This window comes from Urocitellus parryii, chromosome 3 (genome assembly GCF_045843805.1).
Source record: "Urocitellus parryii isolate mUroPar1 chromosome 3, mUroPar1.hap1, whole genome shotgun sequence".
In the NCBI taxonomy this organism is placed as follows: Eukaryota; Metazoa; Chordata; class Mammalia; order Rodentia; family Sciuridae; genus Urocitellus; species Urocitellus parryii.
Window position 1 is genome coordinate 208,288,191 of NC_135533.1, and position 67,942 is coordinate 208,356,132.

Sequence of the window (67,942 nt, forward strand, 5' to 3'; positions counted from 1 at the left end):
TTTCCTTAATAACAAGTATGAAATTTTTGTATTTGTAATAAGTACTGGTATTGAACCACCCCAAAAATATATTTTTATTGGCATTTAATCAGAAAGCTTGATAAAGTTTGCTGTGGGCAACCTTACAAAGGCAGCCGACCTCAGTGCCTGACTGTAAAGACATATGTGAGTTGGGAAATATCTACAGGAACAACTTACACAGTTCCTACTCTCTAGTACATATCTTTAACATAAGTGATCTTGAAGAATAATCTTCTGTGGCAGAGACTGGCTCCATTCTTTCTTGGCAAATTATTAGCTCCCAGATGCCCTGAAGCTCAGTGGTATCATGTCACTGGTTCTCACCAATGTAATATAGAGGAGGGGAGATGTACGTCACCTCCAGTGAGGTGGTTAAGAGAATGCATAACTTCATGCTCTCTCTTCACTTTGTCCAAAGGCTGGATTCAAGCTAAATGTTAAGGCTGTAGAGAAGAGCAGAATGATTTATTATAAAAGGTCTGGGTCCATGCCTAGAGTAAAGTTCCAAACTTCTCCCAATAACCTGTATTGGCTGTAACATAAGTGAGAAACCATCTTTTATTGGGTTTAGCCACATTTAAAGTTTCTCATTTCAACACTGAACTTAACTACAAGATTTTTTTATTTATGCAGAAGGCAGATACCACAATTGCAATTATACACAAGTCAGTATAGCTTGTTACCTGAATGGACTCTATAAATGTACACAAGATTTGAACAAGTTGCAGCAGTACTGTTTTTCATTTAATTAGCATAATGACTTCATTGACAGTTACTCATTACCTGTAGTTCTGTAATTATGAATGTATATTAATAATATTACCAGTTTGTTCCTGAATTTCTTTTCCATGCTTTAATTTTTATATGAATCATAATAGGAAAATAAAGGCAGTCTGTATGGTTTGTCTCACACACACACACACACACACACACACACACACATGGAATCATCCATGCCAGAAGGTTGAAGAATAAATTATTTATACATGATAGCCTTCGAAATAATCTTGCCAAAAAATACAATTCTGTAGGCATTTAGCCTCATTGTCTTTTTTGATAGGGGATTAACTCCCCAAATAAGTAAGTTGTAAAAGTAATCAAATGAATTAATTTACATTGCTGCCTATTTTAAATCCTCATCACCTTCAGGATAAGGTTGGAACATAGCTTATGCCCTTTGTAATCTTGTTACTTCCCAGTCTTCACACCTTGAGATCACCCAAAAGCTTATTTAAAGTACAGATTTCTGGGCCCCAGTGTTAAGAATCTGGCTCAGTAGATTTGAGATGAAATTCTGGTCTCTGAATTGTAATAAACATCTCCAGTGCCTCTAATGTAGGTGAATTATAGTTTAATAGTTTCATACAAGTGATAAAAATATCTAATTCTTTAAGGTATTTTAGTTGTTTTTTGTTTTTTCAGTTGTAGAGCCAAGGCGTTGCACATGCTAGGCAAATGCTCTACCACCAAGCTACAACCCTCAGCTCTGGAGAGATTTTACATGACTGAATTTTTTCTTTTTTTTTATTGATTTTTTAAAAAATAAATGACAGTGGAATGCATTACAATTCTTATTACACATATACAGCACATTTTTTCATATCTCTGGTTGTATATAAAGTATGGGAACACCAATTCGTGTCTTCATACATGTACATTGGATAAAAATGATCATCACATTCACCATCATTGCTAACCCCTTGCCCCCTCGCTACCCCTCCCACCCCTCTGCTCTATCTAGAGTTCCTCTATTCCTCCCATGTTCCCCCTCCCTACCCCACTATGAGTCAGCTTCCTTATATCAGAGAAAACATTCTGTATTTGGTTTTTTGGGATTGGCTAACTTCACTTGGCATTATCTTCTCCAACGCCATCCATTTACCTACAGATGCCATGATTTTATTCTCATTTATTTCAGAGTAATATTCCATTGTGTATATATGCCACATTTTTTTATCCATTCATCCACTGAAGGGCACCTAGATTGGCTCCACAGTTTATTGTGAATTGTGCTGCTATAAACATTGTCCCTGTAGAGCACCTCTGCCATACATGACAGAATTTTAACATGGAAAGGCTACAAAATTCATTTGTTTCTATTATTTTAAATGTAAAAGACAAGATACTCATTTTATTCATGCATGAAAGAATAAATAGGTGGTACATTTCTAAAATATCTATGAATTTATTTCCAAAAAAACTACTAAAGTCATTTTCTATTGTAAGTACCAACAACTAGTCTACCTTCAACTGCTGTACTTTGAAAAAATAATATGAATCTGTATATTCAAAAACAAAATATTGGTCAATTTCTATAAGATTAAGCTAATTTAAAAAAAATAGATAGCAGCAATATAAATGGATAACATTACCCTCTGACTCCTCAGGAATGAACAACCACAGGTTAAATCCAGTGGGGGAATAAAAACAGCCTCTACCTGCCAGACCTCACAGGTTGAATCAAAAGAAAAATTCACTTTTAAAATTAAATTTTAGTCCAGAGGACAATTCCATACATATGAGCTAACCATGCGTTATTACAACTTCTTGACAACTAGTTTAGTTCCAGAGCTAGTGAAACTTGGAAACAGATGTTAACTTTCATTCCTGACTTTACTTCAATCTATGAGATATTTTTATAAATCCATTTCCCTCTCCTTTTTATATTCCCCATATATCAAATAAGACTAATGTTTGCCAATAACCTTAAGATTTTTAAAAAATTACCATAATCATGTTTCTAACAAAATTTGAGACTCTAGGAAATAAATCACTAGATATATCTGCAAAATGTAATTATCCTGCAAGTTTTCCCTGCTGCAGAATTGGCAGAGTACATATTTCAAATATAAATAATGAAAAGGCTCGTTCTTATCATTAACATTAATAAATATTTATTGAGGTGCCTATTGGGTATTTGGCAATGCACGAGTCAAGAGTCTTACATCAATATTGTAATAGATTCACATTGCAAAGAAATAACCCAAATTAGAGGGTCCAAAATTGGAGACTGGCCACATTCTCCTCGGCGGGGGGGGGGGGGGGAAGAATTCAAGCACATGAAGACTGACTGGCTACTTGAGAACTGGACATAAACCTCAATGGCTAAGCTGAACCACTTCAGCCAATCCTACCAGCAACACTTTCACATTTCTCCTATAAAGTGATGCAGCCATAATCCCCAGGGGACCTGAATAAGCACCTCCTTGAAGTCTAGGGCTTTCTTCTCTAATGTCTGTGAACCACATCAGCTTCTTCACCACAGCCCTCTAAAAATTGTAGCCCCAAAGCATCTCAGTTTTCGTAAAACCTCAAGCCTCCCCACTGAGTATTCTCTGTTTAGAATTTTAGATTTGGCTTCTTAGATTAAGAATTCTTTTAAACAATTTGTAGAGATTTAGTCAAGACAAGAAATAACATGTTGCCAAGCAATTATGCCAAGAACTCTGTGTCAAAGGCTCAAAACCTCATTCTACTCTGATTCACCCTGGGACTTGTGAAGGTGACTTCACTTCTCTGGAACTCTTTTCTCTCATCTAGAAAAGGGAAAGATGAATAGTTAAATGCTTTGATCATAAACTTGTTATATGGGGGAAATACATTTGTAAAGGTCTTTGGAAAATACAAAGAGCTATAGAAATGTGAAATAATAGACATTTTGTCTAAGTGAGACTGGAATGGCCACTTCATTTTCATCATCTGTTGAACCACCTTCCTCTTCAGGTTACAAAAGAAAAAAAAAACCATATTTCCTCCCTAAGGAAGTTTTTTAAAGCAAAATTCTAAATGCCTTTTACAATTATGTTTCAAGTTCTTCTGGAATTGGCTTTCCATGACATTATACATGCAAGATAATAAGGAATTCAGAAGAACCACCTGCTGATGAAAACATCCACAAGCTAGCCCAACATCCAACAAGGATGACTCTAGCCATGGGAAACGGGAGAAATCTGCCTCTTTCCACACAATAAATTGCATCCTTCACGTTTTATCATATATTTAAGGCACTCAACCTTTAACAAATTCTCACAGAATAGGAATATCTTTCCCAAGGGATTTGAATTTGGGGATTGGTTGACTTCCCTGCCATCTTGGCAAGCTTTTCCTTCTCTGATTTACTTCCTAAGAAAAATTCATTTCCTTCTATCTCATAATTTACAAATCACTTCGGTATACTTTAGCACAAGTACAACCAATGTAAATAAGAGAGAATATAGCCATGCATATATATGAATTTGTCTATCTACTTAAGTAATAAATGGATGCTCATAGGACTAGGTGATGAAAGACAATTGTTTTTCCCTGCCCTCAAACTTCATGGTCAACCTATTGGTATTGTGATGGCAAGGAGAAGAGAAAGAGTCAAGCCAAGTTACTTATAACATCTAATTTCATCCATCCTGAAGCAAACTAAAAACATAAAATATAAAAATAAGATAAAATTTTCAGTTCTAAGGAAAAGTATTGCCTTAATTCTTTTTAACCAATCCAGAAGTACCAAACAAAAACTTGTCAGAAATTTTCATAATTTTTCATATGTGAATACTTAGGGAAAAAAGAAAAAAAACTAGAAAAAACCTATGGCATGAGACAAAACTTAAAATTCCTAAAGTGTTCACATACATTATTTTATTTAATCTCACAACAGTCTTGTAAGTAAGCAAAACTGTTATTAGTATCTCTATTTTTCAAATGGGTAAACAGAAACTCATAAGTCTAAAGACATGCCCTTGCCTGTTTAGTAACAAGTGGTAGAGCTAAAAGTCCAACCCAAGTCTGGGCTTTCTGTACTGCACCATGCTGCCTCAGTTACTTTAGGAAAAATACAAAATAAGATTAGAAAGGCAGGCAAGGGCCAGATCACGGAGAGTCTTAAATGTCAGAGAATGTAAATCATTCTACGGCAGTAATAGTTTTGATATTGTTTCTTTGGAGGGAGAATTTTTTGTTGGTGTTTTAAGTCAGAGCTAATTAGACTAATCCAGCAGAGGTTATATATAATAGATTAAGGAAAAGACAGTATATCCTTTTGGGTTTATAGGGTATTCAGAAACAACATAGTAATTTCAGTAGGGGAAGATTAGCAGAGAATCTTCTATGATAAGGTAGTAAATGTAAAGATGTAAAAGTACTCTAAAGGAAACTCTATGTTTGATGGAGCTTCAAAAAGAATAGACTAAAGACCTCATTGGAAAAGATATGGTTGCAGCACACTGGCAAGTGGAGACATTTGTTGAGTCGTTGGGTTGCCCAAGTCAGACTTGGTCTAAAGTTACTGGACAGCAAGACATAAAAATAAAAAGAAGAAAAAGAAAAGAAATCTCTACTAAGATAACACTCTAGGGAGGAGGAAAGCCAAAGCTGGTAGGTGGGCACACACAGAGAGTTGGGGCACTTCTGCTGGTATGAGGCCTAGAACACAGGGTGTCCACAGCAGTACATTACAGTAAACAAACTTCTGGAGAACAGCTAAACCAAGGCTGGAGGGCAGATGCACAGAAGAAATCCAGGCACCACTGTGCCAGCATGAATATCCACGTTTAGAGGATTGTAACAAGGCAACCACCAACCAGGTCCAAGACAGGCATGCAAAGTCATTAAGGAACTGTGCATTCTGGAGCACATCTGAGGCAGAGCACCAGTGAGTGGCCCTGCACACACACACACACACACACACACACCAATGACAGACTCTACATCAGGAACAAGGAAAAGCAAAATGCAGCACACACGAACTAGGAAGAGAAAACCCTGTCCTCCTGGAATTCTTTCTCTCCATCATCTCTGCAGATAAAGCTTAACATTGTTCTCACTGTGACAGAGAAATACCTAATGAATCGAATCCATAATTCCAGGTATTAAAAAGTATATCTGGAGCTGAGAGACAATTGATAAGTGGTGCAGATAGACTTTTCCTTTATTAGAACCATTAGTAAGGGTCCTACAGCCATTTCCAAGGCCTATATCCGAGTTCATGTAACCATGACTTTCAATAGGTTCCTTAAAAATATTATCCTATTACATCTTTCATAATTTTAATGTAAGACTCTAGCTCTTCAAAGGCTTTATAAATCTTCCTTTTGGGAGAGAAGGCAAATAGGAAGAGGGAAGAGTAGAAAGGAAAGGGAGAGAGAGCATCTAGAGAAATGGAGACTTTTGTTCCAGCATACTGTCCTAGACCACTGAAGATGTCCATGGTTGTATGATCATTTTAAAGCAACTGAGACTTCAGTTTTTAAAAACTTCTCTATACAGCAGTGACTGATCCTTACCTACTTGACAAACCTTTTTTGCTTGAAGAACAGGGATCAAAAACCGTTTCTCATTGATCTCTTCAAGTTTAGTCACACTCATTTAGGGAATGAAAGAGACCAAAGGGAAAGGGGAATTAAGGTATATAGTCCTTATTAAGCAAGCATTGCAAAAAGAATGTTCTTGCTCATAGGTTGGTAAATATGAGGCTATCTAGTATTAAGTTTCTCTACCCAGAATGTTTATAAATGGATCTTTTAGAAGCTCTTTAATGTTTAGCATTCTAAAAGTCTCTAATGGGGGAGGAAAGTAAATCTGAAATGGGCATAATAAAACAAAATAATACAAAATGTGAGTTCTTCCATCTAGGTAGAAAATGCACTGTCTTTTCCACAAGCTACCAAACCATTAACTTTCTTTTCCTTTTAAAGTGATTCATCTTTTACAGTAAGAGCACCTCCCAAAATTTCATAACACAAACTAATCAATAATTTTAAACATAATCCTATTTTTCAATGAAGCAATTCCTTTTGATTTGGTTGACCACACATTTCTTCTAGTGAATTCTATAATCTCTCTCCTAATTTTCCTCTTACCTCACCCTTAAACATTGGAATTTCTCAGAATTCTGTGGTAGGCCTCTACTCTCTGCACTCTACTCACCCATCTCCTCAGTTATCAAATCTGTAGTTTCAATTACCACCTACAGTCCGATGATGCAAATATGTTTCTGCAACCTAGACCTGTCTTCTAAGCAACAGACCAATATCTCCAGCTGAGTGAAGATAAACACAATATGAGTGCCTATCAGGCACCTAAAAACCAGTATGTACAAAACTAAAATCCCTGCTTTGCCCCCAAGCCCTTTCTCACTACTTCATTCTTTATCTCAGGGAATGGCACCATTATTCATCCAGTTATCAAACTAGAAACCTACAGTCGTTCTTGATTCCTCCTTCTCCTCAACCCCTGCAGGAAATTCTACCTCCTAAACATTTCTGAAATCCACCCATCTCTCTCCATCCATCATGCAAAACCCCTAATGAATGGCACTATCGTGTGATGCCCTCTTCAGAAAGATGTGTTTACATGCAACTCTTCTCCACACAGCACAGCCAGAGACATTCCTACAAATCAGAAGTAGCATCATGTAACTCCATGATGAGCTTAAAACCCTTCAGTTATTCATAGGATAAAGTCAAACTTAACATAGAAAGTTCCACCTCTCCATTCCCACTTTTCCTCCATCTTCCTTCCCAAGCACCTCCAAATTTTTTTTTTCTTTCTTGCCTCTGAGACTCTGTATATGCTGCTGACTGTGCAAAATCCTCTTCCCTTCCACCTAGCCTTGTACTCTGGGCCTATTTTTTCTCGTGCTAACGTTAAATGGTTCATTCCATGAAAAGCCTCCTCAGACCCCTGATTTATGAAGTGACCCTATATTGTAGAATCAGAGCACACTATTCTTCTTCCAATCTACACATGTATCTCAATTTTTCTTCACTTTTTTTTAAATCAGGTTTTAGATATAATTTACACATAACAGAATTCTCCAATTTAAGTGTATAATTTAATACATTTTGACAAATATATAAGTTGTTTAACAACTAACACAATCAACATGTAGAATATTTCTATCAGTCCAGAAGTTTCTATTGTGCATTTTTCAAATCTAAAATCACCCCACATCTCTGGTTTCAAATTAATCACTGATCTTCTCTCATTATAGTCTTGCCTTTTCCAGAACATTATATAAATGGAATCATACAATACATAGATAGTCATTTGTGAGTAGCTTCTTTCATATAATATAATGCTTTTGAAATTTATCCATTGTATTGCATTTAACAATAATTCATTCCTTTTTGTAAAACTGTTGTCTTGCATTCCATTATATAAATATAACCATTTATTTATGCATTCATCTATTGTTTCTAAACTGTTTTCAGTTTGGGACTCTGAGCAATGAGCCTGCTATGACTATTTGCTTACAAGTCTTTGTATGGACATGTATTTTCAATTTTCTTGGGTAAAGACCTCTAAGTATATTGCTGAATCATATGGTAAATTTTATATATTAACTGTGCTTACCTTTATAAGAAACTGCCAAGTTGTTTTCCAAAGTGGTTGCTTCATTTTGCATTTTAATCAATATATGAGAGTTCTAGTTGCTCTGCCTTCCTTGATTATCCTCAGTATGGTAAGTCATTTTAATTTTAGCTATCCAAGTATTTGTGAAATTATATCATTGTACATTTAATTTGCATTTCCATAATGCCTAATGATGTTTAACATCTTTTCATATTTATTTGCCATTCATATGTCTTCTTTTTCAGGGGAGGAGAGTGTAACTGGGGATTGAACTCAGGGGCACTCAACCACTAAGCCACATCCCCAGCCCTTTTTTAAATTTTATTTAGGGACAGAGTCTCACTGAGTTACTTAGCACCTCGCTTTTGCTGAAGCTGGCTTTGAACTTGAGATCCTCCTGCCTCAGCCTCCTGAGCCACTGGGCATTCATCTATCTTTAGTGAAGCATCTGCTCAAAATCTTTTTCCCGACTTTCATATAGGATTCTCTGACTTTTTAACTTGAGTTATAAGTTTCTCTATATATTTTGATACAAGTCCCTATTAAATATATTTTAAAATATTTTCTCCAAGTTCAAGGCTTACCTTTTCTTTCCATTTTTTTAAAGAGCAAAAGATTTTATTTTAATGATGTTCAATTTATTCACTTTTTAAATATCACACTTTATTCCAATTGCTTTAGTAATTGCCTTTCTACTACAGAAGCAGCTCAATGAAGAAAGGTCACATGTTTCTCTTGCTTGCTATTTTGTTTCCCATGCCTGACATGTAAGGCACTCAAAAACATAAAAAGATGGAGGCTCAGCTAAGTCTACTGTTCTTGACAAACTGATCACATTATCTACCACACTCAGCCTGTTTGGCCATCATATTTTGTATCATGTGGTTCTATCCTTTTTATCCCCCTCCTTCCTGACTACATATTATTGGCTAGAAAGAAGCAAGGACATCCAAAACCCAGGCTGACCATATAACTCTATAGAACTCTTGATGAAAATTCTGCTCAAACAGAGGCAAGTTAGACCACTCAGAGCCAAGTTATTGGGTATTTGAATTGTAAAATACAAAGAATAGGCAGATGATAGAGAAATATGAAACTAAACTGATACAGAGAAAATGACCATAAAATCAAGCACAAGCCATTAGGAAAGTGATATTCTAAAGATGAATCTGTGAGGTATGTAAAAGAAACCAAGTGAACTATGGGGATTATCAACCTGACCACAAACCTGAATAATTTGAGAAGGTACTTAAAAACTCAGTCTACTGGGCCCCATCCTATGTTAGTCACCAACTCTACAGCACATGAACTGTTGGGAGAAAACCACATCAAAGACTTTAAGGCTTATAACCTAATGAGGGCATACACAGTTAAAAAATAAAATACATGTTTCTGTGTACAGGGAGAAAAGTCAGGTTACAAGAAGAAAGATACTGTTTATTAAGTCGGATTATCAAAAAGACATCTCTGTTCAGATGACATTTGCAAGGAGAACTGGAAAGTGTGAAGGAACAACCAGGCAGGTCTTCAGGGAATGGGTATCCCAGCAGAGAACAGCAGCTACAAAATCCATGTGATGCTTGGTGTGGTAAAAGACTAGCAAGGTGGTTCCTCTGGCTGGAATGGAGTGCAAGACAGGAAGAGTGATAGCAGATGAGGTGAGCAAATCAGTGGCACCTTTAAAAAAAAATCCTTAAATTCATTAAGCATATATTCTAAGTGAGAATTTAAGAGATGGAACTAAGCATATGTACTTTTTAAAGCTCCATGGATGAGTACTACTCAGAGTTAAGAACTACTGAGTAAGAGGATAGTTGGAAGTACAAAAAGGGAGAGGGCAAAGCAAGGTCACCAAAGGTTGCTAAGTTTCATTAAAGGCAGAGATCTGTTCTAAAGATCTGTGAACTCCTGGTGCTGAGGTCCAAAGAGCCACCTGGAATTTTGTTCCAGCTTTGCTGGGACTGCTTTCCCATGAGTCTTAGCTTCTCCCAGATTTCTGTGAGGCCTGCCTGCTTAGTGGAGATTCCTGATTTATTTACCTTCTACCTCATTATTGGAGGTTACTTGAAAGTTTCTGTTCCTTAGAACAAAAATAAATGAATAAAAAAATATATTTATTTATAAAAAATAAATAAAGTCATGTCCTAAACTCAGATCCCTTCTTTCCCTAGATGAAAGGGAGATGAGTAACAACAACATGCCTAGGCCATTCCAGGCTTTCTAGTCTATTCCCCTAGACACTGACTAGGGACCAATAACAACTCAGAGCAGTGCCAAATAGAATACTTAAGACAGTACCATCTGCACATGAGCATCCCATCTGAGTAAGTCATTCCTGTTTGGCTACTCTGGTTTGACTGTTGGCCACTAGTCCTGGGGTTTTCAGGGAGTCTGGCCATGTGAGCACTGGCCTTGCCAAGACCCAGTTTAGTCCCCTATCCCGAACATAATTTCCTCCAAGTTGTTGATTAATTCAACAAATATTTCTTGAGTCCCTAATATGTGCCAAACACAATAATAGTCATAGGACAATAATGGCCCCTACCTCACGAATCTCTTTAACTAGAAAGACAAAAATAGGGGAAAGAGTAAACAAAATAATTTTCAATTTTTATAATAAAAAGTCCTTTTAGAAGGACTGAAAGTAGAAAAAGAAAAATAAAAACAATGAAACCAACTCTAGGTGGGTGGGAGGTATGACTGAAGAGATGGTATTTAAGCAGGAAATATAAAGGATGATAAGAATCCAAGCATGGATTTTTAAAAATAGGAAATTTATAGCCCCTAAGGTAGGAAAAACATGACTTGGTTGAAGAACTGAAAGAGCTCCAAATTGTAAGGAGTTAAGATGACACCATTTGACCAAACAATTCAATCTGTGGTGTTCATTTTGTTTAAGAAAAAACGGTTTCCTACAACAAATTTCAGGATACCTGCTCATTTTTTTCCAGAACTTTGTTAATTCAGGACTGTTCAAATAAGTGAATATTCTATCATAATTGACCATTTAACATTCAACAAAATCAATTCACCCATCTATGGTAACAGAGAAAAGGAAGGCCACAGAGACTTTCATGATTTGAATGCCAAAACTCGGTGGCTTTTCCTACATTTTACTAGCCAAAGAAAGTCAAAAGGCAGGCTAGATTCAAGGAATGGGAAAACAGATTCCACCTCAAATGGAAAAAACTTTAAAGCCACACTTACTGACCACAGTGGGTACCAAAAGACCAATAATTGTGCCTTTGATACACAAAATCCACCTCAGCTACCACCTCTGCATACAAACTCCTAACTTGCTCTGCTTCCTCCACTGGAAGCTTCCATTCTGGAGTTATTCTCTACAGCTGGATCTCTCTTCTGAAGATCTGTCCTGCCATCATATACCAACTGTTATTATGAGTCCATTCCCACACAACATTTCCCAATGCCTTTAATGGACCAGCAGGCCTCCTACTACAGTTCAGATGAGTTATAAGAGGCTTATAACCTCAAAGCCCTGTCTCTGCCAAGAGAACAAACCTGAGCTACCTTTGAGGATGAAAGACCAACCTACATTCAGCAGACATAAAAACATGTGAGCAAACCCAGTCAGGGTCAGCAGAACCAACTACCCCACCCATAGCTAGCCATAAATGCATAAGTGAGTCGAGTTAAGAACAGAATAACTACCTCACTGATCCACAGATTCTATGACTACCCCACTGGTTCACAGACTTCAACTGACCCTGACCTGATTATAAGTAGCAACTATGGAAAAACTGCTATCTTATAGACAAGATATGATGATAGCAGGAGGTGGAAGAAAGCAGAACTACAATTTAATGCTATCATGAGAATTTAGTAGCAGTAATCCCTAGAATGAAGAGTGGCAAGGAGATTAAAAGGACTAATTCATATAATAATTTAAGGTCCTAAGTATTGGCAGGGGATGATCATAAGTATGATTTTGGATTACTTGATGAAGATGGTAAGGATGTTTGACAACAGTTTGAAAAATTGGAGCTTGGAAAACAGTTGGGAGTAGGTTATTTTGCCAAGAGATTAGAGGAAGTAAAGAAAGTTTAGTTATTAGTCCTGGGTAATGGACTACATTAGATAATATAAAAAAGAATATATAAAAAGTCAGTTTTTAAAAAAGATGAAATAAACAAAAAATATCAGAACATGATAGTATCATGGAAGACATGAGAGCAGAGAATTTCAAAAAGGAGGTATTAGACATTGTCAGAAATGCAGCAACATGAAAAAGAATAAGAACTGAAAAATCCTTTCTTGGGACCAGTGAATAAAAATGAACAAACATTTTAAGACTGACTTATAGAAGTACATTGAAATAAGGTATTTAATTTACAATTTTGAAATATTTAAAGTTTCCTTAATGTCATGTAGGACGAATATCTACAGAACAAAGTGCATGGGAAACAAAGTGACCAGGAATTTAGCAAGCTTGTGTGAGGACCTTAAGGAAAAAAAAAGGAGTTTATCAGGAAAATATAACCACTGTTTTTCCCAACTCCCTGCTATTGCTTGTAAAAACCACTCCTTGAAGTTTAAAAACATTTTGAATGTGCTTAATTCTGTGGATTTGGAAACAGTGCCCTAGAGAGGGCTCAGTTTAAATGAAGAAGATCCAAAAGAAAAAAAATCAGATTGCATAAGAAGTCAAGTATAATCTTTCTTTTTGATGGCACTCACTGGGCGTCCTCTGAATTTACAATCAGGAGCTTCTAATTGATAAAACTTTGATAGCACAAAAGGTCATCAAGGATTACTCAGTCCTGTTGTGCAACATACTGTGCTCTTCACAAACATTAGCAATTAACTGCAATAAATAATAGCATGAGTCACCTTTCAAACACAGGACAGCATACTGAAGCCCCTTACCTGCAGTAAACAGCACTTGGAACTGGCCTTTGTTGTAAATACTGATTTTCAGTTGCTCTCCATGCCATAGTTAAATTCACCTCTGAAGCTTATGTGATATTTTTCCCATTTAACATACATACCATAAATTGGGATCTAATTATATCTCCCACAGGATAAGAAAACCACATTTTAAAAAATATCTCTGCATCATAACCAATATATTTATATGATCCTGCCATTTTTGTAAATTTCTTTAAATGATTCTTCCTTTTAACCAAGACCTTTTATTGTTCTAATGATTTATTATTTTAATTCAATCCAACTGGCAAGAAGGAATTAGTTGCCATTCTGTTGTAACATGTCTCGTTCCCATTCCAATTCTGTTCGCAATAAATGTGTTACAGTTCTTCCATTGGCAGTCAAGGAAACTTCATACAAAAGCAGCATTTACTTGCAGTTACAACAGAGCCAAGCAATACATATGCTATTTGACAGTTTGGAATATCTGTTTTCCAGCATTCATCTGGAGCTGTTATTGGAACCATTAAAATTATTTTTTTACAGTTTTTAAAGGCCTAAGACATATTAATTTATCCTGATGGATGGTATAATGTGTTCATGTAGAAGAAAAACAAGTGTTACATAAAACATGACCAAACTGTCATGACCAAACCTCTTTACCTTTCATTTATTCTCCATTGAAAATGGCAACCAGTAAAAAAATCACCCCAATTTTTATTTACTCTTTATTTTTTACAGCCCTTATCACACTCCAATGCCATTTTTTATTCAAAATAAGACTGAAACTTTTGCTTTCACACAAAAGTAAACACAGATGGTCTGATAATAGAAGACTTTATACATACGGCCTCATTTAAAGTAGGCCCAGTTAGTGCCTTATTTCATTAAATATGGTCTGTCTTATATCAGTCAGGCTCTCCTTCAGAAGATAATCTTTATCGGAACGTGTGGCTTGTCTTGTCTGTCACTATAAAAGACTGCCTTCTTTGTACAGGGGCAAATATTAAAACTAAAGAGCAGGATGGGCCTCTTTAACCCAACCAGGCCAATCCAACTTACAAACAGATTGCATTCAAAGGTTTTTTTTGTCAGTCTATTGTGAGATTTTAAAAGCATTTTACCATAGAAATGACGTTAGACATATCGGTTAGATTTTTAGGAAAGGCCATAAAAGCCTAATTAACCCACCACATAGTTGTGCTGATAGTTTAATAGGACCAAAATATACCTGTGCTAATAATATTATACAACAATACCCAATAATGTTTCTATGAGAAAATTCATTAAAAATACCAATCAGCAATATCTTCCTCACTTTCTCTTGCAAATCACCCAAGCTGGTGACAAGGCATGGTCACCAGCCTGTGGTACTATTGGGAGGTGGTGGAACATTTGGGCCGTCAGGCTTAGTGGATCAAAGTTAGGTCACCAGGGAATGTGCCCTTGAGGGGGTTTGGAGATGGTAGTCTCTTCTCTCCCATTGCTTCCCTGCTGCCATGAGGTGAACAGGCTTCCTCTACCATGTGCTCCTGTCATGATGTACTGTGCTGCTACAGGCCCAAGGCAACAGGGCCAAGCAAACATGTACTGAAACTTGAGCCAAAATAAACATTTTCCCCTTATAAGCTGATTTCTCAGGTATTTTTTTTCATAACAATGGAAAGCTAACAAACACATAGGGTGCCAGCATAGTAGAGTATTCTCTCAACTGGTAATGAAGATGGAGAGCTGGCCTGAGAGGTCAAGGTGTGAGACAGCATCTACAAGGTTAGGGCAGAAGTCTCCAGCCAGCATATACTTCAGCCACACTCCTTGGTCCAGCCCATGCTAGACCATCTTTCTTTCCTTCCATCAGCTCTGGAATTGTTCTGAGTCCCCTTCAATTGCTCCTACTTATTGCTTCCACCAAAGCTTCACTCTTCCTCCTGGTCTACTACACCTCAGAACACCAGTGTTGGCTTTCTCCTTTGTTCCTACTTCTTTTGAAGTTCCCTAATCAGTGTTACAGTTGCTAACAAAAGAAGTCAGGGGATAAAAGAACTCTCCTAAATTCACCTTCCAAGTCTTTTTTTTTTTTTAGTATTATTTATATTAAGTTGAGAAAGATGAAAGTATACCTGGATGATAACAAAAGATTTGGGGGACAAAAGGAGGTATGAATTTGTTTTACAACATTCAAGAGCAAAAGAGGTCACATTAAGTGACTATGTTCTATTTGGAAAAAAATATGGCTCTGCCCCTACCAGCCAGAGGATCAAGTTATTCTAACTCACATCTAGGAGACCACCTTCTCTCCACTTTTTGCATCCTAAAACTGGGGGACAGGGTATTACAATGAAAACAGGGTAAATCTCTCCTTCTGATCCTCAGGCCATCATGCTCATACATGAGTGATTTCACTTCCTAAGCCCATCAGTGTACTCAAAAATGGGCCACACCATCCTTCTATGATAGGAAACTTTTAAGTTAGTTTTATGATATTTGTAAATATTCACTGTCCACATCAACACAGCTGACTCAATTCCCCATCTTAAGACTTCACTACAACAAATTAAAATATAGAAAAAATTAAAAAACTGAAAAAAAAGGAGTTCACTACAAAGGCAAGGGGTAGGTTCCAATCACTCATAAAGCAGTCACTTACATTGGCCCCCATTTCTGAAAGCTAATCCCACTTCTGCCTTATCTTCTGCCATCCCCCCCCCAAAAAAAAAGCCTACCTTCATGTTTCCATTACTACCCTTTTCCCCACATCCCTAATATTCAAAATAAAACCTAGGTGCTTGCTGGAATTTTATTCCAGGAACCAAGAAACTCTCATTTTCATCCATATTCTTTTTTAGGCCTACCATATAAAGACTATTTACAACACTCTGAAATTAGGAAGACCAGAATCAGAACGTAATAGCTTCTGGGGATGGTGGAAAGAACAAAAACTTATGTCAATTAATTATCCTGCCAAATATATTTCAGAGGAACGCCTAGCCTCAGGTTTTCCAGTTATATCATGATCTGTGTTTGCTGGGAAGACCAAACCAAGACCTTGGATGTGAGTACTGAGGAAATGACATGGAGAGTGAGGGTGCTACAGAAGAGAACACACCAGGCCCAAAAGACCTCACCAATAGCAGGAGATGAAGGAAAGCTTTACTATCCCTCCTCCTTTAAATCTTCTTTTCTCTCTGATTTATGGCTTCATCATTCATTCATCTGTAATGTAAGTTCTAGAGCCAACATTTATAATAGGTTTACCATATGTCAGGCAGTACAATAAATTATTAATATTATTTTAATCAATTCTTACAAGAACCCAGTGAAATATAGTATTTACAGCTGAAGAAACTATCTCTTAAATCTCAGGTAAAAAATCATTGTATAAATTTATAGCTAAAAGAGATTATATAAATATAAATAAATGATTAAATTAAAGGAAACATACCAACCATATGGCCAAAAAAAATCAAAGTGATAAACAGAAATTATAATCTGAAATACAATGTTAGAACAAAGACCAAAAATATCTGTCATATAACTAAATGTATTAAATTTTATTTAAAGTTATGTGATAGTAGACAAAGGTGCAAAAAGCATATGTTGGCAAAAAGGTAGCCTTTTTAACAAATGGTGCTGGGAAAACTGGAAATTCATATGTAGTAGAATGAAATTTAACCCCCATCTCTCACCCTGCACACAATTCAATTCAAAGTGGATCAACAACCTATGCATTAGACCAGAGACCTTGTACCTACTAGAAGAAAATGTAGGACCAACACTCAAACATGAAAGTTCAAGAACTGACTTCCTAAACTCTTAAGCACAAGAAGCAAAATTTTAAAAATCAATAAATGGGATGGCATCGAATTCAAAATCTTCTTCACAGGAGCTTGGTATATAGCTCAATCAGTAGAGTGCCTTCCTCTCATGCACAAGGCTCTGTATTCAATCCCCAGCATCAACAAAAAACAAAACAAAATAAAAAGGCTTCTTCAGCAGCAAAGTAAACAATCAAGAGAGTGAAGAGAATGGGATAAGATCTTTGCCATCTGCTCCTCAGTTAGGGCATTAATATTCAGGATACACAAAAAAAATTAATACCAAAAAATAACCCAATCAATAAATGGGCAAAGGAAGAAAGAAAAATTTCTTCCAAAGAAAAATACAGTCAACAAATATATGGAAAAATGTTCAACATCTCTAGCAATTAGAGAAATGCAAATTAAAACTACATTGAGATTTCATCTCACTCAAGTCAGAATGACAGTGATCAAGAATACAAGTAACAATAAATGTTGGTGAGGATGTGGGGGGAAAGTTATACTCATACATTACTGGTGGGACTGCAAATTGTTGCAACCACTATGGAAGGCAGTATGGAGATTCCTTCAGAAACTTGGAATGGAACCACCATTTTAACCACTTATCCCACTTCTCGGTTTATACCCAAACAACTTAAAATCAGTATACTACAGTAACACAGCCACATCAGTGTTTATAATAACTTAACTTTCACAATAGACAAGTTATGGAGCCAGCCTACAACAGATGAATGGATGAAAAAAAAAAACTGTGGTATAATACACAATGGAATTTTACTTAGCCATAAAGAAGAATAGAAGTATGGCATATGCTGGTAAATGGAGGGAACTAGAGACTATCACACCAAGTGAAAGAAGCCAGTCCCAAACAAAGTTTTAATATTTTCTCTGATATGCAGAAACTAATCCAAAATAAGGGGGGGAATAAAAAAGAATAGGAGAAATATCAGTGAAAAAGACAAAGGGGAATAAAGAGAAGACAAAGGGGAGGAGGGCTGCGATGGGGAAAGATAATGAAATGATTCTAACCTAACTTCCCATGTACATATATGAATATACCACAATGAATCTCATCATCATGAACATCAACACTATACTAATTTAAAAAAACTATAAGTAAATAGCAGAAAGATCAGTAAAATAGAAGGAAGGGAAAGGAGAAGTACTGGGAACTGAATTAGAACAAATTATATCCCATGCTTTTGTAACTATATCAAAGTGAATTCTAATGTCATGTATAATTTAAAAGAATCAATAAATTTTAAAAAAAGAGTTCTATTTTCAATAAAGTTGTCTAGGGTCTGGCAGCCTCACTCAGAGTTGAGCTTTGCTTGTTTTGAGGGTGGTTGCTTTCTAGAAGTATTTAATTATTCTGAAAGGAGCAGCTGAGAAGCCAAGCAAAGCTTTGACAGCACTAGTCTAGGGACAGAAGCTAAACTACAGAGCCTAGAGGGAAAGGAGGACTGATGAATACTCACTCTTAGTTTTTGTTTTTGTTTTTTCAGACCAAGAAGATATCCTAGTCTTAAAGGTAAACCTGAACTAAATAAACCTTCACAGTTTTAAATTGTCTCAGTCCCTAAAATTAGATTGCAGTAATCACAGGTCCCTAGTGCAGACTGGCAACTGGCATAAATAAATCTTCTATGAAAGAAGTTAACATCATTCTATGTCTCAAATTATTTCTAAAACTATATCCTACATGTTTCTAAAGTGGCATACAAAAAAGTTATTCTTATATTCCTTTCAATAGAAATTCAATAATAGGACCATTAATTAGGACAAGTTCAGTAAATTTTGGTACATCCACACAAAACTATGCATCCATTAAAAATTATGAAGTAGTTCTTTATATGCTAAAATAAAATAATCTCTAATATTTGATAAAGCAAGTTAAAATAACTGTATATTCTATACTACAATGTCTATTAAATAACAACATATATTTTATACTATGATTTGGGAGTTAATATAGGCACATGTCTTGTGTAAAAATAGACTACCTCTGAAAGACTCCACAATAAACTACAAAGAATTACCTATGGAAAGAGGAATTAGGTGAAGACAGAGATGAGGGAGACTTTGCATTCTAAATTCATCTGTACCTTCAGAAATGGTATGGGTGGTAATGATCTATTCAAACAATATTAAATGCCACAGAAAGTTCCTCAAGAAAATACTGAAATTTGTCCAGTGGAAAGGAAAATATGGGTATTATTAATGTTGGTTTCAGTTTGAGCCACATGGCTTATGAAAAAAGGAGATCCTCTGGGCATAGCTTCAATGGGAGTTGTTCATACAATGATGATTTAAATAGATGTTCAAGATCAATTAAGAATCAAATAACAAACTTTGGCATTGTCCTCTGGAACCTGGAAAAGAGGTGTAAGACACTAAGGAATTAGAGTTTAGAGAGATGAACCATACAACAGAAAGCTAGAGTCTATGAAAAGGCACAGATAGTGAAAAATTTCCTGGAGTATAAAATAACTGGAATTTTCAAGGAATATATTTAATAAAAATTAAACAGACAGCTCACTAGATGATTGTAATGATCTGAATGGCCAGGTTTTAGAACTATTGTTGCAAGTGGTTCCTAAGCAGACAAATGAGTCTGAAGAATAATAGGTATTTTGTTACAAAAATGAAAATCTGACTAAAATATACTGATTATGTATTAAAGTTATATTTTTATATATTGGGTTAAATTAATTTCACCTGTTAATTTCCTTTCCCTTTTTTAATGTGCTTACAAGAAAATTTAAGATACCCATTTGGCTTGCATTTATGGCTTTCATTATATTCTACTGGACGGTGCTGCTACAGAGTATTTCCAGCAACTTCTACCTAGTCTATTGTCACTATCATAATTTATGTCACCATTTCTTTCCTAGACTATATAATAGCCTCTTTACTGATTTCCCTGTTTTTCAACTGTCCCATTTCAAATGATTCTTCTCATAAGATTTCATATTATTGAAATATTTTTTTAATGTAAATCCCATTGTATTTCATGCTTTCAACATATCTTACTGGTTTCTCCTGGTCCTTCAAATCCAATTTACCTCCCATGTGCTTTGAATATGATACAATAATCTAGCTCTCTACAACTTTACCACTTCTTCTAACCTATACTTTCCCCCATCACTCATTTTTCTCCAGCAGCACCTGGCATCCCTTAGTTTTCTAATACATTCTAACCTAATACCCACAGGGCCTTCATACCAATTATTTCCCATGTCTATGATGCTCTGCCTGGCCCTTTGTCTAATTCTCATCCTTCAAGTCTCAGCCTATAAGTTAGCTCCCTAAGAGGCCCTTCCTAATCAGCCAGTCCAAGGGTTTCTGCCCTTTATTCTCCCCAGAACTCTGTTTCCTCTAACACTTTTCTCAATCCATAGTTACATATTTATTTGTATGTTTAACTATTTATTGCCTCTCTTCCTCTGCTAGACTATAAGCTCCATAGTAACAAGGCAGATCTCCTACAACCATTTCAGACCCAATGTTACTCAAAGAAGGGCACTTTAAAGAGCACATAAAAGTAGGTGTTTTAGTAAGCTTTTTCGCTGCTGCAAGTAAAAGACCCAACCAGTACAATTGTAGAGGAGGAAAAGTTTATTTGGGAGCTCACAATTTCAAAGGTCTCCACTCATAGACAGCAGACTCCATTCCTCGGGGCTCCAGGTGAGGCACAATACCATGGCAGAAGAATGTAGCAGAGGGAAATAGCTCACATGATGATCAGAAAGCAGAGAGAAAGAGAGACTTCATGCTCCAGATACAAAATATAGATCCCATAGCCATGCCACAAATGAACCACTTTCTCTAGCAACACGCCATCTGTCTCCAGTTAACACCCAGTTAGTCCCATTAGGGATTAGTCCATTGATTAGGTTAAGGCTATAACCCAATCATTTCCCCCTCTGAACCCTCTCCCACTGTCTCACTGAACCCTCTCACATTATTGTCTCATTTTGGGGGAAACTTCATATCCAAACCATAACAGTAGGAATTGGTTAGAGATAAAAAGATTAGAGAGTGGGGGCAAAAAAAAAAATGCTTAGAAAAATATATAAGAATTAGAATTAACTGATGATCCAGCAACCCCACTACTGAGTGTCACCAACTGTCCATGGGTTATGTGTGGGTCACCATGCATTGAAGTCTAGTGGATAGAAACATATGGTGTCTGGGAATGACCAGTGGACCTTTTCTCTAGTCAATTGCCCCAAGACATTGTGAATTTCTATCCTGCTCTGCCATGACCACACAGCACTTGAGATGGGTATGGCCTGCCAAGATTCCAATCAACCTGCTGACTGCAAGACATCATGAAGCAAGACTCTGCCCTTGAAACCTTATCACTGCCTTTGATGCACCCCCTTAAATAAACCACCGGAGCATCTTTCCTTTGTCTAGTTCCAGTTCTTGTATGGACTGGATAGGGATCCACATTTATAAATATATTTCTGGCTCTTTGTGTTTTGTTCTTCACTAATTATTTTAAACTTTAAGTTTTCAGATGGCTTACACTCTCCTCAGCAGGAAGAAGAAACCCTCAAGGAGACGCTGGGCATCACCCCGATTAACTGGGTCTGTTTCCAAAGGTACTGGAATCAGTATGTCAAGGAGATATTTGCATTCCCATATTCATTGCAGCATTATTCACAATAACCAAGATATGAAATCAACCTAAGTATCCATCAACAGATGAATGGATAAAGAAAATATGATGTACATATGCAATGGAATATTGTTCAGTCTTTAAAAAGAAGGAAAGCCTGTCATTCGTGAAAAGGTGGATAAACCTGGTGGTCATTATGTTAAGTGAAATAAGCCCGGAACAGAAAAACAAATACTGCATGATCTCACTTGTATGTAGTATCTAAAAAAAAAAAAAAAAAAAGACAAACTTATAGAAGCAAAGATAGAATGGTGACTTGGGCAGATAGGAGTGGGGATTGTGGAGCTATTGGTCAAAAGATTCAAATTTTCATTTAGATAGGAGTAAGTTCAAGATCCATTGTATAATTATAGTTAATAACATGTTATTAAAATGGTCAAGAAAGTATACTTTAAGAGTTCTTGCCACACAAAAAATGAATGTGTGAGCTCATGCATATGTTAATTCACTTGATTTAGCCTTTCTACAATGTATAATTATATGAAAACGTTATATTTTCTATCATAAGTATTTATAATTTTTACTTTTCTATTAATTTTTTTAAATTAAATTATTAGAAACTTCAATTCTGGATCATTACTGGAGAAATTAGATTTGAATATGCAATCCAGCATTCTAATATATTTTCTTTTTTAATATTTATTTTTTAGTTGTAGGCAGACACAATATCTTCATCTCATTTTTGTGTGGTGCTGAGGATTAAACCCAGTGCCTCATGCGTGATAGGCAAGTTCTCTACTACTGAGCCACACAACCCCAGCCCTCTAATATATTTTCTTTCTAAATAGTCCAAGATTAGCCAAAGGATCCAATCATTCTTTTTGTCATGGTAGAAACAAGATGGGAATCCCTTGAACAAGCCCAGAGTATAACACCATATGATGACCATTTAATCTCACACAGGCCTCCTAGGAAGCCAGTGCTCTTCCCTATTGTTTTCAAATGGCACATTTCCTTAACCACTGTGAACCAAGATTGTCAAGTCTCCAATATACCTAAAAACAGGTTATAAACAGTGTGTGATATGGAAGAATGCTCATCATATATTTATAAAAATAGGTTTAAAATAATTACATAACAATTCACTGTTAAATACAATAGTGCATAGTTTAACAAATATGTGTTCAATTAACTAATTTTAGTTAGAAAAGGGATTATAGGCTGGGAACAATGATTCATACCTATAAATGCACTGACTTTAGAGGCTGAGGCAAGAGGATCATAAGTTCTAAGCCAAACTCACTCAGCAACTTGGCAAGAACCTCAGAAATATAGCAAGACCCTGTCCCAAATTTAAAAATAAAATTGAAAGGGCTAGATGCAGCTCAGTGGTAAAGTGACCCTGGGTTCAATCCCCAGTACTACTCCCCATACATGGAAAAAAAAAGAAAGAGATTATACGCATTTTCTAAATGTAATGTATAGAAAAACAGACAAGAAAGTTATATAACACCATGTTAACAAGTGCTATTTCTGGCATTAAGATTGTAAGTATTTTTTATGTGTTTGCTTTCCTGTATTTGCCAGTGTTGTATAACCATATGATAACTTTACAATCAGGAAAAATGTTTTTATAAATAAACTAGTAAACTATCCAAGTTACTAAGGGTCCCAACATCCTTAATTATAACAATGACTTCAGATTGTGGCAATTATATAAATAGATGATGCCCAAATTAAGATGGTTTGACTTGTCATTTTTCTACTTTACAATGGTATGAAAATGATACATATTTAGCAGAAAGCAGGCTTTGAATTTTGATCTTTTTCCAGACTAACTATGCATTAATACACTCTTGCAATGCTGAGCAGCAGCAGCAAGTCAAATCTCCCAGTGAGACATGTGGTCACCTTGTGAGACCCAAGATACTCAGCAATGCACTGTGTTGCAAATCTATGATGTTCTGTAGATGAGATATATCAGATGCATTTTAATTTACTCTATTAATTTATTATTTATCCAATGTAAGTCAAGGAACATCTGTATCAGTTTAACTGGAAATGGAAAGGGGAAGAGGATATACCTAGGTTCTTTGAAGGTCTTAGTTGATCAAGTTACCACCAAGAGATCTCCCTTGCTCACTACCTCTAGGGAAGAAAATAAAGGAGCAGAAGGTAAATTTTACTTAAGTAAGTACTGATTTCAGACTGGGGGACAGGTGTATGGAGAAAAGGAACCTTCTCTATCCAATGACTATTCCATTCCAGAGTCTACTGTCAAGGCTTCAGGTAGAGTGTGACCAAAATTCAACTTGATGAGGGTTTAATGCAGACAGTAAGACATGATATTATTTAACTGCAGCAGTTTCAACCTCTTTGTAGCTGCAAAGCACCTAAGACATGCTTTATTCCTATGGTGCTTTATAATACAGATATTTTACTTTGATTTCCAATTTCACCATTCTAGAATTGTTCATTCAATCATAGTTAAGTGGGCCAAGATCATTAAATCAGCTATATTAGATGCCATGAGAGAGTCAAGAATATACACATTTGTATTTGCAATGTTTTCTAAGTGATGGAGAAATTAAGTATATCTTATAATGTGTCTATTTGTTCTATAACATTCTCACAAAAAAATCTGATTCCCACACTTCAGATATCACAATTAAAATTTTTATTTTTTTTAAAAAACTTCTTAATCTCTTAAAAAAAGTGAAAAAGGTAATATAACTGCTAATGATGAAGAGAACATGCCACCTTATGTTGGGGTTTGGACAAAGAAACACAACAAATACCAGACGTTTTAAGGTGAGAGTTAAGAGCAAAGAATTTGAAAGCACATAGTGTAAGCATACTGCTGTATATTTTTAAGCATTAAGATTATGTAACAAACAAAAAGTTTTAAACCTACATAAAAATGCAAAAGGCACCCTTAAGTACATCATTTCAGAACTTTCCAATTAAAAAGTGGTATTTGTTTTTAAAAAGCAATAAATAATCATTAAAAGAAAAAAATTTTTGCATTCCTTTAAACAGGCATTAAATTAACATGGGAAAATATGAGAATATCACTGTATTCTCTTTCAGCTCAAAGCTGACAAAACTTACAGATAAAACAGCCTACTACCAACCCTCTTGGTATTTAAAAGATGTTTCTTAGTATGAATCATCAGCCAGACACATAGCTAGCTGACTTTAGAAAACTGTATAGTCAAACTGCTGCCTAGAGTTCCCCCTGCAGTTCATGAAATTCAATGCACAAATAAACACAGGGTGATTGAGATCTAATTTTAATCTATCAGTAATCAGTAGTAACTTGTTAAATTTTGTTATGAGTTTTTCATCACAGACTAAATTCAATTTTAATTCTTGAATAGTTTATTACATTAAGCTAAAATGACAACCTGTAGTCATATATGAAATGCAGTCATATAGCCTCAGTCAGGAGAAACAGGTATTCTGAAGAAACTGAGCAGTTCTGAGAGGTACGGCCCCATATAGTAAGCAGAGAGGGATAATGTGGACCTAAATGCATTTATTTAGTTACAGACACTTTAGTTAATACTCAGGGTACAACAAGTAGTGTTCCCTAACTGCAGGAAAGCAAAAAGAATGGACTGGGACTGGGGTTGTGACTCAGTGGAAGAGCACTTGCCTAGCATATGCAAGGCCCTGGGTTCGATCCTCAGCACCACATACAAATAAATAAAATAAAGGTATTGTGTCCAACTACAACTAAAAAATAAATATTTAAAAAAAAGACTGCCTCCGACTTGAGTCCTTGCATCCTACTTTTCTTAGAAAAGGAATATGTGTGCTGATGAAAGAGAAAACCCAGGCAGGGGCTTCAAAAGACCTCTTGTGAGATACTGGGAAGATGGCAGAATAGAGGGGTCGCTTCCTTGGTAGATTCATGGTGTGAACCAAGAAAAGCAGATAGGCAGCTTTTCAACAAGATGGGTGAATGATCCAGAGTTAGGGGGGACTTTACTGGAATTTAATACTGGACACTCAGAACAGATCAGGGTCTCAGGAGATCTTATATAATAAAACAAGCAGAAAAGATCCCTAGCCCCACAGCTTCGAAAGCAGCTGGAGCTGCAAACCAGAATAGTCCCTACATGCATGCAATAAAGCAATAAAAAAATTAAAGAAACCCCTATTCTCAGGAAGATTGAGGTGTGTCAGGGTACAGAGAGCTTAGAGATCAGAGATGTTGCTTAAAAAAAAAAAAGTAAGCTGTGCTGCACAGTACCCATGTACAGGAAGGAAGCTGGCAGAGTGCACAGAGGATAGCAGAAGGAACCATTTTGCAGCCACAACATGGAAGTCAGCATCTGGGTGAGCCGATTGCTGGCAGACCTGAGTCTGGCCCCCCAAAAATGAGCCAGGCAAACCAACGCTGTGTGACAGAGGGTATACCTAAGTGGTTAGGTGAAGGTCAACCATGGAGAGAGGGTTACATATAGGAATACCTGGCTTCCCCCTCCCCCTCCAACCCAGCTGCCTGCAGGACCAGCTGGGAGAGAAGCACCTGATCAGGAATTTGAAAGGGTGGAGGAGAGAAAGATCAATTTCAGAGACTGAATTACAGACCATAAATAGTGGGGTCTGCAAGCAAAACAGTGGGCTAAGAACAGACTCCTAAACCACATAAGCAGAACCCAAAGGAGTTTCCTGGGGTTCGATCTTCCATCATGGACAAACAATTGCTAGGCCTTGGAGGTGCACTGACTTAAAATCTCCTGACCAATAGACTCCCAACAAAGAGACCAGAGCATTCCAAAGCTTAAACCCCACCTTCAGGAGTTCTGCCTCCAGGACTAACCCTCTCACCCTAGCAAACACAACTACCCTGAGGGTGGAGCTAGCATCAACTCCAACAACACCACCTAACTGCTGAGAAGGGAAGCTGAGAAACATCTGAACTCCAACAAAAACAATTGTTCAATTTTAATCAAGGTGTGGGAGGGAAAAGGGAGGAGGCAGGGGATTAGCAAGAATGGTGGAATGTGATACACATCATTATCCAAAGTACATGTATGAAGACACAAATTGGTGTCAACATACTTTATATACAACCAGAGATATGAAAATTGTGCTGTATATGTATAGTAAGAATTGTTAATTCATTCTGCTGTCATTTATTTTTAAAAAATCAATTAAAAAGGGGAAAAATCGAAAGATGTCACAAAGTATTATAAACTGAAAAGAAAATTATAAAATAGTATTCTAGAATGATTCTATGTTCACATATATGCATATCTATGTGTAAATAAAAAGATATCTGTAAGGACACACACCAGAATATTAAGTGATTATCATTGGGTGGTGAAATGTTTTTGTTAGTATATCTTTATTTTCCAATTTTTCCTTAAATGGTCTATGCTATTTGTGTGTGTGTATGTGAGTCTCTAAGACAATTATGACAAAAATTTTCTTATATCCATAAGCACTAAAAATATATCAAAATGTTAATGATAGTAGCTGTCTTTGTGAGGTGTCACTGGGGGATCAGTTTTCTTCATTTTACTTATGTGTCTTCCAAACTTTCTATAATGAATATATATATTGAATTTTGTTAAGTTTTAAAAGGTTGAAGAATGGCAGGGACCAGCTTTCACTTTTTAATTTATTCATTTCTGTATTATTTGAATATGTGGTGGCAAGCATGTATTATTTTGCAATGAAAACTAATATCAAAATGTATTTTGGAAAAATTCTTTTTCAAATAAAAGGTCAATCATCCACATTGAGAGAGAGAGAGAGCGAGCGAGCTCTTGCTTTCATGGGACAGAAAGATCAAAGTCTAACTTTATCTGAAATCCAGGAATAGTGAGAGCAAAAAAAGGTGCACCTGCTTTCCATGTAAATTCCATCCCATTGGTCCTAATCAAGGTCCAGGAAGTCCCCTAGAATGAAAAGGAGCCCTGCACCTAATTCAGGCCACAGCTTAACTTGAGTATAGGTCATTCAGGATAAGGCCAAGGTAAGGAAAAGCTTCTGGACTCATAGCTGCTTTGGGGGGAGTTTATCCTGGTAAACAAGTATAAATCAATCAATATTTTTTTTCAAGATGGCTTCCACAGTCTCCCAATACCTTTACTGATACTGTTTAATTCTTGATATGACATAGAAATATAAATTCAAATACATTTGATTAAGATAGTTGAAGAAGATACAGAAACATGCACACAGAGACATTTAATTTATTATCAGATAATGATGGAACTTTTAAAATAATTTTTGTATGGTACTGAGGATTGAACCCAAAGACAATCTACCACTAAGTTACATCCTTACCTTATTTTTAGTTTATTTTTATTTTGAAACAGTTTCTTGATAAGTTGCCAAGGCTAACCTCAAACTTGTGATCCTCCTTCCCCAGCCTCACTAGTCACTAGGATTTCAGGCACGTGCTACCATACCCAGCATAATGATAGAACTTTAAATCAGTATTAAGCAAATGAATTGTTCAACTTCACTGAGGTATAAATGAAGTATACTAAAGCAAACATATTTAAAACATATAATTTGAGGGCTGGGGATATAGCTCAGTTGGTAGAGTGCTTGCCTCACCTGCATAAGGCCCTGGGTTCAATCCCCAGGACCACAAAATAATAAAATTTTTAAAACCATCTAATTTGATGTTTTGACATATGTATACAATCACAAAACCATCACCACAATCAAAACAATGAATATATACATCGCTCCCAAAAGTGTCCTTGTACTTCTATGTAGTCCCTCCAAAGTATCCTCTCCCATCCAAACACCCTGATCCCCTAACAATGATCTGCTTTCTGTCATTACAGATGGGTGAGAATTTTCTATGAAATTTACATTTCATATAAATGTAATTATATAGATTGTACTCTGCCTCCTTTCACATTTCATACTCTGGCTCCTGCATAATTTGAGATTCACCCATGCAGTTACATTTATCAAAATGCTTTAAGAGAAACCTTTATGCTGATTTTTTACCAAAAAGATACAAGTCAAAAGCTTTTAAATAAGCCTTTACAACAACTGTGTGAACAATCAGATATGAAAAAATTGTACTTTATATGTGTAATATGAATTGTAATGCATTGTGTTGTCATATATAACAAAATTTTTAAAAAATGGTTTTGTGAAACTGACATTTAGAGAACAATACAATAATGCAATATTCAACCTTTATATTTTCTAGAATAAACTTCTAATTTATAAAGAATGCCAATGGATTAAAAATGACAGTATAACCTATGGAATGTTAAAATAATCCAGATGAGATGTTTAAAATATTACTAAAATTCATTTGCTCTGCACAATGGTGAGAGATTGAGAAACTACGGTTTATCCAGCAACAGAATTTCATTATACAACCATTAAAAACCACGTTAACAGGTGAATACTTACTTGATCCTTTAATACTGAAAATTATGTAATATGTTTAGGATTTATTAGGACAAGAAAAATTATAATAATCCAATATCAACTTAAATATATACACTACATACCTACTCATATTACATCTAAGTACAGATAAGTTCTGCAAAGAAAAACAATAGGAAGAGCCACCAAAATATTATCTCTGGAGGTTTTTTCCTTCTTTTTTGTGATTTATTTTCCTATTAGCATGGATTTTCCTTTCACTTCTGACCAAAAAAAATGTTACTTTTAAAATGATCAAGTGTTGTATTATATTTCTGTTCATCCTACATTCTCCTTGGGCACTTGCAACTATTGTTTCTATACAATTTATCTCAACCCAAGTGAAATCCCCATGACCTGCTTATGCCAAAAAACTTTTACCTTCTCTGCCCATCTCCCTCAAGTTCCATATAAATTTGTTAAGATTCCCAAGAGAGATACCTTGGGAAATTCTTCCATACAACTCCAAAGACAACGATTTAATACTTTGTGTTTCAAGCTATAACAATAAATTTAATTCCCAGCAATACTATTGTATCCATATAATAGAACACTATTTGGCAATAAAAAGGAATGCTGACATGAGCTACATGAATGAAACTTAAAAAGATTAAGTGAAAGTGATCACAAATTATGTATGTATGATTCCATTTATATATAATGTCCAGAAAAGCAAACTTATAAAGACAGCAAGATTTAGGTTTTGCTTAGTGCTATGAGGCTGGAAGGGAGAAAACAAGATTGGCTGCCCATGGGTACCAGTTTCTTTTAGAGGACACAAATTCTAAAAATTATACTGTAGTGATGATCGTATACGCTATCTTAAATTGTATAACTTAAATGAATAGATATTTTTAAAACCTTGAATTATATAAATTAATAAATTACATGGTATATGAATTAAATATCAATAAAGCTGTTTTTTAAAAAATACTACTGTAACTTATTTTTCTTATCCTTCACTGAACAGCTTTTATATACAAGAAATCTTACAGACCTTATATAATTTGATTTTTACCAACTCTGAAAGGTTTTTAATTTTATAAGAAAACAAGTTTAGTGAATTATTTACACAAAGTTAAAGACATATCACTCTGAAGAAATGTCTCTACAAAGATCATGGTTTCTAAATTATGCCAAACTTGCTACCAAAGACCTTACTGGAGATCATTACAATACATATAAATGGCTTTGGCAAAGCAGGCACTTTGTTTCTACCAATGGTACAAATTAGTGGGGTGGTTTCTTGTTGTTGTTTTGAGGCATTAATGATAGCAAATACCATGAAGTTATGTGACTCAATTCAAAACCCATATTTAGAAACCAAATTACTTCGGAAAATAATCTAAAGTAATTAAAGTCATAAAACTTGTTCCTGGGGCTGGGGATGTGGCTCAAGCGGTAGCTCGCTCGCCTGGCATGCGTGCGGCCAGGGTTTGATCCTCAGCACCACATACAAACAACGATGTTGTGTCCGCCGAGAAATGGAAAATACATATTAAAAAAAATTTAAAAAATAAAACTTGTTCCTCCTCAGTTGCTATTAGAGCTAGATTATTAATATGTTCAAAATATAGTCATGATCTAATTTGTAATTTTTAAGTCAATGCCTCCAGAAATTCCTGTTTATTTATATTAAATGAAATGCCAACAAAATATAAATATACATGACCACCATTTCTTTAAACTACATTCAGTAGGCAAAAATATTCCTTTATTTAGATATTTACACTTAGCTTTTTATCAACACATTTAGATGTCATAAACACTAACATTAGAAATTCCAGAAAAGTAAATTTTAATATAATTTACTTATAAGAGGAAGAAATAAAGAAATAATAAAAGACCACATTTTGTGACATCCTCCTTTAAATACAACTAATCAGTTATTAACCTATTTGCTGCTGTAACAAGTTATCAAAAATTCACTGGTTTAAAACAACACAAATTTATTCTGATGGTTCTGCACATCAGAAGTTTGATACTACTCTCCCTGGGCTAATATCAAGGTGCCAGCAGCCCTGCACTTCTTTCTAGGGGCCCCAGGGCAGAACCGGTTTCCTTGCCTTTTCCATTTTTTATAGGCCACCTGCATTCCTTGCCTCATGGCTTCTTCCTCCTTCAAAGCCAGCAAAAGTGGTCAAGTGTTTCTACATTCCACCACTTTGACCTCCTATTTGCCTCTCTTTTCCACTTTTTGGGATCCTGTGATTCCACTGAGCCCATCCCAATTAATCAAGATAACCTCCCCATCTCAAGACCCTTAACTTAATCATATTTTAACTTAATCACATCTATAAAACCCATTGCACTATAACATACTCATGGTTTCTGGGGACCTTTAGGTGGCCATTATTCTTCTATCTACCACAGTTGCCCTTGTCAGGGCAAACTCATGGTAAATCCTAGGTTGGGAGACACATTAATGGTTTGAACAGAAAATATGGAATTTGGAACCGAGAAAATCCCTCCTTTCTATTCTGTCAGACTTTTACTGATGGACCATAACTGATTGCACTGGAATAACAGAAGAAATAGCTTGCCATTCAAAACCATGAGGGAAGAGAACTATTTGAATGAATGTCAATTTTTTTTTCTATGCTGGGGATCAGTGTTGGACATGACCTTATGAATTCTAGGCAAGCACTCTACCACTGAGCTATATCTCCAGCCCAAATCTGTTGATTTTTCAGTCCAAACAGAAACCACAAAAGCTTATTTTCTGCATTTGTTTTACATGGCATTCAGGAACTACCACTACTATATAGCAGCCATTAATTCAAAATACAGTAGTAGTTAGGAAGACTACACTTAAGCATGCCAATATTGAGTTCTTATGAACTTTTAAAATAAAATACCCAAAGGATTATTACATGTTTGTGGTGAAGAAATCAAAACTGTCCTTTCTGAAAGGCCCAAATTCAAAATTAAATTATATAAATACATTATAAGAATTTTTTAACAAATATTTTTTCAGTTGTAGATGGACACAATACCTTTATTTTATTTATTTATTTTATGTGGTATGAGGATCGAACACAGTGATTCACACATGCTAGGCAAGTACTCTACCACTGAGCCACGACCCCAGCCCCAAGACTTTTTTTTTTTTTAACTCCCCAGGCACTGTTCTAGCCGTTTAATTTTTTCCAGCTTAGCTTCAAATCTTTTTTGACTCCAAGATAGAAGAGCAATGTTAGAGACACTCAAGTTATAGCCAGCATGTACCAATTCTTTGATTCGACTTTTTAAAGTACTTATGCTTGAATCCAGAACCCGAGGACTTTCAATTATTTGTAAAATACTAATTTTTTCTTCTATGAGGCAGTCTATTTTATCATTAAACTTTTTATCTGCCAAGAACATCATATCTGGATAGCTTAAGACAAATTTCTGTACCTCTTCTTCAGTACATCCGAGAGAAAACAGCTTCTCTTTGATATTTGTATAATTTCTTTTGGCACATTCTGTAGAAAGGTCTAGAATTCCAGCTCCTGGACCACATAGCAGTTGCAGCAGTTCTTCCTTGTTCAAGTTGAAAGTTGACTGTAAAAATTCAATGTTAGCTTTCACCCGTTTGGTGCTCTGAATTAAGATGAAAGGATTTTTAGAAATTATCTTCCTGACAAAATCTGTGGGATCATTGTGACCTAAGAACAAACAGACTTCCTGCAAAACTTCAATCATCTGTTTATTCAAATCAAGACTATTAGAAAAGGTGCGAGGGGCATTGGCTAATAATCGACATAGGCATTTCTGGGACAATCCAACTGAGTAGAGGAACTTTATATTATTTTCTAAATTTATATTATTATTGGACCGAAAAAAGGATTCAGGAGAACGTTCCAAAATATTTACAATTTCAAGGTCTGATGTCATAATCTTTCTCCACAGATCCCAACGTTTTGAAAGACTTTCAGAAGTGCGTGTTATAGCTCGTGGATATCTTGATATGATGCTAGCAATCACTTCTTTGCTAGCTCCTTTGGACAAAAGGAACATCTTTAGGTCCTGCTCATTAGTAACCATTCTATTAAAAACTCCAGGCTGTCGTTTCTTTGCCATGTCAATATCAACCCCCATAGTAAGTAAGTTGTTCAATAGGTCCTCATTCTCCAAAGGCTCTTTGTCTCCATTATTACATGTCACACCAAAAAGCCTAAATGAAACTTATTTGAGGATTTCAGCTGAATAGCGAATCATCCAACATCTTGAACCAAAGAAAAGGTTACTTCTCATATACCAGAGGTTTCTTGATGCCATAATGGTCAGGTATCCCAAATCTTTTGGAAAGCTGCATAAAATAACACATATAATATTACACAAATATCTGCATTAAGTAACTAAATGACCATATTATCATCCTACAAGCATCACGGTCCTTTTTATAAGAAAATACCTATACTTTTAGCTCTCCTGGTGCTAATGGTAATAATTCAGCACTCTTCACTCCCTAGCTCACTGCTTCTGTTAGTTATCTGTGAACCCAGGGCTGCTATCATTTTTAACATAAAGAAGAATGTGATGGCACCATCACTGCCCTAGAATTATTCTTGTTTTTTTTTTCTTTCTCTATTTGATCTTATTTGCCTTCTCTACCCAAAACCAGGAGTCCTTCTCCATCTCTACTTTGTCCTCCTGGTTTCTAAACCTTTGGTTTATTCCTAATAAATGACATTTTCATTTCTGCCTTGTCTTCCAACTTCCCAAGTATTTGATCTTTCCCTGCCCTTAGATACCAGGCTTCTTTGCCTCTGGTCTCCTGTTTTCAACTTCTAAATCCAGCCCTGAAAGCCGATACCTCAGATTATCTGATTTCTAGCTAAATATATTTTACTGGATTTATGCTATCCTTGAAATCCATGCAGGCTTTATAGCTTTAATTCTTACCATATAAAGACCTCTGGTCAACAGCTCCTGATTCTAATATCCATCTCATTCACTTTACCTGATTGTCCCCTTGGTTGTAATGCAAAAATTTAAAACAATTTTTATGTTCAAAAATATGCAGTTAGGGAACTGGGTGTGTACTTCAGTTATACAGTACCTGCTTAGCATGTATGAGGCCCTGGGTTTTCAATCTCTAGCACACATTCACATAAATACACACAAAATCTAGTTGTGATAATTAATCCAAACACTCCACAATGAGACCTCTCTATATTGCTCAAATTCCCAAGTTCAAGTGATCCTCCTGCCTCAGCTTCCCAAATAGCTGGGACTATAGGCATAAGCCAATGTGCCCAGCTTTATATAAACATTCAAATGTAATTTTTACCATTTTCCTCTACCCCATCACCATATTACACAAGACTAACCCAGGACTGTCTACACCTGTTTGACAACACTTTCAGCTTCTATCATGGGATTAAAACCTTTTTTTAATATTTATTGTTTATTTTTTTTAGTTTTAGGTGGACACAGTATTTTTATTTTATTTTATTTTATTTTTTATGTAGTGCGGAGGATAGAACTCAGTGCCTCACACATGCCAGGGAAGTATGCTACCACTTGAGCCACATCCCGAGCCCCATAAAACCTTAATAACTACGAACTTATATATGATTATAATCATAGGTCCCTATTAAATGAGCACCTTCATTCACAGGAAATATTTTATTAGGAAAGCAAGAGAAAATCGTTCTTCTATTTCTTAATCTATCAGAGGATTTGTTCCTATAAACTACTTAAGTTCTGAATCATACAACACATAGATTTGTTCCTAAACTACTTAAGTTCTGAATCATACAACACATAGATTTTTTTTTAAAAAACTACTTTCTCTTTTTTAGAATATATGACTGCTTGCAAGCAACACTCTATGACAGATTACTGAAACTGTCTGATACAATTTGAGCTTGCTATAGCAAGAAAGTGTAACCTACTCCAGTGTTCTCTCTTCCATGAGACAAGCTGTTATATAGGCTTAAGCAGTATTTTTTTTTAAATAGAATATATGGCTGCAACAAATTTAGTTCTTGATTTCTAATTCCTTACATCGGTATCTTACTTAGAGGAGGCATGTCCCTTTGCCCCTTCTCTCAATTATGCATAAAATAGAAAATAAAGATAGATAATTCCAACCCACCACTAAAATTCTTGCTTAACATACTGCTTTTAGGATCAATTTCAATGAAAACCTCTTTGTATGTGTTTTTCAATTACTCCAATTTGAACAAAAACTTAGATTGTGCCTACATGCTAGAAACATTCCTGTGGCTCACATAGTCTACAGATTCTCAAAAGAACTAGGAAAAGTCTAAAACTATAGACTCGAGTAACATTCAAACTCAAAAGGCAAAGCATTCTCAAAGCAAACATCAAACAATAAAAACAAATCTAAACTCAACTGAGCTTACTATTCTTCAGTTCTCCATAACTCCACATACTATTCTATAACAACATTTCTTCCAAAAATGCATTAATTTAGAAATTCAGAAATAAAATCCTTCTTCTAACTCAGGAATAAAGACTACCTTTCACAGCTCAACAGCCTGTTCTCTCTTCCATGCTCAAAGGTGACCTCTACTGGAGAATGGGACAGAACACTGTCAGCTAGATATCAGACCAACATTTCCTCAGAGGGTGCAAGATAATCCAATGGAATGTAGGGGGAAAAATACTAAAACTCTAATGTATTCGTGTCTTAGCCTTTGAAAATGTACACTTCTACAGGCTGTATAATGTATACAACATAATGGTACTGTAAGACAGGTATAAATTACTATTTGTGAACTTTTTTATTGATAGTATGTACAAGTTGAAGTACTACTAACATAAACAGAGCTGAACAAGGCACAGAACATTCAGCAGAAATTCTAACAGCAATTCAAAAATAAGAGAAAATAAATGCTGAGTCTTTAAAAAGTAACAAATCTTTCACAAGTAATTTCATCTCTCAGTGAAACTTAAGAGAGTCACCCATGATAAAAATCTAAGTGAACTTTGCTTTCTTCCTCTTCCTCAACCGTCATCAAATCATGTAGATTCAGCTTCATCTCTGAACTCCAATCTCTCTACTTTTTTCTGTTCTCATGCTCTTAAGTCTTCATATTCTCTTCCACAAGCCATACCAGCTAACTAACTTGCTTCTTACACCAGTCACTCAAAATTGCCACAATACTGATATTTGTAAAAGAAAGATCTGATTATGTCCCTCATTCTGTGATTAAAGACCTTTTCAGTTCCCTCTCAGAAAAAAATAGACTCCACCTTCGAAGCCCCCACCACTTAGTTCAAACTACTTTTCCAGCTATCTCTTCTATTATCTTCAATCAAACTCACTGCCTAGCATCATCACCTCTCAGATCTCAGAACCCATTCTAGTCCCCCTATCTTTGCTTAAGCTGTCCTTTCTTTCAGAAAGGTTCATATTCCTGATATCTACCCATCATAAATAGTTTTCCCTCAAATCTTTAACTTAAAATATTTATTGTTGAAATGAATCACTTGATAATAATTTATTATTACAGAACTGAAATATGAACTGGATTACAACACTAATATGAAATAGTGACCTCAAAAATTGAATGAGCAGTTCTCTGCTAAACCGAAAATCAATAGTAATTAACAGTACTGACCATTAGTGAACATATGAGAAAACAGGAAAGTCTCAAATACTATTATTGGAGGATAATTTAGCCCCATCTATCACAATTTTAAATGTTCATCTTTTAACTCAACATTTCCACTTCTTTAGAATTAAACAAAGGGAAAAAAAGGACAAAAATATAACAATATTGTTATAAAAAAGTATGCCCATCCTAACATTTGCTATAGCAAAAAGAACCCCAAATGCCCACCAATAGTAAAATTATTTAACAAATTGTGGTATGCTATGTTACCATACAGGTGCTAAAAAAAATCGTAGCATACCTAATGCAATTAAAAATATCCAAGATATTCTCAGTGGTAAACTGCATAAGAATGGATTATACTTTTAAAGGAAAGAAACGGTAATACATACAGCAAAAGGAAAAAGTGAAATTACATTTCTGAAAGATTAATGGGGGCTCTATCATTTCAGAAATATTATGATTTATTTAATGAGTATGTGTTATTTTGCAATCAGACAAAAAATGTAAACAAATTAAACTGGTCTAGGGGTGAATTATGCAATGGAAACTGTGTTACCTTTATTTTTCAATTTATAACACAAAAAATATCAGACTTCAAAAATACCAATAATTTTTACATTAGCAGCTCTTCTCCAGTCAAGTACTCATATAATATCTAGCAAGGTGAATAAACAGCCTGTTACAATTTGGATCTGGAACCCCCAGCAAAGGCCCATGTGTTAAAGGGTTGGTCTCCAGCTGGTGGCAGTTTCTGGAAGATAGTGGAAACTTCAGGAGGTAGGACCTAGCTGGAAGACATAAGTCAGTGTGGGGAAGGGTATTTTTGAAGGACATATTTTTGTTCCAAGACCCTCCTCTGCTCTAAGGAGCAATTATTCTCCACTAGGTGCTCCCAGTCATGATGTTCTGCCTCACTCCAAGCCCACAGTGATGGAGCCAAGTGATCATGGTTTACCTCTGAAACAATGAACAAAACAAATCTTTCCTCCTTTAAGTTGTTTTTCTCATGTACTTTGTCATAGTGACTCACACAGCCTGTTATTAACTTCCTCAATCAACAAATTACAAAAATAATAAATATTTCATAATTGTCTTCAATTTCTCTCTCAAACTGATTCAATTTCTCAAAACCATATATTAAGGGCTAATGTCCAAACTTAACATACTGAAAATCTCTGTACTTGTAACTTGTGAGGTCCAAGAAATAAAAGAAGAGGAGTGGGACTGGGCTTGTGGCTCAGTGGCAGAGCACTGGGTTCAATCCTCAGCACCACATAAAAATAAATTAAATAAATAAAATAAAGGCACTGTGTCCAACTACAACTAAAAAAAATATTTTTTAAAAAAGAAGAGGATTTATGTTCCCTTCTTCTCTACAATTGGCCTATTAAGGGGCTTCTAATGAAAATGGCTAATCACAGGCCCTAAGGCAACACATTCCAGCTGATCTTCTTTTGACACAGCAAGATAAGTAAATATGGAGTTCTTTGGAACAATGCATTTCTCCCCTTACTGATCTTAATTGGACTTTCATCCCTCCAGAAAAGCAGAAATCACTGTTGCTATACATGGCACACCCCCCCCCCAAAAAAAAGAAACGGCAAAACACTGCCAAGAATTCATAATAAAGAACAACGCATGATACTTCTGTAAGATGCATTACCTCATGTACACTGAATATTTCTCAGTCATACTGAGAAGAAAACCGCTAGTATGCGACTAACGTGATGGGGAAGGGTAGTGAAATCTCGAATATATTTTGTAAAACCAGAGCTAAATGCTTCATACACATTGTCTTAACCCCATGTACAACACCCTAAAAAGTATTACTTCTAAAATTACAAAATCTAAAAGGGCACCGAGTCCCCTTAGTTTGCGTAGAGAGTTTGAACCCTGCTTCATCTTTCTTAACTCAAAAACCACAGCAATGACACATCAGAGGCTCTTCTCATCCCCCTTATTCCCCCAGGGGAAGCTCGGCAAGGAGTTGAGCTTAAACCAAATACACCCAGGCACGCTTTCAAACAAAAACAAAAACCGGTCAGCTCCCAACTCACCTGAACTGTACACAGTAGCAAGGATTAACATAGATGCCTTCTACTTCCGCGTCAGGAATCCTGAACTGGACCGAGGAGAGGAAGTGGAGAAGACTAACTTCCTGCTTTGGGCCGCGCGCATATGTGACCTCATCGTCCCTGCGCCCCTACGGCCTTGCTTTAGTCCTCAGTAGCCCGACTTGAAGAGCCCTGCAGAGGGCGGTAAGAGACCGTTGTGAGTGCCGGGATTGGCGTGACTGGGCCGGTTTTGAGGGCGTGACAGGGCGGAAGCTACTCACCGGCCAGCCTGTTTCTCTATCAATGAACCAATTCTGTTTTATCTTCCGGTTAGATTTCTTATATTTGTTGTCACTTTGAATTAACTTTGTTTTGTTGGTTTTTAGGATGAAGATTTATCTTTGCGAATGGAGTCACTAACAATCAGTTTATCTAGTAAGTGAAACTACTTACTGCTTTTCTCCAGGTTTAAAAAAAATTGTTACTGAAAAAATTAGAAATGACTCCTGTGTGCATTTGTAAAGTCTACTTCTGCGTGGAAGTGATTCCTATGTCTGCATTAACGTTTACCATTACATAAAAATATATAAATTTAGGTATATAAATTGCTTTACAATCATAATGTAAAACAAAATCTATTTTAGGAATCACTAAGTTCCATACTTAAAGAAGGCCTTTGAGACTATGGAGCCACAGTCTTCTCATTTTACAGATGGGAACATTGAAACCCTTTAGAAGAAAGCAAGAGAATGTATGCTTTGGGGATGGGGCTGTAGCTCAGTGGCAAAGAGCTTGTTTAGCATGTTTGAGGCCTAAGATTCAATCCCCAGGACCACACAGAGAGATGGGGCATGTCTTCTGTGTTTTATACCACATGCCCTCTTGCACTGACATTTTATAAAACATTTCTTCAGATCAAGTAACAGGTATAAGTTTGTTTTTGTGATCTCTTGTGCATAAAGGAAATTGGTTCTTCTGAAAATAAGTTTCATATTCCATCCAAATTTTTCTGAGTTCAGATATGCTATAATTACATATTATAAAATATTTAAATAACAATAAAAGTGAGTAATGGCTAGGTTAAGATGGTATGTTATTAATTGGGATTTTTCTTCTATTTCTGCAATGATTTTTTGAAATGTGCTCATTACTTCTAGTAAGAGCAGTGACTAATACCTTTCTGTTATTTATGGAGCATTACAAAAGAAATGTATATACCTTGCCTGTATTTTATTCATTTATTCGATGAACATTTATCAAGCACCTGCATTCTAAGGCCCTGTTTCCAGGCTTACAAGCCTTTATATATAGTGGAAAACAAAACAAAGTTCCTGCCCTTCTGGACCTTAGCTTCTCAGACTGAGTGTCTTGTTCCTCTACTTGCTTCTCCCATCTGCCTTCCAATAGTTGACTCAAGTCTCTACTAAAGTAATGAAATTAAGAAAAAGAAAGTGTGATTGAAATATGGAAACATTTGAGGGCTGGGGGAAAGACCAAAGGCAAAGAGTAAAAGATGAAGGAACAAAGAGGAAAACAGGATGAAACAAACTCATAGGAACATGGTGAAAAAGAGTTTTTCCTATAGACTGTTCTAAAGTCTTCATCTTTCTGAGTGTTTTATGAAGGCTAAAACATTTCTAATTTTAATTTCAAATTTATATTATCATATTACATCTCCCTTACAAATATTTTTCTTTTCTGAAACAATGGTATTTTTATATGGTATTTATTTTTTATTTTATTGTAGCAGTAGATGGATAGAACGCCTTTATTTTATTTGTTTATTTTTATGTGGTGCTGAGGATAGAACCCAGTGCCTCATGCATGCTAGGCAAGAGATCTGCCACTGAGCCCCAGCCCCAGCCCTGGTATTTGTTTTTTAAATGATCTTTCTTGGGAAAAAAAAAAAAAAAAAGGTCAGTATCAGCAATACCACCACCACCACCTTTTTAATACAAAAAATGGTCACAGAGGAAAGGCACAGACTCTGGAGCTCACCATCCCCAAAATGGATTTAGAACTCAGGAGCTAGGCCAAAAGTCAAGTTCACATGCAGAATCTGTGCTGTAGTCTAAATTGTCTCCTACCATGTTACAACTAAAGACTGTTCTGTTGTGTCCAATGTGCCTGCCTGTCTTGCTCTGCCACAGAGGTTCACAGATCCTCATTAGACCACTCATATTTGAATCTCAGCAGACCCAATTAAGGTCAGAAAGGAAGTCACCCTCCACTGCCCACGCTGTTGATATTACACACTGATGGGACTCCTGGATTCAATAAAAAATGTATCCCTTACCTCCTCATCAACTTCATCTGTCAGCTTCCTACAGTCTCACTTGAGTGCCCTCAGAGGAATGTCTTATCTCTAAGCAGGACCTACTCTCTTCTCTTGCCTGTGGCTGTTTTTATACATATGAAAACAAATGAAAAATCTACAAGGTGGTCAAGGTTGATTAAAACAGTAGGTAAAAGTTGCCCTGAGATTTTTTAAAGTAGTTAACACTATTTATTTTCAAACAAACAAAAAAAGATAGCTCAAAACTGCCTTCCTTTTCAAAACAGTTGCTTTTTAACAACCTTACGTTTCTAATGATTTTACTTCCTGCAAATTTCTTTCTCTGAAAGACTTGCTGAGTCAGCTTTCCTACTCCCACACTCACTACCTCAAGTGTCTGTGGCAAAGAACTGGATACTTAGCCTGGCAAACTTGCTGATTCTGGACCAATATGATCCTGGCTTCCCATGGAAGTTGGATTGCCAAAATCATCAGGACAGAATTGTCCAGAAGAAACAGAATAATCTTTTGAGATCCCATTCAGTCTCAAGTTTAAATACCTTTGGAACTGTTTTATTCTACCACACTGTTAGTCACCCTGAAGTGATTCTTAATCATTGGTAGAAAAAATTATCTCACTAGAGAGCTGGGAATTCCCCAAATATTCAAAAAAATGAAATAAAATCTTTCTTGTCCAGAATCATCCTTCTTCCTTTAAAGATTTATTCCTTATTATCTATACTGTGGTGATTTCAAATTGCAAATATATTTGAAAGGGGAAATGTATTAAGCCAATGTTGGGCAAAATTTTTATACAAAGGGCCACATAATAAATATTTTAAAATTTGAAGGTCTATGTTGCATATTCTTTCTTTCTTTCTTTTTAAACAATGCTTTCAAAATGTAAACACCATTCTTAGCTTGAGGGTGGCCTACCCATGAGCCATAGTCTGCCAACATCTGCACTAAACTATAAGGAGCTACACTCATGTAACTGTAGCTTAGTGTGTTGACCACTGTATTATAGGCATCCAAAGAATAGGAATCTTAAGAGAAAGAACATAAAAGAGGAAAATATTTAATAATATTTGAAAACATTCATCCAACACTATCTGCCAGGTACTATTCTTATTACTTCACTTATATTATTAACTATTTAATTCTATGATGGAAGTATTAGTATCTCCATTTTACAGATGAAGAAACTGAAATAAAGACTAAGTACTTAAGCTCACACAGGTAATAGAATTAGAAATAGAGCTTCAGAAGTTGGGCTCCAGAGTCTATGATCATAATTGCAACTGTATGCCTATGCCTATACTCAGGGAGAAATAACATTTTAATTCACTTTTTAAAATACAAATAAGTTTTTTAAAAGTATCAAAATATTCACCCACAATTCTATCACCTTGAAATAACAACTATTTACATTTTAATATTATTTTGGTTTATATTATTCCAGAATATTTCTGAGTATAATTCTTCTCCTTAGTCCACTCTATTAGGTAGGTATCATAGTTTTACAAATGGGAAAACTGAGGCCTAGATGGATTAAGTAACTTTATCAAGGTCATAAAGCTAATATGTATGTGGAACCAGGATTTGAACCCAGGCTGCTCTTCTAGAACATGTTCTCTTACCCTCTGGTAAGAGCATTTCAATTTTTACTTACTTGCTGCAATCTCGTTAACTTCCTGTTTATTTTATTTGATTGTGGTGCTGGGCATCAGACCCAGGGCCTCTCACATGCAAGACGAGTACTCTACCACTGACCTATATCCCCAGCCCTGCCCCTGGGTTTATAAAGAGCAGTCACTCATATCTTCTACCAGTACTTTCATTACTTTTTTTCTTCCCACATTTTTAATTGGTGCATTATAGTTGTACATAATGATGAGATTTGTTGTTACATATTCCTGTATGCACAAAATATGACAATAGAATTTGAGCAATATCACTGCCCAATACTTCCTTCCCACCCCTGGTCCTTTTCCTCTACTGATCTCCCTTTGATTTTCATTAGATCCTTCCCCCCACCACACCACCTTTCTTTTTCTTTTTCCTCACTATCTTCCACATATGAGAGAAAACATAAAACCCTTCACCTGAATTTAGAATATTTCATTTAACGTAATGGTCTAAAGTTCTGTTCATTTTTCTGTAAATGACAGAATGTCATTTTTCTTTATGGGTGAATAAACTCCATTGTGTATGTATAACATTTTCTTTATCTGTTAATCTGTAGATGTACACCTAGGTTCCATGGTTTGGCTATTGTGAATTGTGCTGCTATAAACATGAGTAGCACTATAATATGTTGATTTTAGGACAAATAATGAGGAGTGGTATAGCAGGTCATATGGTGATTCTATGCCTAGTACTTTGAGAAACTTCCATACTGATCTCCATAGTTGTTGTAATAATCTAGAATCCCACCAGTAGTGTAAAAATATTCATTTTTCTCCATTTCCTCCTCAGCATTTATTATTTGCATTCTTGATGAGTCCCCTTCTGACTGGTGTGAGAAGACATCTCAGTGTAGTTTTTATTTGCATTTCCCTAACTGTTAATGATGCTGAATATTTTTCATGTATTTGTTGGCCATTTGGATTTCTTCTTTTGAGAAGTGTGTGTGTTGAATTTGCCCATTTATTAATTGGGATTTTTTATAGTTTCCAAATTCTTTGTATATTCTAGATATTAATCCTGTGTCATAAGAGTAGCTAGCAAAGATTTTCTCCCATTCTGTGGGTTCTCTCTTCACATTCCTAATTGCTTAGTTTTGGCGGGCAGGTTTTTAATTTGATGCCATTTCATTTATTAACTCTCAGCATTATTTCCTGAGTTTTAGTGGTCCTATTGAGAAAGTTGTAGCCTGTGCCTGTATGCTGGAGCATTAACCTACATTTTTTTCTAGGGGATGCATGGTTTATGATCTAATTCTGAGGTCTTTGATCTATTTTGAGTTGACTTTTGTGCAGTTTGAAAGGTAAGAGTCTAGTTGCATTATACATAGCAATAACTAGCTTCCAAGTACCATTTGTTAAAAAGGCTATCTTTTCAGCAGGGCCCTCGGTGCACACCTGTAATCCCAGTGGCTTCAGAGGCTGAGGCAGGAGGATCGAAAGTTCCAAGCCAGCCTCAGCAAAAAGTGAGGTGCTAAGCAACTCAGTGAGACCCTGTCTCTAAATAAAATACAGAATAGGGCTGGGAATGTGGCTCAGTGGGTTGAGTGCTCCTGAGTTCAATTCCTGGTATATATAAAAAAAAGCTATTTTTTTCTCCAGTGTACATTTTTGTCACCTTTGTCAAGGATCGGATGACTATAAATGTATGGGTTCATTATTATTTTTATTTGTTTTTCCTTTAAATCTTTGAATCATCTGGACTTTATTTTGAGACAAGAAATGAAGTAGAGGTTTTATTTTGTTTTCCAAATGCCTAGTTAATTGTTCTAAAATTATTCAATGAGTAATGCTTTCTTTGCACAAGTTTGAAATGTCACATTTATCATGTATTAAATTATTTTTTTACTTGAGAAAATTTACATTTATTTAATGTCAAACAACATTAAATTTTACACTGCATATTAGATATTAGTGAAATGCTCATTTTTAACAGGTTTACACAAAGGCATGAAATGAAAAGCAGAATTTTTTAAAAAAATATTATTTTAGTTGTCAATAGACCTTTCATTTATTTATTTATATGTGGCGCTAAGAATCAAACCCAGTGCCTCACACATGCTAAGCAAGTGCTCTACCAGTAAGCCACAACCCAGCCCCTGAAAAGTGGAATTTTGCTGAAACAATTTACATTTCATTAGAACTTTATCATAAAGTAAACTAATTACAAAATATAGACAGAAGGAAGAGTTATATTTGTTTTATGTTATTTTTTTAAAAAAAGAATAGTCACCTTTTGTTTACTAGAAAGTCTGTGAGAAGTGCTCAGTGCCCTCTCCGAGTAAACAAAGGGATGACATAGTCTTTTTATAGATTTCAGCACATTTGTGTGAGGAATGGCATAACTGACTTCGAAGAGTTTTCTCCCCATAAAACACATTCTTTAAGCAATTAGAAATTTAAATGTAAGACTAAACAATAACTGGTCAAAGGAGAACACTGTAAACAAATAAGTGAAAATATATATAGTTTACCATAAGAAAGGGTAAGAAAAAACAAATAAGTGAAAATGTATAGAATTTACCATAAGAAAGGGTAAGAAAAAACATTTTATAACATGTGCAACGAGGAACTTTTCTCAATATTTTCTTCAAATTATCTTAAAGAAAATTATATTTCAGTTAGACACAATGTATTTATTTATACCCTATCAAAAGAACAATTTTTTTTCATGAGGTTAGTTCATTGTACAATTAAGAAAATGTACAAAATAAAGCCTATGGCTTGATTGCTAGTGGCCAAACATGTTTTCAATCTTTGCCCTAATATAAAAGATTTTTAATCAACTACAAACTGATGCAGAATATCTTTCCTACTTTTCCAAGTCTTGTCAGGAACAATAAGATACAATAAATTTGCCCCACAGGATTTTAAAGTAGTTGGTCTAGTTAATTATGGCCTCACTACTCTTAATTCTTCTACAAGTCTAGTGGAAATACAGTCTAAAAGTTCCTTCCAGCTCTAAAAGGCAGAGATTATATTGAGTGGGAGCTTTGCTCTCTTTGTACCATAGTGGTAGTTGTATTTATCAAAAAAAATGTTCATTCTTCTTCCTATCCTAAAGATTCAAATCAATGCAAATAAACCTAAATTTTGATAAGTTTTAAGTAACTGCTGTCCTTGCTAGGTGCTAGAGAGAAGGCAAGTACTACTTGTCAGATAACCAAAGGAGCGGATATAGGGATGTCCAAAGCAGCCAACTAACAAGGAATGGGAAGCTTTGGGTTACTCCCCTCTAACTTTCTCGCTTCATTACTAACTATAATATCAACTAGGCAACTTATGTCCTCCAAATCCTACTTTGACAATAGTCATGCCAACCAAATATGAAATGTTGCCTGTTCCAGAGCTGCTTCTAAGAACTTACCTCTTTACTTTCACCCATGAGGTAGATGCTTGACTTTTTCACCTCTGTGCACCTCATATCCTGCAGAACTTAATCCTAGCTGCTTATTAGCATCACCAAGGGAGCTCTTTAAAAATGTTGAAGCCTATCTTTCTACCCCCAGGGATTCTGATCTAATTGGTTTAACATGAGGTCCTGGCATTGGTCTGTTTTTAGTTTTAGTTCAGAGTTGGTTTTTTGTTTGTTTGTTTGTTTGTTTTTCCTAAATCCCCAGCAGATGACTCTAATATATAGAGGCTGCTGCATTGGAGTGTGAGTTTTGTGTGACAGTAGAGCTAAGATACACACCAAGGCCTGTGCCGTAGAATAAGGAGACCACGGAGAGGTGAGATGCACAGGTGGAGAAGGCTTTGTACTTGCCCTGAGCTGATGAGATTGCACGGATGGAGGACACGATCTTGGAGTAGGAGTAAAGGATACCAGCAAAGGCACAGCCAGCCAGCAGCACAGCTGCCAGGTACATCACCAGGTCATTGAGAAAGGTGTCAGAGCAGGCAAGGTGGACCACCTGGATAATTTCACAGAAGAAGTGTGGGATTTCCAAGTTTGAACAAAAGGACAACCGCAACACCATCAAGCTTTGTAATAAGGAATTCAGGGCACTCGTGATCCAGGATGCCAGCACCAGCAAGCCACAGAGATGGGGATTCATGATAACTGTGTAGTTCAGGGGGTGACAGATGGCCACAAAGCGGTCATAGGCCATCACAGCCAGGAGGAAGTTGTCCAACACTACAAATAATGTAAAAAAATTAATCTGAGTGATGCAACCTGCATAGGTAATGGCCTTGCTCTGTGTCTGGATGTTCACCAGCATCTTGGGGATGGTGGTGGAGGTGAAGCAGATGTCCACAAAGGACAGGTTGGAGAGGAAGAAGTACATGGGCGTGTGCAGGTGGGAGTCTGAGATGGTGGCCAGGATGATGAGCAGGTTCCCCAGCACAGTGACCAGGTACATGGACAGGAAGAGGCCAAAGACGAGGGGCTGCAGTTCTGGGTTCTCTGAAAATCCCAGAAGAAGGAATTCTGAAATTTGGGTGTCATTCTCTGGACCCATTTGGTTGATGAAACTAATAAGAAAAGAAAAAAAAGGACATGACACAATTATGCAATTCGGACCTGGAAGAAATGCTGTCCTTCATGTTCTATAGGCAAGATGTAAATTTCTGTTCTCTGTGTGACTCTGCTCTCCTTCACAGGACCCTTGTCCTCTCTGAACTGGAACATTTGTCTGACTCTCAGCTTTTCCCCCAAGGGATTATGGATTTGAATTTCTTTGGTGCATTTGAGAAATAAAATGTAGTGATGATGACGTTGCAGGCACTGTTCCGACAGTGAATCATCAGTTCTGAAAAAAGAAGTTTTCTTAAATCTAAAAAGGGAGGAACAATACAAGCCAAGGAAAGCAAAGGTAAATAGGGAAGGGAAACCGTCGTGTGATGTGTCATGCATTAATAGTTACTATGAAGGAAAATCAAAAGCATGTTTGAAGGAGAAAGTAGAGAAGGAGCATTATTTTGTCCTGGAGCTTCAGGCAAGACAAGAGGTGACACTTGCAAAGAAACCCCCAGTGTGCAGAAATGTGTGCCTGGCAAGAGGGGTACACAGTGAAGGCCCCAGGGGAGGTGCTTGATTCAGATGTTCAGGGTCAGCAGCAGCCAGTGTGATGAGCAGAATGAGCAGGAGGGAGAGGGACGTGAGTGGGTGTCAGAGAATAATGAAGAACAGAGGGGCCTCGGTGCTGTTGAGGTTCAGGACAGCAGGAGACTCAGATGTTGTTGTTTTGTGGTTTAACTCATCTGCCCCTAGCAATAATACTGAGCCGAGGTCCCTCTTGGTCAAACCTCTTCTGAGCCCTAAGGACAAACACACATAAACACACACACACACACACACACACACACACACACCACCACCACCACCACCACCACCACCACCCTGCTTTAAATACACAACATACTTTGTTCTTCTCACTCCCCATCACATTATTAGAAAGGTATGGGCCTTGTTTAAGCTGTTGATATGAAATCATCTTTCTTTACATAGGTGTGCAAAAGGTACCCAAAAGTTCCAGCTTATGAATATCCCCAACACGTGACCTATTTGATCTTCCTTTTGCTAGAGCTATTTTCTACTCTGTGTTTAGATGATGTGGGTCAGAGAAAGTTGTCCAACACTACAAATAAAGTAAAAAACACATAAATCTGTATGATGCAGCCTTCATCGGTAATGACCTTGATCTGTGTCTGGAGGTCCACCAGCATCTTTGGGATGATGGTGGAGATTAAGCAGATGTCCACATAGGACAGATCAGCAGGAAGGAGTACATGGTCACCCAAGGAATTTTCAGGAAGCAGTTTTATTGACTATTGACTGCCATAGTCCTAGAGGGCTCTTGCCTAAAACATTCTCTGGACAAAGATTTTGGAAATTCTTTGAACTTTATTCCAAGTGGGATGAGGGTCTTGGACGTTTTTAATGACAAGTGCTTTTGTTCCATCCTCTAGACCAGAGGTCCCACAAGTTTTTTTTTTCTGCAAACCTGGTATTTACACAAAGAGAAAATTATTAAGCACAATATCCTCTGCATGCAGAAGTTTTCCCTGACATCCTATGTAAGAAGCTTTCTGAAAAGAAGGGGAACTTACATGTCACAAATATGGTGGGGGTTTCTGCTTAATTATGGTAAGGGTCTCCTGCATGGGGGTCTTTGGCTTGCTTCATAGAGAAATACCAAAACAGAACAAAAACACATCAGGCATCAGATAAAGCTCAGTGGTGGAGCACTTGATTCATCTGCGTGACAGCCTGGGTTCAATCCCAGCACAGCAAGAAGAGAGAAAGGAGGAAATACAGAAAATCTGGTCAAATAACAGAAAAGAAGTGCATGAAGAACAATGAATGTGCAGTTTTTGTATGAAATAGTAGAGGTCATGTTTTCCTGTGCCATTAGATATTGAGTTGACTAATTGGGGTGTTTGTATTTCATTTCATCTTTCATTGACACATAATAATTACAGAAGTTCATGGGGTAAAATATGAAGTTCCAATATATGTCACATCCTGTAACAATCAATTCAGGGCCATGAGTATATCCACCACCTCAGATATTTGCAATTTCATTGTGCTTAGATTATTCAAAACCCTCTCTTGTAGCTGTTTGGAGATATACGATGTATCATTGTTAACTATGTGATAAAATTGCCAAATTTATTTCTCCTGGCTGCTCAGACTCCCCATTTTTGTATCTTTCCTCTCCCCAATCTCTGGAACTGATGATTCTATTCTCTCCTTCTATGAGATCAACTCTTTAGATCTCACAGTGAAAACCAATTGGTATTTGTCCATCTGTGAAATAAGCCAGACCCAGAACGACTCCAGTTGGACAGTAGCCTGTGAGGCAGAAGTGCCCCTCCCTTCCATTTTCTTTTCTGGATTATTCCTTGGCTTTCAGTTTTGAACTCTGAGCAAATCCAGTGGGCCCGCCTAGTCCTGGTTGTGACCTTCACCTGACCAAGGCTGCCCCAGATGACAGTCTATAAACCCCCCCACACTCTACAAGGAGTCTGTCCTTCAGCACAGAGTCCAGTCCTGCCTGTGAGTCATGCTGAGGGCATTCAGTCACACACACACACATTGACCACACTGAACTCTGTCTGGACATTTGGATGCAAGGTTGAAATGAGACTTACTGGCTTGGTTCACCTCTTTCTTTTTACATCTGTATGTGGATATGTCTGCATTATCTTCAACAAAACCAAAGAAGAGGCGGAGTTGTGAAATAAAATGCATGTTAGGAGAATAAAACCAGGTTAAATTTAGTAGTTTTAAAACAACTGAATTAAACAAAATTGAGCGCAGCATCAAAGGAAAGAAGATCTATAGAAGCAACATTTTAATGCTGTCATGATAGATGTAAAGTTATATTGGTGAGAATATAAACATAAGAAAATATAAAAGAATATTCCCTGAATATTGAGGCATGTAGAGATATTCAGTTGCTCTTTGTTGAATGAACAAGGAATCCTGCCTCTCTGTATAAGAACATTCAGCACAGGATAAGATTATATTTCAATTTTGTTGGAAAAGCTTGACTGGTTGAATGAAAGTTGGCATAAATGACTATTTAGCTGGAAGAAAAAGAGGTTGGTCCATTACCTCACATACCTTACAAAAATTCAGAGGAATTTAAGACCACAATATGAAATTAAAGAGCACAGTTTAGAGGAACACCAAGAACACTATACATAAAGTTTAAAATCATCTTGTACAAGTCAAGAAACTCAGAAATAGATGATAGGAAGTTGTCACTAAATAAAATTTTAAAAATGATTATGGCTGAAATATATCACTCTCAAAGTCAAAAAAACAACACCAAACAGGAAAATTCCATTGAAATTCTGGTAACTGTAAAAACGGGCAGGAGATAATCATATGCCAATCAAAATGATGCTCCATCACAGAGATGAAAGTGCCTTCGCTACACTCTCTCTCTACAGGTAGTGCACTCTCCTCTTTTCCACCTAATGGGCACATACTCTACTTACACTGAAAACCACTTCAGTCCGCTCATTCCTACTTCTAACACGACTTCTGGGGCCATCACCTCACTGTCTACAATGACCTTTGTATTGCTGAGTTCAGGGCTCACTTCTCTGTTTTGCATGGTGAATAAATACATCAACCAGTTAATCAGACAAACCAGTAAGCAACCACCCCATCCTCTCAGCGCTGGGCTGGGCTGGCTCTCAGCCACCTTAGGTATACGTTCTTGGCTTCCAGTCTCTCAGCATCTTCCTGCAGCACCTTCTGGGAGCCAAGACTCACCTGGATGTGTTTTCTCAATGGAATTTGTCACTAACTGTGTGGAAATTCAAATCCCTCCCTGCATGGTTGGCCATGGAGCCTGAAGCCATGTGGATGGACAAGGCAGCAGGAGGGTTCAAGCAGTAGTCCCAGAGCCCAATACAGGACTCCAAGACAAACAGCCACCTCCCATTCAGAATAAGGTCACACACGCCAAGGGAGAAAGGAAGGGGCGATATTTACAGCTCTGTGTGCCTGCTCATTAGGCACATTTCTCTCTTGTTCCAACCCTGAGCACATTATTTCCCTGTGGGAATTTTCTTGCTGATTCTGTATTCTCAAGACAAACAAATTGTATCTCAGGGGGATCAGGCTTTGTTATGATTCTCCACAAACTCTTCTGCCTTCCAGAGAGCTAATCTCCTAACACCAATTTCAGCCCTGACTTGACATTTTCTCTAAGGTCTAATTTGGATGATGCTGTCTTGATTAGGTAACGTGGGTCCCTAAACCCATGTGACACGTATGGAGACGACCAGGCCTGATATCTCTGTTCACTTTCTTACTCCTCTCTTCAACTAGGGAGTGAGCTGTGATCCCTAAACACAAAACCAAGACTTCTGCAATCCTTGGCTTTGTGATATCTCCCTCCAAAACAAGCAAAAATATCATGTTTATAACATGAGTCAAATCTGTCATTTGGTCATGTATTTATTCAGCATTTGGTAATTCAAAGAGATATCTTTAGATCATTTAATGCACATTGTCCTAAGATTAGTGACTTACAAAACTCATTTCAATTTTTATTACAGGCCATTCTTTGTGTTCACGCTATTAAGAACCTTATTCTACAATCGTGCAGTTGGGGCTTAGAATGGTTAAGTGATCTCATTGGGAGTTAGGACTTCCACGTAAGAATTTTAGAGGAGACAGATACATTAAGTCCATAACAGAATAGAAATTGCACAAGAGCAGGGACTCCCTGCCTTGAACAAAGGTGCTTAATAGATATTTTGGCTTGACATGCAAGGAAAGTATAAATGTTTAAGGAGAAGGAAGTGCTAGCAACCCTCATTTGATCACTGCACATTAATTTAACTACACCCCATACATATAGATCTTTGTGTCAGTTAAAAATAAACTCTAAAATATATCATTGCAAATGGGTAATTTGACTTTCTCTTTTTCCAATCAGGATGCTCTGATTATTTCTGTTTTCTACTTGCTCTGGCTGGAACTTTCTGTACTAGGATGAATGAGTAGTCAGAGGAGGTATTCTTTTCTTGTTTCAGGTTCTAGAGGAAAAGTTTTCAACTTCTGCCCAATCAGCATGATGTCAGCTTGGCTCTGTAATACATAGCTTTCATTGTGTTGAGGAATGTTCCTTCTATACCAATTGGTTGAGAATTTTTACTACAAAGGGATGTTGAGATTTATCCAATGCTCTTTTTGCATCCATGGAGTTGATGAGGTAGTTTTGTCCTTCATTCTGTTGAGGTGATTTTCACATTTGTTGATTTGCATATGTCGAACCATCCTCACATCCCTGGGATAAATCTCACACAATTGTGTGGTAGAATCTTTTTGATGTACTGTTGGATTTTGTTCGCTGGTATTTTATTGAGGATTTTCACATGTACATTCACCAGGGATATCGCCCTATAGTTTTCTATGTCTTTATCTGGTTTTGGTGTCAGAATGATGATGGCCACGTAAAGTGAGTTTGGAGGAGTTCCTGTGTCTTCAACTTTTCGTAAAAGTCTGAGCAGGCTTGCTATTAGTTCTTCAAATGTTTGCTAGGAGTTATCAGTGAAGATATTGGGTTCTGAGCTTTTCTTCTTTAGGAGACTTCTATTCTCAGTCATTATCAGGCATATTTGTTTTCTATTTCTTTCTGATTCAGCAATGGGAAATTATATGCATCTAGGGATTTATTGATTTTTTTTAAATTTTCCAGTTTGTGGGCAAATAATTATTGATCATTGTTTTCTTATGATTCATTGTATGTGGTGCCATTAGTAATTTCTCCACATTAATTTCTTTTTAATATTTTTTAGTACATGTTATACATGGTATTTGGATTCATTTTGACATAATTATACATACATGGAAGTTTATTTGCTCTACTTCAGTCTCCACTATTTTCCTTTCCCTCCCCTCCTTCTCCTTACCATACTCTACTGGTCTACTTTATATTTATTTATTGTTTTAAAAATTGATGCTTTGTTTGTATGCATACAGGTGAGATTCACTGTGACATGTTCATAAACATTCATAGTGTAACTTGGTCAATTCCATTCCACCCTTGCTCTCCTTTCCCATTGAACCTTCCTCCTCCACCCACAGTCCACAGATCTTCTTTCTATTATAATGAAGTCACCTATTTCAATTAGTCATTTTGCAGCTATAACCAAAAGACCTGACAAGAACAATTTTAGAGGAGGAAAAGTTCACTTGGAGCTCATGATTTCATTGGTCTCAGTCCATAGATGGTTGACTCCATTAACTCTGGGCCTGAGGAGAGGCAGAACATCATGGTGGAAGAGTGGGATGGAAGAAAGCAACTCAGGACATGACAATCAGGAAGCAGAGATTGTCTTCCTCACCAGGGACAAAATATACACCCTGAAGAAGGGTGGTGACTCACCCTCCACTCACATCCTACCTGCCTACAGTTACTGCCCATTAATCCCTAATTAGGCATTAGGCTAAGGATCTCACAACCTAAATATTTCTCCTCTATTTTTTTTTTTTGCTTTGTTTAGTATGTGAGCTTTCAAAGGACACTTAAAATATAAACTATAATTTCACCCCTCCTTTACTCTTCTTAGTTTGCTCTAAATTCTGCATACGAGAGAACAATTGACCCTTGACTGTCTGTCTGTCTGCGTCTGGCTTATTTCCCTCAGCATGATGTTCTCCAGTTCCATCCATTTGCCAAAAAGTCTCATAATTTCATTCCTCTTCATTGCAGAGTAAAACTCCATCATGTATATATAGTATGTTTTCTTTATCCATTAGTCTGTTGACAGGTTCCTGGTAGCTAGGTTATTGTGAATTACGTTGTTATGAACATTGATGTACTTATATCACTATAGTATGCTGATTTTAGTTCTTTTGGATAAATATCATGGAGAACTAGGTCATATAGTGTTTCCATTCCTAGTCTTGAGGAATTACCATACTGATTTACAGAGTGATTGTACTAAGTTGCAATCTCACCAACGCCATATGAGTGTACACTTTCCCCACACCCTCACCAGCTTTTATTTTTTATTGATAATTGCCATTCTGACTGGAGATGAAACCTCGATGTAGTTTTGGTGTGCATTTCCCTAATTGCTAGGGAAGTTGAACTGTTTTTCACATATTTCTTGGCCCTTTGTATTTCTTATTTTGAGAAGATACCACATTATCTTTATAATAATGTTCTACTATGCAATAGAACACGAGAACTCCTTTCTCCTATCCAACTCTAACTTAGTACTCATTGGCCAACCTTTCCCCATACCTGAAACCCATTTACTCTTCTCAGTCTCTGGAAACCATCATTTTCTTTGTGCTTCTGAGATCAACTTTTGTAGATTCTATTCATTTGCTTGAGATCCTATAGTACTTGTCTTTCTGTGCCTGGCTTATTTCACTTAACACAATGACCTCCAGATCTAGCCACAGGATGGATCAAGGACATCAGATTTTAACAATTATATAGCAAGTCATTTAAACCTTATTGAGCACTTTATTGAATTGCACACAAATGGAATCATGCTGTGCATAATCTTCATTGTTGTGGAGCTCTTGTAACTCAGAAAATTTAACACTGTGTAGGTTATTATATGTCATTTATTCTCTAATAAATTAGCTAAAAAATCAAGCAGTGTATACCTCAGGTTACAATATAGGGCACGTGAGGCTAGTCACACTTAATGATAAGGGTGGGACTGTCTTTTTTAACTGGGATGAAAGCAAAGGGTCACATAAAGCTACAGGAACAGTAGAATTACATTAAATTAGTTTACATTAATAAATTAAGTTTTTTTTTCTTGTAAACTAGGAGATTAACCCTACATGTACAAATGGAGTACACTGACTCTCAATGATTTCTAGACAGAGCTACACTGTGTTTGCCCACCACATCACAAGTGAGCTTTGGAAATACAATGCAGACTTCATAGCGGAGTACAGACTCAGAGGACTAGCCAAGCTCAGGGCGGCCCTCCATCCTCCACTCTCCATCCTCCACCCTCCACCCTCCACCCTCCATCCTCTATCCTGTGCTTCCACTTGATGAGCATGGTGTTATTTAAAAAATAATTTTATATATATATATATATATATATATATATATATATATATATATTTAGGTGTAGTTGGACACAATGCCTTTATTCTATTTATTTATTTTTATGTGGTGCTGAGGATCGAACTCAGGGCCTCACACATGCCAGATGAGCTGTCTATCACTGAGCCACAACCCCATCCAGAGCATGGTATTATTTTAAACCATTTGGCTTTAGGATGACTTTAACATAGAAATAGCTACTTAATGCAATGATCCAAGGGACAAAGGACTTGCTACTTTCAATTTTAACTTGTGTTCTGACAATTGATGACATCATTCATAATTAATCTGTTATGCAAGTTGGTTTCACACACTGTATTAAAAAGTGACTCCAATGAGGTTCCAGCTGATTAAGAGATGTGGAGGACATGTGGCTTTGAATGGGAATAGGGTTGATTCTGAATCACATGAGTGGGCTGGAGTTCAGGCTCTCCTGTGCAAAAGGTCATCAAGGTCAAATTGATTCCTGAGGGTAAAGGGGATGATATGGGATGATATCATTCATTCATGGTTATGATAAAACTTAGAAAACCGGAATCCCCTTGGAGCAACAGGAAGAGTCGTTTTTGTAGACAGTGTTAGAGGATTCTAAGTAGCAACAGGAAGATAATTCAACAAAACAATCTAAAGTCCATCAACCCCTCCAGAAACCCAGTGCATACACCCTCCCACACATAGAAGAAAACCTCCCACCCTTCAATGAGTGGAGCCAGAACATGCCAAGAAATATTTTCCATGGCAATAAAATTTACCTCATTTAAGATTATGCTTTAACATATTTAAGGTATTCCCTGACACTCAGGCCATACTGAATCAATCTGTTTGTCCAGTGTGTCTCTCCACATAGACTGCTTGGAAACATATCAGATAATTTTTTCCAGATGGTAGACAGTGTGTGGAGCTGAATAGAGAACAGGATCCTAAAGAGGGAAACCACCCAGTGACCAGTTAGAGAGCAGCCTGGTGTGTGGACGTCCCAGGAAGAACAGTGAAGGTCGTGATGTGGGAAACAGAGGTGGGAGCCAGGACGCAGCTCCCAGTGGAGCATACGTTTACCCTGCACAAGGCCATGGGCTGCAGGGGAAAAGGAAGAGAGGAAGGAAGAAAAAGGAAAAGAAGGAAGAAAGAAGGAACAGAAAAGAATGACGTGAGCACAGTGAGAAGCTGAGGTCTCAGAGTTCATATTTTATACAATGGAGGGTGCAAACAGCTCTCGTTTCTAAGTGGAATATTTCACTGATGTCATAAGACTCACAGGCATTTCTTTAGAAAAGGACAAGAAAAACTATGTGTTGTGCTGTTATTTCAAAATAATTTATTCTTAAGGGCTGGGGACCTCGCTCAGTGATGGTGAGTGCTTGCCTGGTGTGCACAAGGCCTGGGTTTCATTCCCAGCACTAGGAGAAAAAGAGAAAAGAAGGAAAAAGAAAAAGAATCCCATTAATATCCATCCCCAAGAATGGGATCCTAGCTAGATTAAGATATATTCCATGTTGGTGTAATTATATCAAAATGGATTCTGCTGCCATGTGTAACCAAAGAGAGAGAGAGAGAGAGAGAGAGAGAGAGAGAGAGAGAGAGAGAGAGAGAGAAAATTATTCCTCAAGGTCATGTTGTCCCATGATATGATATGAGTGGGAATTTCCAAATGCTTTCAACTGAAGGGTGAGAATAGGTTTGGGAAAGTAGGAAGTGACCAATGAAAACAAATTTGCGAGACCAAAAATTACAGAAACCCTAGTATAACAGTTAATTTAATTGTATAGGAGTATTGATGCCAAAGCAATGGAGATTACACTAAAAGGATCAGCATTTTATTAAACAGTCTGGTTAAACAAAAATGGTTTTCAGCTACAAAACTTGGAGCCTTGAACTCACAGGTGACTCTACTGGGGTGGACCAACTGGTCCCTTTCCAGGTGTCCTCTAAAGGAGTCTCCTCAGAGCGCTCTTGATGTCCTTGTTCCTCAGACTGTAGATGAAGGGGTTCAGCATGGGGGTGACCACAGTGTACATCACTGAAGCTGTCACAATGGAGTGTGAGTTTTGGGTCACAGCAGAACTGAGATACACACCTAGGCTTGTGCCATAAAATAAGGAGACCACAGAGAGGTGAAACATTTAGAGATTGTAAGAGATAAACTTGTTATTTTTGTGTACTATGTGCTATGTGCTAAAGTTAGAATCTTGCAATCCTTGCAAATAAATCCTTGCAATTTCATTTTTACATCTGTCCATTATACGAGGTGTATAGTATGAGGGACCTATCTTACATTTGCACATATATGACAGAGTGGAATTAGGTGATCTTCCCAAATGTTGTGAAGTGAGTAAGGATGAATAGTACCCAAGGTGTTCCCAGTTCTGTTCCAGGACAGTGGCTGTCCACCAGGGGTGATCGTGCATCCAGGAGACATTGGTGATGTCTAGAGAAATTTGGGGTTGTTAAACTGGGGAGTTGGTGCTGCACCTGGTAGGCTGAAGTAAAGGATGGCACTCATCATTATGCAAAGTAGTATAACATAGTAAGTAGTATTTAGCTCCAAGGTCAACAGTGGGGCATTTGAAAAATACTTTTCCAGACCAGAACTTCTCCAATATCACTGGGGGATATGGTTTGAATGTAGATTATAGTTTGGGTAGTCAGGGTGACAGAATTTGAACATTTGTAACCAATGCCCTGTTAATTTTATCACGTTTTTTAAATAGATAAAATTGTATTCATCATGACATAAATAATAATGTTTTGATGTGGTTATGTATATTGGACTGAATAAATATATCTCACAAACATACACATTACTTCACATAGTTACCATTTTTGTGGTAAGGACACTCAATATTCACTCTCGGTACTTTGCAAGATTCAACATATTGTTAACTGTGCTTACCATGGTGTGCAGTAGTATATCTCTCCTCATCTATCCCTCCTATCTAAATATTGTATCCTTCAACCAACATCTTTGCAAACTTCCCTTCCGAAGTGCACCCAACCATCCTCACTACTATTCTAACCTTCAGTTCGATGGAATCAAATATTTTAGTTTCTGACAGATCCAGGGGCACACACCTGTAATCTTTGTGACTCGAGAGGTTGAGAAGGAGGATTATGAGTATGACACCAGCCTCAGCAACTTAGTGAGGCCCTAATCAACTTAGTGAAATCCTGTCTAAAAAGAAAAATCAAAAAGTGCTGGGGATGTGGCTCAGTGGTAAAACACCTCTATGTCCAATTTAGTACCTCCCCTGCCAAAGAAAAATTAGATTCTGCATAGTGAGGTCATATGGCAGTTGTCTTCCTGCATCTGCCTAATTTCATGTAACAAAAAGAGTTCCATGTATTTTGTTGAATGTGAAGGATTTCATCCATTTTTATGGCTGGATTATATTCCATTGTTTGTGTGCCAAATATTCTTTATTCATTCATCTGTTGAAAGACACTTAGGTAGAATCCAGATCTTGCTTTTTAAAATAATGCTACAAAGAATACGGAAGTACAAATATCTCTTTGAAATACTAATTTCATTTGCTTTAAATGACTACCCAGGGTGGGATTGCCAGATCACATGGTGGTTCCATAATTGACCACTGAGGCTGTTGTCCAGCATCAGAGTTAAGCGCAGGCATTTTGAGGCTTTCTCCACCATGAAGGCCTCCATAAGCTCTGTTCTGATCTTAGGTGGTCAGATGTGGACTCAGCTCAGATTCTGCCTAGACAAGTTGACACTGGCCTCTTCTATATGTCCTCCATAACAGGAAATCAAATGTACAGACCTTGGCTCCTTATATACACAATGGTTAGATACCCCCTTCTTCATGGAGTTTCTATGTGAACTAAGCCCCAAGTTGAAGCCCACAGGAAATGACCTGCCCAGAGCAGATGCTCCACAGATAGCAGCCATTGTGACCATCTCCTTGCTCCTCATTGGCTCAGGTCACTGTGACATCACAAGGGTTTCCTGGCACAGGAAGTGAGTCCAGCATTGAGCTGCTCCTAGGAGACAGGGAGGGTGGTGGAGGGGACCCAGGCAGGCAGCTCAGAGCCTGAGTCCACCACCCTGTGCTATGTTGGATTCATGGGAACTATCTTTGACCTACTCATAATGGCACCAAATAGGCCCAGTAAGGGTTTCCAGTCTCTTCTAAGCTGCTTCACTATGTTTTGCTCTTGGGAATATCTGCAAAGCTGATGTCTCTGGTTGTGTCAAATGATTTCTCCCCTCCTCCTCCTCCTCCTCCTCCTCCTCCTCCTCCTCCTCCTCCTCCTCCTCTTCCTCCTCCTCCTCCTCCTTCTTGCAAATCCAGAGCACATGACTCACAAATTTTGGTGTCATCAGCAATGTCTTATCTTTTCTATTTCTGCCCTGAGAGCATTTGTTTTATGCCTCACAAATTCTTAATGCTCCTGTTTTCTCTAGGAAGAGTGTATCACTCCACCCAACTACTTTGGGCCTGGACAGAGTCTCATCTGATTCACATGAATGTCCCAAGAGGGCGTCTAGACTCTGGTGAGTGGATGATTGAATTTGGGTGCCATTTTAACTGGCTTGAGTGATGTTGAGGATTGGTAAATTCCTTTCAAGTGTCTGGAAGGATCTTTCCAGAGAGGTGTGTTGTGGGGTCTGCAAACTGAGTGGGAAAGATCTGAGCTGATTGTGAGCCACAGTATGTAAATATCTGAGGCCAGGATGGGACAGGAAAATGGAAGATGGGGGGAGACTTTCTCTGTTTTTCCTCTGGAAACAGGGCTCCTTCTCTCTTGCTGCTTCTGTTAAATATCCGACTTTCGTTTCTTCAGTATTTGGCATGTGGGACTCGCATTAAGAAACATCTGGAGCGCTTGGGCTTTGAGCCTTAAGGATGGGGGATGAACTATTGTTGTGTCTGGTTCTGAGAGTTCCAGCTTTTTGTACTGAGTAACCTGGTTTGCTTCTGTGGTCTCCAGCTTGCAGAGGACATTGTAGAAATACTCATCCTCAGGAATTGTTCAGTCAATCCTGTCTCTATAACCATATCTCTATCCATCAGTCATCTGTCCATCCATCTACCCTCTGTCAGTGTGCTGGTTTGGTTTCTCTGGAGAACCCTGACTGATACATGTGACATACATTAATTTACAGAATGTGGGGAGACACACCTTGCAAAGGTATCATGAGAGTCTCCACCCTTCACCCCCACCCTTCCTCCACCCTCACTCATCCCTCCACCCTCCCTCCACCCTCCCCCCTCACCCCTCCACCTTCTACTCTGTGCTTCCCATTGATAAGCATGGTGTTATTTTTTTAAAAAATGTTTACTTTTTTAGGTGTACATGGACTTATTTATTTTTTTGGTGCTGAGGACTGAACCAGGGCCTCACACATGCCAGTGAGCAGTCTACCACTGAGCTACGACCCCAACCTGAACATGCTGTTATTTTAAGCCATTTGGCTTTAGGATGACTTTAACATAGCAATAGATACCTAATACAATGATCCAAGGAAAAAAGGACTTGCAACTTTTAATTTTCACTTTTGTTCTGACACTTGATGACATCATTCATAATTAATCTGTTGGGCAAGTTGGTTTCACACAAATGATTTAAAAGTGACTCCCATGAGGTTCCAGCTGATTAAGAGATGTGGAGGACATGTGCCTTTGATTGGGAATATGGTTGACTCTGAATCACATGACTGGGTTGGAGTTCAGGCTCTCCTGTGCAAAAGATCATAAAGGTTAAGTTGATTCCTGGGGGCAAGAGGGATGATATGGCGTGATATTATTCATTCATGGCCCCTAGAGTGGTTATGGTAAAACTTAGAAAATGGGAAACCTCTTGGAGCCACAGGAAGAGTCGTATTTGTAGACAGTGTTAGAGGATTCTAAGTAGCAACAGGAAGATAATTAAATGAAACAAAATAATGTGCAACAACCCCTCCAGAAACCCAATGCATAAACCCTCCCACACATGGAAGAAAACCTCCCACTCTTCAATGTGTGGAGCCAGAACATGCCAAGAAGTTTTGTCCATGGCAATAAAATTTACCTCATTTAAGATTATGCTTTATCATATTTAAGGTATTCCCTGACACTCAGGCCATACTGAATAAATTTGTCCAATTTGTCCTCCACATAGACTACTTGGAAACACATTGAATATTTTTTTTCCAGATGGTAGACAGTGTGTGGAGCTGAATAGAGAACAGGATCCTAAAGAGGGAACACCACCCAGTGACCAGTTAGAGAGCAGCCTGGTGTGTGGACGTCCCAGGAAGTACAGTGAAGGTCGTGATGTGGGAAACAGGGTGGGAGCAGCTCCCAGTGGAGAAGATGCTTAGCCTGCACAAGGCCTTGGAGTGCAGGGGAAAAGGAAGAGAGGAAGGAAGAAAAAGAACAAGAAGGAATAAAGAAGGAACACAAAGAATGACGTGAACACAGTGAGAAGCTGAGGTCTCAGAGTTCATATGGTATACAATGGAGGGTGTAAACGGCTCTTGTCTCTAAGTGTAGTGTTTCACTGATGTCATAAGAGTCACGGGCATTTCTTTAGAAAAAGAGAAGAAAAACTATGTGTTGTGCTGTTATTTCAAAATAATTTATTCTTAAGGGCTGGGGACCTCGCTCAGTGATGGTGAGTGCTTGCCTGGTGTGCACGAGGCCTGGGTTACATTCCCAGCAATAGGAGAAAAAGAGAAAAGAAAGAAAAAGAAAAAGAAAGAATCCCACTAACATCTATCCCCAAGAATGGGATTCTAACTAGAATAAGATGTATTCCGTGTTGGTGAAATTATATCAAAATGAATTCTGCTGTCATATACAACCAAAAAAAAAAAGAAAAAATTTATTCCTCAAGGTCATGTTGTCCCATGATATGATATGAGTGGGAATTTCCAAATGCATTAAACTGAAGGGTGGGAATAGGTTTGGGAAAGTAGGAAATGACCAATGAAAACCAATTTGAGAGACCACAAAATACAGAAAGCCTAGTATAACAGTTACTTTAATTGTATAGGGAAATTGATTCCAAAGCAATGGAGATTACACTAAACGGATTCACATTTTATTATACCATCTGGTTAAAGAATAAAGGTTTTCGGCTCCAAAACTTGGAGCCTTGAACTCACAGGTGACTCTACTGGGGTGGACCAACTGGACAATTTCCAGGTGTCCTCCAAAGGAGTCTTCTCAGAGCACTCTTGATGTCCTTGTTCCTCAGACTGTAGATGAAGGGGTTCAGCATGGGGGTGACCACACTGTACAACACTGAGGCTGTTGCAGTAAAGTGTGAGTTTTGGGTTACAGCAGAACTGAGGTACACACCTAGGCTTGTGCCATAAAACAAGGAGACTACAGAGAGGTGGGACACACAGGTGGAGAAGGCTTTGTACTTGCCATGAGATGGTGAGATTGCACGGATGGAGGACACTATCCTGGAGTAAGAGTAAAGGATGCCGGTGAGGGGGACACCTCCCAGCAAGACAGCAGCAAAATATAACACCACCTCATTGAGAAAGGTGTCAGAGCAGGCACGCTGAAACACCTGTTTAAGTTCACAGAAAAAGTGGGGGATTTCCAAGTTTGAACAATAGGACAACCGCAACACCATCAAGCTTTGTAATAAGGAATTCAGGGCACTCGTGGTCCAGGATGCCAGCGCCAGCAAGCCACAGAGATGGGGGTTCATGATAACCATGTAATGCAGGGGGTGACAGATGGCCACATACCTGTCATAGGCCATCACGGCCAGGAGGAAGTTGTCCAACACTATAAATAATGTAAAAAAATAAATCTGTATGATGCAGCCTTCATATCTTATGGCCTTACTCTGTGTCTGGATGTTCACCAGCATCTTTGGGACAGTGTTGGAGGTGAAGCAGATGTCCACAAAGGACAGGTTGGAGAGGAAGAAGTACATGGGTGTGTGCAGGTGGGAGTCTGAGATGGTGGCCAGGATGATGAGCAGGTTCCCCAGCACAGTGACCAGATACATGGACAGGAAAAGACCAAAGATGAGGGGCTGCAGTTCTAGGTCCTCTGAAATTCCCTGGAGAATAAATTCTGAAATTTTTGTGTCATTTTTTGATTCCATGTGCTGTACATAACTACTAAAAAAGAGAAAAATGTCATGACTTATTTTTGTACTTGGTCCTCCACAGGACATTCCATGTGCCATCTCTGACTCAGAATTCAAGTCTCTCTCTTGATGGATTTATAAATACTATATATTCAATAATTTTAGTAAGCATTTTTCATGCCCTGCAGGAATGTACATAGAGATCCCCCATATTCCTGGTACGGTCTAGCCAATGTGGACTGCTGCTGAAGTATGAATATCCCTATGATTCAGTAATGCCGTAAGAAGTAGATAAATTACTTTTGACATTGGAGCTAGATTATTTTAAATGTTTCACCATAAAGGAATGCCACATGATTTTGGAGAATTATTTGAACATTATAAAACACCTACATATATTAAGAGCTCACATGGCACACCACAAGTGTGCACAATTTTCATATATTATTTAAAAATGGAAAATAAATGATCCTATAATATATCAGATGGTTATAATTGCAATGAAGGAAACATGGGCAAGTAAAAGGGAGAGTAGATGAGGTGCTGTTTTTATAGGGGTCCTGGCAAGACAAGATGGTATTTGAACACACACCTCAAACAACAGTAGGGAAACTACAAGGTTAACTGCAGAAGCAGGTGTATGGCAGAAGAGTTCAGAAGCACAAAGGCCCTGAGGATGGTGCTAGCTGCACATGTCAGTATTCACAAGGGAGCCACTGGCAGCCAGAACGAGAAAGGGGGAGATGGAGGAGAGGTTGTGTCTAAGGATGATGAGGAAGGTGGACTCCCTAAGATGGTTGAAATTTGAAGACTGTCAAAATGCACAGGGTCACATTCCACGTATTGTCCCTAGTACTTTTGTTTTAAACTGCTTTATTGCAGTGTAGTTACATTGTATACATATATGACATATGCAACCTGATGAGTGCAGACATATACAAATCCTGGTGGTCCCATCACTACAATGAAAGAGACACATCCATCTCCTCCCATGGCATGCCTTTGTTTTTCTGTTTCTTCTGAGGTGAGAATACTGAAAATGAGATCTGTCCCCATAACAAATTGTCAAGTGCATAATATCACTTGCTAGCCCTAGGCACTAACTTGCATAGTAGAGTTCTGGACATTAGACATCTTACATAACTGTCACTTGACATCTGTAATCCCCTGCCAATACTTTCCTCTCCTTCCCTGCTGGACACCACTGTTCTGCTTCAAGCATCAGAGTGTGACATGATTTGAAATCTCAGGTACATGCGAGGATGCATGATTTTGATTTCAGAGTTATCCCAGGGGTCCAGGTGGATTTCTCTTTGTTTATTTGCTTTAGGGCACAATATGACTAGAAGAGGATACTATAAGGAAAATTACATACCATGAAAGAGTATAATTTAAATTTATTTACCATCCACTTTATTATTTTATAAAACACTAGATAATTTATTTTGTAAAACTCTAGATTAAAATAGAGTTTCTGGGTAAAGGGATATGTGAATCTGCTAGTTTTTAATTTTATTGATTTATTTATTCGGAGGTGCTGTGGTCTAACCCTGGGACTCATGTACACTAGCCAAGTCCCTTCTCAATGAGCCACATTGCCAGCTGAATCTGCTGGTTTTCAATGCATATTTCAGGGTGGCTATTCAGGAAGTTGGTGCTGTTTAAATATGATACCTCTACAGGAAGATGCCCCTTTCTTCAAACTCTTGCCAAAAATAAACACATATGTTTTAGTTTTGCCATAATTTTGTTATCATGACTGATGATGAATCTTGATTAAACTATTATCAAAACTCCATTTATAAGTTCTTACCATGCACATGGGGTAGAGGCACTATGGGCATTGACTCACTGATTTCTGACAGGAACCCCATGATGCTTATTATTTATACAGAATTCCTTTTTATAAAAGGGGATGTCCATAAATATATTGAAGCTTCTAGGTATAAAACATATTTATGAGAAAGACAAAGGCAATCTTTGGCTGAATGCAAAAGATATTGTTTCACAAGAGGGCAGAAGATGATGGCTATTTTAAAAATTGAACCAATCCCCAAAAGGAAAATAAGAGAAAACAGATCTGCCACAGGATGGCAAATGGTATCCACAGGACACCAGTTAAAAAAAGGAAACCATAAATGGATCCAAGAGGAATCATTGGAGTGGGGGCAGGGTGGGGGCAGTGCTGGGGCCTGAATTGGGGCAGTAGTATTCCACACTTTGTGATATTGTCAAAGTGTATCCTGGTGTTGTATATAACTGAAAATTATAAGTTAAAAAAATCTTCGAAAGAAAAAGTTATAAATGGCAATTGAGTACTACTAACCATGGTTATAAATGGCAATTGACTACTACTACTAACCATTTCTCATGCTTTTATACCAAATGAACATGGTTCTCTCTCTTGAAGAGGGGATAGAATATTTCTGAAGTTACCAGGAGCTGTAAGTTACCCCTCTACAAGACAGGGCTTTGGAGTTCCAATGAATAGGGGACCTCAGGCTGTGGGCTTTTAATTTGTGTAGTTCCTCTGGGAAGGAACTACCCAAATTTTAAAAAAGCAATTGGACATTTGGGTCTGCAATATGATTGAAACAGATTTGTCCACAAAATTTCTAAACTTTGACTTATATCCTCTGTCAAATATATTTATGAATTTATAGAGACAGTAAACTTAGGAGAAAAAGAAACCTCCAACTCATTTTATTCTGAAAAAAAAATGAAATCACAAAATAAACACTAAGATCTGATAAAAATAATAAACTTGCATAAGCATGTTGGAATTGCAGAGTAATAAAATAAAGTTTATTCAGCCTCAGCAATAATGAAAGCATTGTTGCAAAATGTAGTTTAGTTTTCCCTTTGACCTATCAAATAAAATTCATTTTGGTTATGTGATACCCAGCCCAAGAGAAAAGACTGTGAAATGCCTGTCTCACAAGCTGTTGCAAGGTTAATATTGGTAAGCAACCCAGTAGTCTGATCCTGTAATGAATAAAGAAACGGGATCAAATACACTTCACAATAAAAAGATTTTCCTGCACATCTCTCCAAACCAAATACTCAATTTTCTAATTCCACATATGCAAAATTCTTTGCATATATTTCAATTTTATGTGAGATTGTTTATACCACTTCTTCCTTCAGTCTCATCCAGTTAGCTTTCCATCATTGAATCATTCACAATGATCTATGCATGCATTACAGAGTCTAAAATTACCAATTAGGTAGGGAAACAAACACAGTAACTCTCTGCTGTGGGCTGGGCTAGGTTGGTTCTCCAGTGACCTCCCATCAACATGTTGGCTTCCATTCTCACTGAGTCTTGCCTACAGAACCTGCTGAGGTCTTAGACTTACCTGGATGGGGCCTCTGGGAAGAAAGTCTCCATGTGGAAGTCTGAATTCTGGTCTGGATGGCTAGTGATGGAAAACCAAGCTCTGTCCCCAGACAAGACAGGAGGAGGGGTAAAGCACTGGTTTACTCTCTGTGGGATATCATCTGAGCATCTATTAAAGCTCCTTGTCCTTCTCATCAGGTACAATTCTTGTTACTCCATTCCCTGAGCACCTGATTTCCCTGTGGACTTTTGTCTGCAAACAAGGGAAAATTTTCCTGCTCATTCCATATTCCCAAGAGACAATGTTAGAAATTATGGTGAAATTTTGTCTTCTTAACTCTTTCTCTGGGAAGCCTCCTGCCCTCTGGAAGTCTAACCTCCTTGGCATTTCTGCCATTTCCTAGTTACAAAATCCTCCACAGTCTGAGGTTCCGCATTCATTGGAACTCCAAAGCCCTGCCTTGTAGAGGGGTAATTAAAGTTCCTGGTAACTTCAGAAATTTTCTATCCCCTCTTCAAGGGAGAGAACCATGTTCATTTGGTATAAAACCATGAGAAATGGCTACAACTTTTGACTTTATCATGCTTTTGGCAAAGCAGTTATGATATTCATGTTTGAAACACAAATTAAGCATTGTATTAACTCATTTGTGAAACATTTAGAGATTTTCAGAGATAAACTTCTTATTTTGTGTGATGTGTTCTAAAGTTAGAATCTTGCAATCCTTGCCAATAAATCCTTGCAATTTCATTTTTACGCCTGTCCATTATATGAGGTCTATAGTATGAGGGACCTATCTTACATTTGCGCAAATAGGACAGAGATGAATCAAGAGAGGTTCCCAAATGTTGTGAACTGAGTAAGGATGAATATTACCCAAGGTGTTCCCAGTTTTCCTGTTCCAGGGCAGTGGCTCTCCACCAGGGGTGATCGTGTATCCTGGAGACATTGTGATGTCTGGAGAAATTTTGGGCTGTTAAACTGAGGAGTTTGTGCTTCACCTGGTAGGCTGAAGTCAGGGTTGGCACTCAGCATCCTGCAAAGTAGTAAAACACAGTAATATATAGCTCCAAGGTCAAGAGTGTGTCATTTGAAAAATAATTTTCCAGACCAGAAGTTCTTCAATATCATTCAGGGTTCTGGTTTGAATGTAGATTATGGTTTGGGTGGTCAGGGTGTCAGAAATTGAACATTTATAACCAATGCCCTGTTAATATTGATCACCTTTTTAAAAATAGATAAAATTGTCTTCATTATGACATTAAATGATATTGATTTGATGTGGTTAT

General features: G+C 37.2%; 3 protein-coding genes and 1 non-coding gene across 4 annotated transcripts; 1 reads left to right on the top strand and 3 right to left on the bottom strand.

The window, feature by feature from the left end:
• Window positions 1-32,226: 32,226 nt before the first annotated feature.
• On the bottom strand, window positions 32,227-38,815 carry LOC144253858 (transcription termination factor 1, mitochondrial-like). The gene is made up of 2 exons (XM_077796518.1): window positions 38,750-38,815; window positions 32,227-33,409 (listed from the first exon to the last, which is right to left on the bottom strand). The coding sequence occupies exon 2, from the start codon at window positions 33,196-33,198 to the stop codon at window positions 32,227-32,229; it is 972 nt and encodes a 323-aa protein (XP_077652644.1). The 5' UTR covers window positions 33,199-33,409; window positions 38,750-38,815.
• Window positions 34,925-35,050, top strand: LOC144254034 (small nucleolar RNA SNORA28). The gene has a single exon (XR_013343408.1). It is a non-coding gene; the product is annotated as a small nucleolar RNA SNORA28 (small nucleolar RNA).
• Window positions 38,816-46,335: 7,520 nt separating the features above from the next.
• Window positions 46,336-46,995, bottom strand: LOC144253859 (olfactory receptor 7A10-like). Its single transcript, XM_077796519.1, has one exon. The coding sequence runs from the start codon at window positions 46,993-46,995 to the stop codon at window positions 46,336-46,338; it is 660 nt and encodes a 219-aa protein (XP_077652645.1).
• A 15,375-nt stretch (window positions 46,996-62,370) lies between these two features.
• Window positions 62,371-63,327, bottom strand: LOC144253860 (olfactory receptor 7A40-like). Its single transcript, XM_077796520.1, has one exon. The coding sequence runs from the start codon at window positions 63,325-63,327 to the stop codon at window positions 62,371-62,373; it is 957 nt and encodes a 318-aa protein (XP_077652646.1).
• Between the last annotated feature and the right edge of the window lie 4,615 nt (window positions 63,328-67,942).

Excerpts from the sequence above, each read along its gene's own strand:
- LOC144253860 (XM_077796520.1), bottom strand. The coding sequence starts at position 63,327 with ATGGAATCAAAAAATGACACAAAAATTTCAGAATTTATTCTCCAGGGA.
- LOC144253859 (XM_077796519.1), bottom strand. The coding sequence starts at position 46,995 with ATGTACTTCTTCCTCTCCAACCTGTCCTTTGTGGACATCTGCTTCACC.
- LOC144253858 (XM_077796518.1), bottom strand. The coding sequence starts at position 33,198 with ATGGGGGTTGATATTGACATGGCAAAGAAACGACAGCCTGGAGTTTTT.